The sequence below is a fragment of the Schistocerca nitens genome, unplaced genomic scaffold (genome assembly GCF_023898315.1).
Source record: "Schistocerca nitens isolate TAMUIC-IGC-003100 unplaced genomic scaffold, iqSchNite1.1 HiC_scaffold_327, whole genome shotgun sequence".
Taxonomy (NCBI): Eukaryota; Metazoa; Arthropoda; class Insecta; order Orthoptera; family Acrididae; genus Schistocerca; species Schistocerca nitens.
Window position 1 is genome coordinate 1 of NW_026045861.1, and position 72,089 is coordinate 72,089.

At 44.0% G+C, this 72,089-nt stretch overlaps 1 protein-coding gene across 1 annotated transcript; it reads right to left on the reverse strand.

Annotated features, from left to right (window-relative positions):
• Window positions 1-433: 433 nt before the first annotated feature.
• Window positions 434-55,738, reverse strand: LOC126226587 (speckle-type POZ protein-like; the record flags this gene model as incomplete). The annotated part of the gene is made up of 2 exons (XM_049942229.1): window positions 55,615-55,738; window positions 434-1,007 (listed from the first exon to the last, which is right to left on the reverse strand). A coding segment is annotated over exon 2 (563 nt), but the record flags the coding sequence as incomplete, so codon positions are not given.
• Between the last annotated feature and the right edge of the window lie 16,351 nt (window positions 55,739-72,089).

Consider the following 72,089-nt stretch of genomic DNA (forward strand, 5'->3'; position numbering starts at 1 on the left):
CTCTGTCACACACTCTCTCTCTCTCTCTCTCTGTCACACTCTCTCTCTCTCTCTCTCTCTGTCACACTCTCTCTCTCTCCTCTCTCTCTCTCTCTCTCTCTCTCTCTCTCTCTGTCACACCTCTCTCTCTCTCTCTCCTCTGTCACCACACACTCTCTCTCTCTCTCTCTCTCTCTCTCTGTCACACTCTCTCTCTCTCTCTCTGTCACACTGTCACACTCTCTCTCTCTCTCTCTGTCACTCTCTCTCTCTCTCTGTCACACCTCTCTCTCTCTCTGTCACACTCTCTCTCTCTCTCTGTCACACTCTCTCTCTCTCTGTCACACTCTCTCTCTCTCTCTGTCACACTCTCTCTCTCTCATGTCACACTCTCTCTCTCTCTGTCACACTCTCTCTCTCTCTGTCACACTCTCTCTCTCTCCATTTCTCTTACCTGGATCTCGCTGAAGTCACAGCAATCAGCCGACTCACTTCGACAACATCTTTAGGGTGGCTGCGCACCGCGTCAGCCCACCCCTGCGTGGCCAAGACCTGGGAGTTGGCCTCGACAAAGGCGACGGCCACTTCGGTGAGCCTGGGGCAGCAGTGCCTGACGGCGAGCACCGCCGTGGCCGCCGCGCTCTCCACGGCCAGCTCGGCGGCCAGCTGCCGCTCGCAGTGGGCCTTCAGCTCCAGCAGGCCGTACTTGTCGGCGGCCGCTAGCAGCTGCGCAGCCGTGCCGGGCGCGCTGGGGGCCCGCAGCGTGTACACGTAGGCCACCAGCTGCCTCAGCGCCGCGCCCTCCACGTCCGCGATGCTCACCACGCCGCTGCTGGCCTCCAGCGTGTCGTGGCGGAACATGGCTTCGAAGACGGGGCTCCTGGCTGCGAGGACGGCCCGGTGCACCACCAGCCGCGTCCGCCCCGCCACCAGCGTCACCAGCGCGCCGTCCTCCGCGTCCAGCAGCGCCCCCAGGTCCTCGGCTGCCGCCTCCTGGGCTTTCTTGCTGCCTGCCATGGTCGCCAGTTCTGCAAAACGGCGCCACTGAGCAGCCCTCTGTCCTTACATCTACACCTATGGTCTACAGACCAATATGAAGTGCGTCGCACAAGGAACATACCATTGTTCCAGTTATTAGGGATTGACAACCTGCTTATTGGCTCCTGTCTCGGGTTCTTCGGCCAACGTTCGGCTGATGATTTTTCTGACGTTTCGCCAGCACGAGTGGCTGGCATTGTCAAAGCTTCACCCTCCATTGCCGGTGGTGAACTGGAGCCGAGCTCGCGGCTGCAGACTATATACACAGGGTGTTACAAAAAAGTATGGCCAAACTTTCAGAAAACATTCCTCACACACAAATAAAGAAAATATGTTAAGTGGACATGTGTCCGGAAACGCTTACTTTCCACGTTAGAGCTCATTTTAGTTTCGTCGGTATGTACTGTACTTCCTCGATTCACCGCCATGATTTCATACGGGATACTCTACCTGTGCTGCTAGAACATGCCCCTTTACAAGTAGGACACAACATGTGGTTCATGCACGATGGAGCTCCTGCACATTTCAGTCCAAGTGTTCGTACGCTTGTCCGCAGCTCGTGGTCGTGCGGTAGCGTTCTCGCTTCCCATGCCCGCGTTCCCGGGTTCGATTCCCGGTGGGGTCAGGGATTTTCTCTGCCTCGTGATGACTGGGTGTTGTGTGATGTCCTTAGGTTAGGTTTAAGTAGTTGTAAGTTCTAGGGGACTAATGACCTCAGATGTTAAGTCCCATAGTGCTCAGAGCCATTTTTTTTGTTTGTACGCTTCTCAAGAACAGATTCGGTGACCGACGGATTGGTAGAGGCCGACCGATCCCGTGGCCTCCACGCTCTCCTGACCTCAACCCTCTTGACTTTCATTTATGGAGGGATTTGAAAGCTCTTGTCTACGCAACCCCGGTACCAAATGTAGAGACTCTTCGTGCTCGTATTATGGACGGCTGTGATACAATACGCCATTCTCCAGGGCTGCATCAGCGCATCAGGGATTCCGTGCGACGGAGGGTGGATGCACGTATCCTCGCTAACGGAGGACATTTTGAATATTTCCTGTAACAAAGTGTTTGAAGTCACGCTGGTACGTTCTGTTGCTGTGTCTTTCCATTCCACGATTAATGTGATTTGAAGAGAAGTAATAAAATGAGCTCTAACATGGGAAGTAAGCGTTTCCGGACACATGTCCACATAACATCTTTTCTTTATTTGTGTGTGTGAGGATTGTTTCCTGAAAGTTTGGCCGTACCTTTTTGTAACACCCTGTATGTACCTGGCGCGCCAACGTCCGAGGGCTGCTCCGCAGTCATTTCCGGTGCAGTTCTCCTCTTGCTACCTGCGACGGTCGTTCGCTCCAGTACGGAAAGTCAGGATCCGTTTACTGTGGAACTAGAAAAGGACAAGAAACTGCCATTTCTAGATGTGCTGGTCACAAGGGACGGCGGAAACCTGGGATACAGCGTGTATCGAAAACCGACACACACACGGACCGGTACATGCACAAACTGCCAAACCACCACCCCAGCCAGAAAAGAGGCATGATTAGTAAGCTCGTAACGAGAGCAGGACGAATATGTGAGCCGCAACACCTCAAACGAGAAATGCAACACCTGGAAACTGTCCTGAGGAGCAATGGGTACTGCACAAATTATATTAGAAGTGTAACAGAGCCAAACACTCGACGATGTAAGGAACCAGAAAATGAAATGTCGGGTACGGCCTTTCTGCCATACATTCCCAGAGTGACGGACAGAATCGGCCGTATATTGCGCAAACATGGCGTAAAGACGATTTTCAAACCGATACAGAAGATCGGCGAAGGAGAAAAGAGACCCACTTGCAATGTCGGGAATATACCGTATACCGTGCACATGCGGAAAAGTCTATGTCGGAATGACTGGACGATCAATTAACACCAGGATCAAAGAGCATAAGCGACACTGCAGGTTGGGGCAGGTGGAGAAATCGGCCGTGGCAGAGCACGCACTGAATGAGACCGACCACGTAATAAAATTCGCCGACACGGAAGTTCTGGCTGTAGAGAAGCACTATCACACGTGCTTGTACAGAGAAGCTGGAGAAATACAAAAACACGCGAAAAGTTTCAACAAGAAAGAGGAAAGCCTTAAGGTAAACGGATCCTGGCTTCCCGTACTGCAGCGAATGACTGCCGCACGTAGCAAGAGGAGAACCGCACCGGACGTTGGCGCGCCAGGTACATGTAGTCTGCGCCCGCGAGCTGGACTCCAGTTCACTATCGGCGATGGAGGGTGAAGTTTGGACAGTGCCAGCCACTCGTGCTGGCGAAACGTCAGAAAAAGCATTATATGAACGTCGACCGAAGAACCCGAGTCAGAAGCCAATAGGCAGTTTGTCAACAAGTGGCCACGAAAGCCTTAAGAGTTTTGTATTAGGGATTCTTCCCATTCCATTCACGTATCCAGCACTGCAAGAATGACTGACTGCCTCTGTGCATGCAGCAATTATTCTTATGTTATCCTCACGGCACCTATGTGAGGGATACATAGGGGGTTGTAGTAAAGGGTCATTATAATCATAAACTTACAAGTCCGGACGGGGTGGCCGAACTCTTCTAGGCGCTTCAGTCTGGAACCGCGTGACTGCTATGATCGCAGGTTCGAATCCTGCTTCGGACATGGATGTGTGTGACGTCCTTAGGTTACTTAGGTTTAAGTATTTCTAAGTTCTAGGGGACTGATGACCTCAGATGTTAAGTCCCATAGTGCTCAGAGCCAATTGAACCATAAACTTTCAAAACGCTGTAGAAATAACACCACTGGTCAGAATGACGTCAAACTGCAACAGAATATTATAGGAGAAGGGGGAAATGTACGGCAGAAGAAAAAAGTGTGAAAATTGATGAATAGATGGCGCTGTATGTGTCAGAATACACACACTACTCGCGATTAACATTGCTACACCACGAAGGTGACATGCTACAGACGCGAAATTTAACCGACAGGAAGAAGATGCAGTGAAATGGAAGTGATTAGCTTTTCAGAGAATTCACACAAGGTTGGCGCCGGTGGCGACACCTGCAACGTGCTGACATGAGGAAAGTTTCCAACCAATTTCTCATACACAAACAGCACTTGACTGGCGTTGCCTGATGAAACGTTGTTGTGATGCCTCGTGTAAGGAGGAGAAATGCGCACCATCACGTTTCCGACTTTGATAAAGGTCGGATTGTAGCCCATCGCGATTCCGGTTCATCGTATCGTGACATTCTTGCTCGCGTTGTTCGATATCCAATGACTGTTAGCAGAATATGGTATCGGTGGGTTCAGGAGGGTAATACGGAACGCCGTGCTGTAGCAGTCGAGATGACAGGCATCTTATCCGCATGGCTGTAACGGATCGTGCAGCCACGTCTCGATCCCTGAGTCAACAGATGGGGACGTTTGCAAGACGACAACCATCTGCACGAACAGTTCGACGACGTTTGCAGCAGCACGGACTATCAGCTCGGAGACCGTGGCTGCGGTTACCCTTGACGCTGCATCACAGACAGGAGCGCGTGCGATGGTGTACTCGACGACGAACCTGGGTGCACGAATGGCAAAACGTCATTTTTTCGGATGAATCCAGGTTCTGTGATGGTCGCATCCGTGTTTGGCGACATCGCGGTGAACGCACATTGGAAGCGTTTATTTGTCATCGCCATACTGGCGTATCACTCGGCGTGATGGTATGGGGTGCCATTAGTTACACGTCTCGGTCACCTCTCGTTCGCATTGACGGCACTTTGAACAGTGGACTTTACATTTCACATGTGTTACGACCCGTGGCTCTACCCTTCATTAGATCCCTGCGAAACCCTACATTTCAGCAGGATAATGCACGACCGCATGTTACAGGTCCCGTATGGGCCTTTCTGCATACAGAAAATGTTCGACTGCTGCCCTGGTCAGCACATTCCTCAGATCTCTCACCAACTGAAAATGTCTGGTCAATGGTGGCCGAGCAACTGGCTCGTCACAATACGCCAGTCTCTACTGTTGATGAACTGTGGTACCGTGTTGAAGCTAAATGGGCAGCTGTATCTGTACACGCCATCCGAGCTCTGTTTGACTTAATGCCCAGGCGTATCAAGGCAGTTAATACCGCCAGAAGTGGTTGTGTCTATTGCTGCTTCACCTCTTCATGCAATAATAGATAACTGTTTGGTTACTCAGTGCCAACTGAAGTATTGTCTGTATGTGAATTGCTCGTGTCACTGAAGGAACTTATTATTAGGAAAGGAATAGAATGAAGTTGACATTAACTGTGACATTAACTGTCTTGTATTAAAGTGATGTATTTCTATTCCTTCGAAAATCTTCGAAAATCAGGTAAAGTTTTGGAAATTTGTGGTAAGGTCTTACGGGACATCGGTCAATAAGCTTACCCACTACTTAAGCTAACTTAAAGTAACACACACCCATGCCCGAGGGACGACTCGACCCTCCAACAGGGGGTGCCGTGACAAGGTGCCGTGACAAGGTGCCGTGACAAGGTGCCGTGACAAGGTGCCGTGACAAGGTGCCGTGACAAGGTGCCGTGACAAGGTGCCGTGACAAGGTGCCGTGACAAGGTGCCGTGACAAGGTGCCGTGACAAGGTGCCGTGACAAGGTGCCGTGACAAGGTGCCGTGACAAGGTGCCGTGACAAGGTGCCGTGACAAGGTGCCGTGACAAGGTGCCGTGACAAGGTGCCGTGACAAGGTGCCGTGACAAGGTGCCGTGACAAGGTGCCGTGACAAGGTGCCGTGACAAGGTGCCGTGACAAGGTGCCGTGACAAGGTGCCGTGACAAGGTGCCGTGACAAGGTGCCGTGACAAGGTGCCGTGACAAGGTGCCGTGACAAGGTGCCGTGACAAGGTGCCGTGACAAGGTGCCGTGACAAGGTGCCGTGACAAGGTGCCGTGACAAGGTGCCGTGACAAGGTGCCGTGACAAGGTGCCGTGACAAGGTGCCGTGACAAGGTGCCGTGACAAGGTGCCGTGACAAGGTGCCGTGACAAGGTGCCGTGACAAGGTGCCGTGACAAGGTGCCGTGACAAGGTGCCGTGACAAGGTGCCGTGACAAGGTGCCGTGACAAGGTGCCGTGACAAGGTGCCGTGACAAGGTGCCGTGACAAGGTGCCGTGACAAGGTGCCGTGACAAGGTGCCGTGACAAGGTGCCGTGACAAGGTGCCGTGACAAGGTGCCGTGACAAGGTGCCGTGACAAGGTGCCGTGACAAGGTGCCGTGACAAGGTGCCGTGACAAGGTGCCGTGACAAGGTGCCGTGACAAGGTGCCGTGACAAGGTGCCGTGACAAGGTGCCGTGACAAGGTGCCGTGACAAGGTGCCGTGACAAGGTGCCGTGACAAGGTGCCCTAGACCGCGTTGCTACCCGTGTTGCCAAAAATCAGGTTTTCTGCCAGTAATTTGCGTCGTACTTGCACTATGTTTCGACCGTATAACCCGCAATCTCCATCAGCTGGTACGCCTGGGAAATACTACGGGAGTGTCGTAGGACCGTTGCTGTTCACAGTATACATAAATGACCTTGTGGACGACATCGGAAATTCACTGAGGCTTTTTGCGGATGATGCTGTGGTATATCGAGAGGTTTTAACAATGGAAAATTGTAGTGAAATGCAGGAGGATCTACAGCGAATTGACGCATGGTGCAGGGAATGGCAATTCAATCTCAAGGTAGACAAGTGTAATGTGCTGCGAATACATAGAAGGAAAGATCCCGTATCATTTAGCTACAATATAGCAGGTCTGCAACTGGAAGCAGTTAATTCCATAAATTATCTGGCAGTACGCTTTAGGAGTGATTTAAAATGGAATGATCATATAAAGTTGATCGTCGGTAAAGCAGATGCCAGACAGATTCATTGGAGGAATCGTAAGGAAATGCAATCCGAAAACAAAGGAAGTAGGTTACAGTACGCTTGTTCGCCCACTGCTTGAATACTGCTCAGCAGTGTGGGATCCGTACCAGATACGGTTGATAGGAGAGAGAGAGAGAGAAGATCCAACGGAGAGCAGCGCGCTTCGTCACAGGATCATTTAGTAATCGCGAAGGCGTTACGGAGATGATAGATAAACTCCAGTGGAAGACTCTGCAAGAGAGACGCTCAGTAGCTCGGTACGGGCTTTTGTTGAAGTTTCGAGAACATACCTTCACCGAAGAGTCAAGCAGTTTATTGCTCCCTCCTACGTGTATCTCGCGAAGAGAACGTGACGATAAAATCAGAGAGATTAGAGCCCACACAAAGGCATACCGACAATCCTTCTTTCCACGAACAATAAGAGACTGGAATAGAAGGGAGAACTGATAGAGGTACTCAAGGTACCCTCCGCCACACACCGTCAGGTGGCTCGCAGAGTATGGATGTAGATGTAGATGTTGCTGCTACTGGCCAACACGTAACTTCGGACGGAGCACTCGACGCAACGCGGGAGCGATGACGTACGGCCTAGCCTCAAATAGACGTAAATACTGGACCCAGCCCACACTGAATTCAGCCTCAGGGAGCACCTGATGAAGATTGCGAATTATGTGATAGAAACATCGTCCAATTACGACGCAGATTACAGGCAGAAAACCCGATTTTCCAAGATGACAACCCCAGAGTAATTTAAAGTGACAACAGGGAACGATCTATTGATACGTAATCAGCATGGTTCTTGTGCAACGCAGCTAGCTCTTTATTCGCACGAAGTATTGGCCGCTATCGACAGGGGATCTCAGGTTGATTCCTTATTTCTAGATTTCCGGAAAGCTTTTGACACGGTTCCTCACAAGCGACTTCTAGTCAAGCTGCGGGCCTATGGGGTATCGTCTCAGTTGTGCGACTGGATTCGTGATTTCCCGTCAGGAAGGTCGCAGTTCGTAGTAACAGACGGCAAATCGTCGAGTAAAACTGAAGTGATATCAGGTGTTCCCCAGGGAAGCGTCCTGGGACCTCTGCTGTTCCTGATCTATATAAATGACCTGGGTGACAATCTGAGCAGTTCTCTTAGATTGTTCGCAGATGAAGCTGTAATTTACCGTCTAGTAAGGTGATCCGAAGACCAGTATCAATTGCAAAGCGATTCAGAAAAGATTGCTGTATGGTGTTGCAGGTGGCAGTTGACGCTAAATAACGAAAAGTGTGAGGTGATCCACAGGAGTTCGAAAAGAAATCCGTCGGAATTCGATTACTCGATAAATAGTACAATTCTCAAGGCTGGCAATTCAACTAAGTACCTGCGTGTTAAAATTACGAACAACTTCAGTTGGAAAGACCACATAGATAATATTCTAGGGAAGGCGAGCCAAAGGTTGCGTTTCATTGGCAGGACACTTGGAAGATGCAACAAGTCCACTAAAGAGACGGCTTACACTACACTCGTTCGTCCTCTGTTAGAATATTGCTGCGCGGTGTGGGATCCTTACCAGGTGGGATTGACGGAGGACATCGAAAGGGTGCAAAAAAGGGCAGCTCGTTTTGTATTATCACGTAATAGGGGAGAGAGTGTGGCAGATATGATACGCGAGTTGGGATGGAAGTCATTAAAGCGAAGACGTTTTTCGTCGCGGCGAGATCTATTTACGAAATTTCAGTCACCAACTCTCTCTTCCGAATGCGAAAATATTTTGTTGAGCCCAACCTACATAGGTAGGAATGATCATCAAAATAAAATAAGAAAAATCAGAGCTCGAACAGAATGGTTTAGGTGTTCGTTTTTCCTGCGCGCTGTTCGGAATGGTAGAGAGATAGTATGATTGTGGTTCGATGAACCCTCTGCCAAGCACTTAAATGTGAATTACAGAGTAGTCATGTAGATGTAGATGTGCAAATTTCTCTTATATGCTCATTACCTACAAAGAATATCGTAGTGAATCACATGATTAGTACCGTTGAGCTCTTTACGAGTTCATATACAGAACGCTTTCATTCGTTAAAAAATGGCTTGGCAGTAAGAGAGATGTAGTCACCGACAACAGACCCACTTCAAGAAAGGCTCCAATAGTTACTTTGTGACAAACTGTCATTCCCCAATCGCTCATTCAGCCGTGGGGCAAAACACAAATTTCGGTGAGTAGTTGTAACAGCAACCTCAACACGTGTGGCAAGCAAAAGCTGGCAAAAGTTGTCCATCACAGGTGAACTACAACACCAAGATATCCGTTCTACGTCCAATTCGTGGCATAGGTTAGTTGGCACAAACGATCAACAACACAGTTTTCAAGATTTCGCTTTTTATTGCAGCACCTTCATTTTGCAGAACATGTCTTCAGAAGGGGCTGAGACCTAATTTCTTTAATTTCTAGCTGCAAAGCAGTGTGGATCATGAAGGCTTTCAAAACAGACATCTAACGCAATATTAGGAGGGGCTTGTGAAGCAACAACCTCCTGCAGCATTACTTTTCCTCAACAGAAGTTCTCGATACCATTATTATTTTTCGAATTGTGGACAGGTCAGTATTATCTCAGTCGCTTTTCTGAAAACTTTCATATAATTTTATACGCATTATGTTATATTTCAAGCTAAAATTTATGAAAATGAATTGCTTTATGAAACGTTTTAGTCTGTGTTATAATCGATAAGTACTAGTTCTGAATATACAGCTCAAATTATTTTTTTTACAAACAGTTGAAATTACGAACCCCTGGCACACTGAAATTTCTGTTATTAATTACGCAGTACTGTACTACTGTGTTTGTTTCTGGATTCATTTATGGAACAATAACTGAAAATAACAAACTACTAGAAATTCTTTTGTTAAGAAAAATTGTAAACTCTTTGGAATATGGTTATTTCCGCAGAGTGCGAGCGTCGTAAGCATGCCTCTGATGTGATCGGACGTATTTTTGTATTTTGTGCGGAAACTGTAATTTCAGCATTGTTAACATAAAAAAAAGACTGCATGACATACTAAAATGTGAGAAAAATATATTAACGTAAGAACAAAAATTCTGCAGCAAAAGTCTTCAAATTTTATGAATCCAACCGTGAGGATATAAAATATGACATTTTCAACTTCAAGAATCGGACCTCTAGACAACAAGAACTGGAGCCATCTCAACATGACAAGCTAAGTAAACTTGAAAGTTTATTGTAATCTTCGCTCCTCTCAAATCTTCATAAAAGACTAATGTGGACAATAGATGGAATTAGCAAGCAGGGGGGAGATTACAGACTGCAGGAACTAAAGTCGAGCTAAAAGACTTAGGCTTCAAATCACTGCATGTATGTAGAAACACGACCAGATTTTACGACTGGAATCTGTATTACTCCGCTCTTAATGACTAGTCCTGTGTGTTGTTATGCAGAAGTTGGCATACACAATTAACCATCTGCTAATGAAGCCTTGGTAACTGCTCAATGAATGGTTCTCTGTAGTGAATCAGGAAGATCGGTCGTAATTTGTTATGGTTTGTAAATTGAATTTGCTATTATTTTATTCCTTAGGTTACAGTTCAACTACACAGTTCGAATTTTCGCCAGAATCGGAAATACGACATACGAGGGTCACTCCAAAAGAAATGCACACTATTTTTGTAAAATACAGTTTTCATTCTGCATGTGTGAAAGTTTTACAGTGTGTAGATACATCCTTCCCGCTTGTTTTCAAACTTAGTTCAACTTGTTCCCGTGAGTGGCGCCGTCACAGCATGTCTTCAAGACGGCTGCTACACTTGACGCTCGTCAGAAGCAACGTGCTGTCATAGAACTCCTGTGCTGTGAAAACGGGGCAGTGGGAAACATCCACAAGAGGTTGAATAAGGTGTATGGAGATGCTGTCGATCGCAGTACAGTTAGTCGGTGGGCAAGCAGGTTACGTGACGAAAGCGGGCACGGCAATATTGAGGATTGTCCTCGCAGCGGCAGGCCTCGTACTGCACACACTCCAGACAACGTGCAGAGAGTTAACGAATTGGTGACTGCTGACAGGCGCATCACAGTGAACGAATTGTCACACTACGTTGGGATAGGGGAGGGAAGTGTTTGCAGAACACTGAAAGTGTTGGCGTTAAAAAAGGTTTGTGCCAGGTGGGTTCCCACTATGTTGACAGTGGCTCACAAGGAAACAAGAAAAACGGTATGCAGCGAACTTTTGGAACACTACGAGAATGGTGGAGATGAATTTCTTGGAAGAACTGTGACAGGTGATGAAACATGGCTCCATCATTTTTCACCACAGACGAAGAGGCAATCAATGGAGCGGCGTCATGCAAATTCACCAGAGAAAAAAAATTCAAAACCACGCCCTCTGCTGGAAAAGTTATGGCTACGGTGTTTTTCGATTCCGAAGGACTCTTGCTTGTGGACATCATGCCAAGTGGAACCACCATAAATTCTGATGCATATGTGAAGACACAGAAGAAACTTCAAGCTCGACTGAGTCGTGTTCAACCACATCGGCAAAAGCAGGATGTTTTGCTGTCGCACGACAATGCACGGCCACATGTCAGTAAAAAATTACATGGAAGCGATCACAAAACTCGGATGGACAACACTGAAACACCCACCTTACAGTCCTGACCTGGCTCCATGTGACTATCATCTCTTTGGAAAACTGAAAGACACTCTTCGTGGAACAAGGTTTGAAGATGATGACTGCCTTGTGCACGCTGCCAACAGTAGCTCCAACAGGTTGGTCCAGAATTTTACCGTGCGGGTATACAGGCTCTGGTTCCAAGATGGGGTAAGGTAGTTGAGAGGGACGGAAATTATGCGGAGAAATGAAAATATTGTTCCTAAAGGATGTATCTACACACTGTAAAACTTTCAAACATGTAGAATAAAAAAAGCACTCCGTCTTCAGACCACAAGTGGCCCATCGGGACCATCCGAGCGCCGTGTCATCCTCACAAGGGAACGTCCCCATCGCACCCCCCTCAGATTTAGTTATACGTTGGCACAGTCGATAGGCCTTGAAAAACTGAACACAGATCAATCGAGAAAACAGGAAGAAGTTGTGTGGAACTATGAAAAAATAAGCAAATTATACAAACTGAGTAGTCCATGCGCAAGATAGGCAACACAATGGGTTGGGTAAACACACGAGCGCCGTGGTCCCGTGGTTAGCGTGAGCAGCTGAAGAACGGGAGGTCCTTGGTTCAAGTCTTCCCTCGAGAGAAAAGTTTACTTTTTTTTAAAGTTATGATCTGTCCGTTCGTTCACTGGCGTCTCTGTTCACTGTAATAAGTTTAGCGTCTGTGTTTTGCGACCGCACCGCAAAACCGTGCGATTAGTGGACGAAAGGACGTGCCTGTCCAATGGGAACCGAAAACATTTGATCGCAAGGTCATAGGTCAACCGATTCCTCCACAGGAAATCACGTCTGATATATTCTATACGACAATGGTGACGGCATGTGCGTCACATGACAGCAATATGTTGTCGACCCACCTAACTTGTACACTTGGTGAATGGGTAAAAAGATTCTTCTACCTTGCCCGATTTAGGTTTTCTTGTGGATGTGATAATCACTCCCAAAAAAGTGATGAAAACATGAGTTTGTCACATAAACTGCAACAAATGAATGCAACAGTTTCACAGTCGCACTGTTTTCCCTGTGCTCTGTCAAAACATGTTTTTAACGTTTTCAAATTTTTTCGTGCTGCATATGTCCAAGGAAATCTGAACATGTCCTGGAATATTGGAGAGCGAATTTGATTGTGTGTGAGCGCCTGAACTTTGATAATTGTCTGAAAATAAATAATTAAACTTTACATTCGAGGGAAGACTTGAACCAAGGACCTCTCGTTACGCAGCTGCTCACGCCAACCACGGGACCACGGCGCTCCTGTGTTTACATAAGCCATTATGTGGCCTATCTTGCACATGGACTACTCAGTTTCTAGTTTCTATATTTTGCTTATTTTTTCACAGTTCCACAGAACTTCTTCCTGTTTTCTCGATTGATCTGTGTTCAGTTTTTCAAGACCTATCCACTGTGCCAACTTATAACTAAATCTGAGGGGGGTGCGATGGGGAGGTTCCCTTGTCAGCTGAGGATGCGGATAGGAGGGGCGTGTGGTCAGCACACCGCTCTCCCGGTGGTTTTCTTTGACCAGACTGTAGAATAAAAGATGGAAATAAAAAAAAAATAGTGTCCATTTCTTTTGGAGTGACCCTCGTACATTACTGCAATCTTAATTTTGTGTTGAGATTGGCTGGCTCACATTCTAACGTGAACTAGTCTCGTGCTTTGCTACATGTTATTCTGTCAGACCATCTAATTTCTTCCCGCTCTGCATATAGAAATCAACTGTAATCAGTTTGCATGTTCGGCCGAAAGAAATCTATGCATTCAGCGATTGTCATCTGCTACTCACAACCGACCTATGTATGATTCATCGTTTCGACTTTCCCTCGTCCACCGCGTGCCGATAACAGACTACGGAGCGTTCAGCAGCTGTCTCAATGCGCGCCATGTTGTGTGAACTGCGCTATCTTAATGTCTACTTTCCGTCTGTGTCCGTTGCGAGTGTGTGACAAGTTACTGCACTGGCTTGTCCGTACAAAATGTCCGAAAATGAGAAGCAGGGTCGTCTTAGAATGCACAGTCCGGAATTTATCTTAGAACAAAGTCAGATAAGGAACACCATTGCGAAGCAATCACGTTAATAACGTAAGACAATATTTTCGGATGGAAAGGCAGAATGCAGGGCCTCTTATTTCCATTAATAAGGTAGCCGAGAGGACTCCAGTGGCGTTAAGAGTAACCAGAACAACCGTTATAAATATAGGCAAGGAACAAAATGAAAAACTGAATACACATTCCGGACCACCAAATCTTAAATTCAGGACCGCCACGTATTGGAACTCTAGGAAGCAAACGATGCGTATAGAATTCACTTGAACAGCCAAATACTGAATGTAACTAAAACCTATAAATCTTGCAAGGGAAAGGTATTGAGGGAGGTAAGACTATAGAATAAAAATTTGCACCGGACTGGCAGCGAAACTTGCCAATTTTTCACGGGTTGTGATAGCAGCTCGTAACACAGTGCTGCTTTTAATAGTTGAGGAGCGCCGGAACAAAACCCGATCTGTATCCACTTTTGCTGTATTCGCGTGTTTGAGCTGTAGGGGGAAATGATGTTGTGGTCTTCAGTCCTGAGACTGGTTTGATGCAGCTCTCCACGCTACTCTATCCTGTGCAAGCTTCTTCATCTCCCAGTACCTACTGCAACCTACATCCTTCTGAATCTGCTTAGTGTATTCATCTCTTGGTCTCCCTCTACGATTATTACCCTCCACGTTGCCCTCCAATGCTAAATTGGTGATCCCTTGATGCCTCAGAACATGTCCTACCAACCGGTCCCTTCTTCCTGTCAAGTTGTGCCACAAACTTCTCTTCTCCCCAATCCTATTTAATACCTCCTCATTAGTTATATGATCTACCCACCTTATCTTCAACATTCTTCTGTAGCACCACATTTCGAAAGCTTCTATTCTCCTGTTGTCCAAACTATTTATCGTCCATGTTTCACTTCCATACATGGCCACACTCCATACAAATACTTTCAGAAACGACTTCCTGACACTCAAATCTATACTCGACGTTAACAAATTTCTCTTCTTCAGAAACGATTTCCTTGCCATTGCCAGTCTACATTTTATATCTTCTCTACTTCGACCATCATCAGTTATTTTGCTCCCCAAATAGCAAAACTCCTTTACTACTTTAAGTGTCCCATTTCCTAATCTAATTCCCTCAGCATCACCCGACTTAATTCGACTACATTCCATTATCCTCGTCTTGCTTTTGTTGATGTTCATCTTATACCCTCCTTTCAAGACACTGTCCATCGCGTTCAACTGCTCTTCCAAGTCCTTTGCTGTCTCTGACAGACAATGTCATCGGCGAACCTCAAAGTTTTTATTTCCTCTCCATCGATTTTAATACCTACTCCGAACTTTTCTTTCGTTTCCTTTACTGCTTGCTCAATATACAGATTGAATAACATCGGGGATAGGATACGACCCTGGCTCACTCCCTTCCCAACCACTGCTCCCCTTTCGTACCCCTCGACTCTTATAACTGCCATCTGGTTTCTGTACAAATTGTAAATAGCCTTTCGCTCCCTGTATTTTACCCCGGCCACCTTCAGAATTTGAAAGAGGGTATTCCAGTCAACACTGTCAAAAGCTCTCTCTAAGTCTACAAATGCTAGAAACGTAGGTTTCCCTTTTCTTAATCTTTCTTCTAAGATAAGTCGTAGGGTCAGTATTGCCTCACGTGTTCCAACATTTCTACGGAATGCAAACTGATCTTCCCCGAGGTCGGCTTCGACCAGTTTTTCCATTCGTCTGTAAAGAATTCGCGTTGGTATTTTGCAGCTGTGACTTATTAAACTGATACTTCGGTAATTTTCACGTCTGTGAAGACTTGCTTTCTTTGGACGGGAGTATTAGTACATGCTGGCACAAAATAACATTCAGCACAACGCGACATCAAGTGTTTTATGGTGTGTTTCTTCTTTTTATAGCTTGTGGAGCTTTTTAGAGATCACTATTTGTTACCTTCTGCATTAACAGCAAATCAGGATTTTTCCGTTTTTTGCTCCGGCGCTCCTCAATCCTGGGTACAGTTTGTTGTAGCAAATAAAAAAAACTGGTGCTTCGATATTCAAAAGTAGTTGTAAAATGCAGATTCCTTTTCCTCCAGCTCCTTGTAGTGCGTGTGAAATTATTCTTCTGTTCCAGGCAATGACAAGTTTTGGACGCACACATTTTTGCCTCGGCTTGTACTTCTGTCATCCTTCTCTAATATACAAGCTATCCCTGCTGGCTGCAAACCCATTTGAGTCCGATAAATGTCATTTTCGTACAAACGTGGACTCCAGCATCCACGTAGATACGCTACCGCGCTGTGAATGTGTACTTGGCGTGCGATTACACTTGAGAAAATAACGTTAGGAAGGTGGCAATTCCCGCGGAGGAACAGTTGATATCACGTGACAAGAACTGACTAGACGCGTCGTGCCGTCACGGACAGGGTGAATTGGCCTTTGCGGTGTGTGGCGGAGGGCACTTGGAGCTCCACTGTAATTCTGCGCCCCACTGTTGCGTCAGGCTGGCTCCCACACATTTCCCTCCCTCCTTCCCCCTCCCCTCTCCCCCACCTACCCAGCCGGCAGGTTTCGGCGAGTCTAACTGCATTGCGTCAGCTGCGAGGCGAAGTCAAGGTCTCACCGACTGCACGCATGTGTGTGCCGGCGAAATTCGCGATCAAGTTTGCGTTGCAAGTAAACGCCACGGGGGCATTTATGTGCCAGATACTCACGAAGCCTCACATCAGACACAGTAATGACAAACCGGAAATCACAATGACTACGTATTGCTTTTTGATTTGTAATCACGTAAAACACACTGCAAAACTGAACACGGATTACCGTGTATCGATAAGCGCCAAAGAACCTCGCACCATTACCTTAACGGGTTCCAACAATTTCACATAATGTACAAGGTCTTTTACGATTCATGTCACACACTTCTAGACGTATACTCTGTTCTTCATAAGAATAAACCGGATGTAAACATTACGCCATGCATTCTTCCGCGTTTGCTCGAATCTCGTTGGATTTCGTTTCACGTGGAGCGAAAGCCAGGCTGTGACCAGTACAGTCAAGTACAATCGCAAGGATGCGTTTTATGCAGTGTTGCACGCACATAGACTGAGCGATAATGTGCAGGAAACAGGTTTACTGCGCGTTAAACTTGGACAGCACTGGCTAACCGACGGTCCATCTAGCCTGCAATGATGTGAGCGGTTGCAGTTCAGATGTAAAACGAGACGGGCAAAGAAAGAACCTAGTTTCCAATATCATTTAATTTTTAAAAAGAATGGAATAATATTCGGCGAAACACCAGCGCTATTACGCGCTTCTACATCTCCGTCTACGTGATTACTCTGCTATTGACAAAGTGCCTGGCAGAGGGTTCAGTGAACCACCTTCATGCTGTCTCAACCGTTCCTCTCTCGAACGGCACGCGGGAAAAACTAGCACTTAAATTTTTCTGTGCAAGCCCCGATTTCTCTTATTTTATCGTGCTGATCATTTATTCCTATGTATGTGGGTGCCAACAGAACGTTTTCGCGATCGGAGTAGAAAACTGGTGATTGAAATTTCATGAGAAGATCCTGTCGCAACGAAAACGCCTTTGTTTTAATGGTAGCCCCTCCAATCGACGTATCATGCCTGCGGCACTCTCTGCCCTATTTCGCGATAATACAAAACGAGCCGTCCTTCTTTGTATTTTTCGATGTCATCCGTCAGTCCCACCTGATGCGGATCCCACACCGCACAGCAGTACTCTAGAATAGGGCGGACAAGCGTGGTGTAAGCAGTCTCTGTAGTAGACCTGTTGCACCTTCTAAGTGTTCTGCCAATGAATCGCAGTCTTTGGTTTGCTATACCCACAATATTATCTATGTGATCGTTCCAATTTAGTTTATTTGTAATTCCTAAGTATTTAGTTGAATTTACAGCGCTCAGATTTGTGTGACTTATCGCGTAATCGAAATTTAGCTGATTTCTTTTATTACTCGTGTGAATAACTTCACACTTTTCTTTGTTCAGGGTCAATTGCCACTTTTCGCACTATACAGATATCTTATCTAAATGATTTTGATTATCTGATGACTTTACGAGACGGTAAATGACAGCATCATCTACAAATAATCTAACACGGATACTCACATTGTCTTCTATGTCGTTAATATACATCAGGAAGAATAGAGGGCCTAGAACACTTCCTTGTGGAACGCCGGATATCACTTCTGTTTTACTCGATGACTTTCCGTCTATTACTACGAACTGTGACCTGTGTCAGGAAATCACGAATCCAGTCGCACAACTGAGGCGATACTCCATAGGCACGATGTTTGGTTAGAAGAAACGTGTAAGGAACTGTGTCGAATGCCTTCTGGAAATCTAAAAATATGGAATCAGTTTGACATCCCCTGTCGATAGCACTCATTACTTCATGAGTATAAAGAGGTAGTTGTGTTTCACAAGAACGATATTTTCCGAATCCGTGCTGACTATATGTTAATAAATCGTTTTCTTAGAGGTACTTCATGATGTTCGAATACAGTATATGTTCTAAAACCCTACTGCAAATCGACGTTAGTGATATAGGCCTGTAATTCAGCGGATTACTCCTACTTTCCGTTTTGGGTATTGATGTGACTTGAGCAATTTTCCAGTCTTTAGGCACGGATCTTTCTGTGAGCGAGTGGTTGTATATAATTGCTAAATACGGAGCTATTGTATCGGTATACTCTGAGAGGAACATGTCTGGTATACAATCTGGACCGGAGACCTTGCCTTTATTAACTGATTTAAGCTGCTTTGTTACACCGAGGATATCTACTATGTTTATCATCTTGGCAATTGTTCTTGATGGGAATTCGGGAATATTTACTTCGTCTTTTTTGGTGAAGGAGTTTCGGAAAACCGTGTTTAATAACTCTGCTTTAGTGGCACTGTCATCAGTGACTTCACCGTTGTTATCGCGCAGTGAAGGTACTGATTGCGTCTCGCCACTGGTATGCTTTATGTATGACCTGAATCTCTTTGGGTTTTCTGCCAGATTTCGAGACAGAATTTCGTTGTGGAAATTATTAAAAGCATCTCGCATTGAGGTACGCGCCATATTTCGAACTTCTGTAAAACTTTGCCAATCTTGGGGATTTTGCGTTCTTTTAAATTTGGCATCCGTTTTTCGTTGCTTCTGCAACAACGATCTAACCCGTTTTGTCTACCATCAGTTATTAATTTATGTGGTACATATCTCTCAATTGCTGTTGATACTATCTCTTTGAAAACATTCCACAACTTTTCTACACTCACATGATCAGATCGGAAGGAGTGAAAACTGTCTGTTAAAAAGACGTTATGAGCATTTTTATCAGCTTTTTAAAATAGATATACTTCGCGTTTCTTTTTGGTGGTTGTAGGTGTTACGGTATTCAGCCTAGCAGCAACTGCCTTGTGGTCGCTAATGCTTGTATTCGTCACAATACTCACTAATTGTGCAGGATTATTTGTTGCCAAAAGGTCAAGTATGCTTTCGCAACCATTTACGCTTGGAGTGGGCTCATGAACTAACTGTTCAAAATAATTTTCTGAGAAAGCATTCAGTACAATTTCGGATGACGTTTTATGCTTGCCGCCGGCTTTAAACGTATAATTTTTCCAGCATATCGAGGGTAGATTGAAGTCACCACCGACTATAGTTGTATGAGCGGGGTACTTATTTGAAATGAGACAAGTTTTCTTTGAACTGTTCAGCAACTATGCCTTCTGAGTCGGGGGGTCGGTAAAACGATCCAATTAATAGTTTAGTCCGATTGTCAGGTATAACCTCTACCTATGCTATTTCACACGAACTATCTACTTCAATTTCGCTACAAGGTAAACTACCTCTGACAGCAATAAATCCTCCACCACGAACTGCATTTAATCTATCCTTTCTGAACACTGTTAGATCGTTTGAAAAAATTTCGGCTGAACGTATTGCCGGCTTTAGCCAGCTCTGTGTACCTACAACTATTTGAGCTTCAGTGCTTTCTATTACGGCTCGGAGCCCTGGTTCTTTCCCAACACAGCTACGACAATTTAAGATATCAATCGTTTCTGCACCTACCTTACTGTGTTTTACCTGCCCACTTTTAGACGGACGTCCCTTCTGTGGCCCCCTGAGACACTCTAACCTAAAAAACCGCCCAGTCGCTTCCACAGAGTCCCGGCTACCCGTGTAGCCGCCTCCTGTGTGTAGTGGACTCCTGACCTGTTCAGCGGATCCCGGAAACCCACCAGCAGACGCTTCTAATCACAAGAACCCCTTCAGTGGTCCAGTCTTCCTTTATTTTCACACGTAGAGTGCCATTCTCGTAAATGTAGCGGATCAAGTTGATACATCTGTAATAAATGTCGACATCGAATTCTGATTACAAACAAGAGTGATGAAAATTCCTAACTTAAACGCAGTGTAATTTTTATGAGCGAGCTATGAGTGATGCTAAAGCATACTGCAGGGATTTCGCCGTACTGTTGAATACTGAAGCTACTGAAGGTATTAATTGAAGGGCTTATTTCAATAGTGGTACAAGTCCGTAACCTCCACTTTTCTGCCTATAATGCTTCTGAATTAATGATCCAAACAAACAGAAAGAAAGGTTCATTTCTAGTAACAAGCCATATGCTTGAATATTACTGGTATCTCAACTGCAGATTTTTCAGCGTTCATTTAACTTTAGGACTCTGTATCTGACAATGAACAAAAATGGACTTGTACCACTATTGAAATAAGCCCTTCAATTACAGTCAGTCCAAAAGAAATTCACACTACTTTTTTTTAAATCCATCTTTTATTCTACATGTTTAAAAGTTTTACAGTGTACAGATACATCCTTCAGGAACAATATTTTCATTTCCCCACATAATTCCCATGCATGCAGAGCTGCATCAAACCAGTCTCAGGACTGAAGGCCACAACAACAACATAATTTCCATCCGTCTCAACTGCCTTATGCCATCTTGGAACCAGAGCCTATATAACCGCACGGTAAAATTCTGGACCAACCTGTTGGAGCCACTGTTTGGCAGCGTGCACAAGGGAGTCATCATCTTCAAACCTTGTTCCACGAAGAGAGTCTTTCAGTTTCCCAAAGAGATGGTAGTCACATGGAGCCAGGTCACGACTGAAGGCGGGTGTTTCAGTGTCGTCCATCCAAGTTTTGTGATCGCTTCCACGGTTTTTTCACTGACATGTGGCCGTGCATTGTCGTGCAACAGCAAAACAGCCTGCTTTTGCCGGTGTGGTCGAACACAGTCGAGCTTGAAGTTCCCTCAGTGTCGTCACATACGCATCAGAATTGGCACGATGTCCACAACCAAGAGTCGTTCGGAATCTAAAAACACCGCAGCTTTAACTTTTCCAGCAGAAGGTGTGGTTTTGAATTTTTTTTTCCTTGGGTCAATTTGCATGATGCCACTCCACTGATTGCCTCTTTGTGTCTGGTGAAAGATGGAGTCATGTTTCATCACCTGTCACAATTCTTCCAAGAAATTCATCTCCACCATTCTCGTAGTGTTCCAAAAGTTCGCTGCATACCGTTTTTCTTGTTTCCTTGTGAGCCACTGTCAACATAGTGGGAACTCACCTGGCACAAACCTTTTTTAACGCCAACACTTTCAGTGTTCTGCAAACACTTCCCTCCCCTATCCCAACGTAGTGTGACAATTCGTTCACTGTGATGCGCCTGTCAGCAGTCACCAATTCGTTAACTCTCTGCACGTTGTCTGGAGTGTGTGCAGTACGAGGCCTGCCGCTGCGAGGACAATCCTCAATATTGCCGTGCCCGCTTTCGTCACGTAACCTGCTTGCCCACCGACTAACTGTACTGCGATCGACAGAAGCATCTCCGTACACCTCTTTCAACCTCTTGTGGATGTTTCACACTGTCTCGCTTTCACAGCACAGGAATTCTATCACAGCACGTTGCTTCTGACGAACGTCAACTGTAGCAGCCATCTTGAAGACATGCTGTGACGGCGCCACTCACGGGAACAGGTTGAACTAAGTTTGAAAACAAGCGGGAAGGATGTATCTACACACTGTAAAACTTTCACACATGCAGAATGAAAACTGTATTTTTACAAAAATAGTGTGCATTTCTTTTGGAGTGACCCTCGTAATTGTATAATGGTTCAAATGGCTCTGAGCACTACGGGACTTAACTTCTCAGGTCATCAGTCCCCTAGAACTTAGAACTACTTAAACCTAACTAACCTAACGACATCACACACATCCACGCCCGAGGCCGGATTCGAACCTGCGACCGTAGCGGTCGCGCAGTTCCAGACTGAAGCGCCTAGAACCGCTCGGCCACTCAGGCCGGCCAATTGTGTTGAAAGTTTGCATGATTTAATGTAATGCTTTAGAGGTATTTTCAAACTACTTTCAATATTTGAAAAAGTAAGAACAATAAATACTCTGAATTTATACAAATTTTTCTTACTAATACCTTAATTCAGTATTAGTCTACCTAAGGCAAAAAAAAAAGTTATGAGGCTAGAGTTAAAAAAAATCGAAAACTTAAGGTTTTATGGGGTAAGTCATATAAAAGTTAAAAGGGAAACTAGAAAGGGTTGTTTGGAAGAAAGGTATTCTTGTAAACATATTCGTAGCATTTAAGTCATAAACCAAATAGTGTAACGTGCCAATGTGAACATGAAATGTATCAACTACTGATACAGCTAAGTACAAAATGGCTCTGAGCACTATGGGACTTAACATCTGTGGTCATCAGTCCCCTAGAACTTAGAACTACTTAAACCTAACTAACCTAAGGACATCACACAACACCCAGTCATCACGAGGCAGAGAAAATCCCTGACCCCGCCGGGAATCGAACCCGGGAACCCGGGCGTGGGAAGCGAGAACGCTACCGCACGACCACGAGCTGCGGACGGTGCAGCTAAGTACAGCTTATGATAAGAAATGACATCCTTATCTGCAGACTTCTAATTGCACTTGCCAACGATGTATGCGTTTTGCCAAGGTACTGATCCTTCCACAGAAGTAGTTGCAAAACGTGTCTCTGATGTCACAACCACGGTTGCTACCTCCTAGTCCCACGTTTTCCATAGTTTCCAGAGAACAGGTTAAAGTATTTTCCAACCGATAGCCATCAAGCTTCCACATAGAGTTATGCAGCACGCAACAAATTTTCATGATACTTTCAGCCAGGTTAATATTAACACGTATGGCCGTGTGGAAAATTCGCCACTTGTTAGCAAAGATGCCAAACGAACATTGTACTACACGCCTTGCTCTACACAGCCTATAATTAAAAACTCTTCTCGAGAATGTGAGTCATTTGCTTGCAAAAGGACGCATCAAGTGTGTATCGAGAGCAAAACCTTCGTCACCTATAAGTACGAAAGGCACATTTTCATTGTTTCGTTCATTAGTCAAAGGCTTCGCGTCTGGAAGAGGCAACCTTCCGAAGTTAGTTCCTTGTAAAATATTGGAATCACCATTGTGTACATATCCTCCTATATCAACGTATCGGAAGCAATAGTCACTATCAGCAATTGCCATAAGCACTACGGAATGAAACTGTTTATCACAGAAAATTCACTTCCATTACTCCAAGGCTTCAATAGCCGCACGTGCTTACCGTCAATGGCACCTACGCAGTGATGAAAATCGGTAGTTTTCTCAATATTCAGAGCTATTTCTTGTTAAGTCCTTTATCGTTGGCATTGTCACGCACTTTGGTTGTAAGCAGTAGCGAATTTCTCTCCGTGTATCTTCAATTACAGATGCAATAGTTGAGTAGCCTAGTATGAGTAAAAACAAATCTTGCAGAGCCTTCTGGAGCATCCCGTTCGAGTATACCTGTTATAAATGAGATGAGTATAAAACCCAACACCAGGTTGATAGAAATTAATCAACTTCAATGATCAGATGTAAGAAAAATTATTTTTAACGTCCCTACAGGAAAAGAAGTACAAAAACGGTGGAAGAATATGTGTGATGCATATAGTCGCAGCCTGAAAGAATTCTTGTTGTTGTGGTCTTCAGTCCAGAGACTGGTTTGATGCAGCTCTCCATGCTACCCTATCCTGTGCAAACTTCTTCATCTCCCAGTACCTACTGCAACCTACATCCTTCTGAATCTGTTTAGTGTATTCATCTCTTGGTCTCCCTCTACGATTTTTACCCTCCACGTTGCCCTCCAATACTAAATTGGAGAGCCCTTGGTGCCTCAGAATATGGCCTACCAACCGATCCCTTCTTCTGGTCAAGTTGTGCCACAAATTCCTCTTCTCCCCAATCCTATTCAGTACCTCCTCATTAGTTACGTGATCTACCCATCTAATCTTCAGGACTCTTCTCCTGCACCACATTTCGAAAGCTTCTATTCTAATCTTGTCTAAACTATTTATCGACCACGTTTCACTTCCATGCATGGTTACACTCCATACAAATACTTTCAGAAACGACTTCCTGACACTTAAATCTATACTCGACGTTATCAAATTAGTGTTGTTCAAAAACGCTTTCCTTGCCATTGCCGGTCTACATTTTATATCCTCTATACTTCGACCATCATCAGTTATTTTGCTCCCCAAATAGCAAAACTCCTTTACTACTTTAAGTGTCCCATTTCCTAATCCAATTCCCTCAGCATCACCCAACTAAATTCGACTACATCCCATTATCCTCGTTTTGCTTTTGTTGATGTTCATCTTATATCCTTCTTTCAAGACACTGTCCATTCCGTTCAGCTGCTCTTCCGGGTCGTTTGTCGTCTCTGACAGAATTACAATGTCATCAGCCAACCTCAGAGTTTTAATTTCTTCTCCATAGATTATAATTCCTACTCCAAATGTTTCTTTTGTTTCCTTTACTGCTTGCTCAATACACAGATTGAATAGCATTGGGGAGAGGCTACAACCCTGTCTCACTCCCTTTCCAACCACTGCTTCCCTTTCATTCCCTTCGGCTCTTATAACTGCCATTTGGTTTCTATACAAACTGTAAATAGCCTTTCGATCCCTGTATTTTACCCCTGCCACCTTCAGAATTTGAAAGAGTATTCCACTCAAAATTGTCAAAAGCTTTCTGTAAGTCTACAAATGCTAGAAACGTAGGTTTGCCTTTCCTTAATCTATTCTCTTAGATAAGTTGTAGGGTTAGTATTACAAAAAGATAAAAAGAGTGGCAAAGCAACGGCTGAAAAAAAAAAAGAACGAAACATGTGTGTCTATCAAAGACAGATGTGTTCCCTGCAAGAAGCCATGGTACTGAGGCAGTAAGTAAAAACTTTAACATTTTGTAACATTTAAATGTATTTCCCATGGATATGATAATTACCTTCTCGATACCGAATTACTATATACTTATCACATCACAAACATTTCCACAGTACAAAGTGGCATGTGGGTTTCTCCAAAAATGTTTCCTTTAATTTCAGGACCTCAGGAAATATGAATGATGCCTCTATTCTTGACGATGATGAAGCGGAAAAGCATAATGAAGACAGTTCACCGCCACCTAACATTGCTGTAAAGCCTTCCACTGCTGAAGCAAGTAAAAGGAAACTTCAGGAACCATTTGAAAGAGAGTTGATATGATTTTTGACGCACAGTTCAACTTGTGCTGTACCACAAAAATATCCTGATGACTTGTTTTGGACATCTCTTTTGCCTTACTTAAAAGAATTGACTACCGACGATTAACTAGACTTTCAAATAAAAACATAACAATTAATAAAATCTTACAGCCCAAAGACTGTACAGAGCAGAACTACTACTGACTCCTTCATAGCTCCTGCGCCGTCAGGTACGCCGACATAGACAACCACACAGAGCCCTGCACCTGGGACTAAGTTCTAGGGGACTGACGACCTCAGTAGTTGAGACCCATAGTGCTCATAGCCATTCGAACCATTTTGAACCAACCGATTTCTCATACACAAACAGCAGTTGACCGGTGTTGCCCCGTGAAACGTTGTTGTGATGCCTCGTGTAAGGAGGAGGAATGCGTAACATCACGTTTCCGACTTTGATAAAGGTCCGATTGTAGCCTATTGCGATTCCGGTTTATCGTATCGCGACATTGCTGCTCGCGTTGGTCGAGATCCGATCACTGTTAGCAGAATATGGAATCGGTGGGTTCAGGAGGGTAATACGGAACGCCCTGCTGGATCCCAACGGCCTCGTATCACTAGCAGTCGAGATGACAGGCATCTTATTCGAATGGCTGTAACGTCTCGATCCTTGAGTCAACAGTTGGGGACGTTTGCAAGACAACAACCATCTGCACGAACAGTTCGACGACGTTTGCAGCAGCACGGACTATCATCTCGGAGACCACGGCTGCGGTTACCCTTGACGCTCCATCACAGACAGGAGCGCCTGCGATGGTGTACTCGACGACGAACCTGGGTGCACGAACGAATCCAGGTGATGGTCGCATCCGTATTTGGCGACATCGCGGTGAACGCGCATTGGAAGCGTGCATTCGTCATCGCCATACTGGAGTATCACCCAGGGTGATGGTACGGGGTGCCATCGGTTACACGTCTCGGTCACCTCCTGTTCGTATTGACGGCACTTTGAACAGTGGACGTTACATTTCAGATGTGTTACGACCAGTGGCTCTACCCTTCATTCGATCCCTGCGAAACCCTACATTTCAGCAGGATAATGCACGACCGCATGTTGCAGGTCCTGTACGGGCCTTTCTGGGTACAGAAAATGTTCGACTGCTGCCCTGGCCAGCACATTCTCCAGATCTCTTACCAATTGAAAATGTCTGGTCAATGGTGCCGGAGCAACTGGCTCCTCACAATACGCCAGTCACTGCTCTTGATGAACTGTGGTATCGTGTTGAAGCTGCATGGGCAGCTGTACCTGTACACGCCATCCAAGCTCTGTTTGACTCAATGCCGAGGCGTATCAAGGCCGTTATTACGGCCAGAGGCGGTTGTTCTGGGTACTGATTTCTCAGGATCTATGCACCCAATTTGCGTGAAAATGTAATCACATGTCAGTTGTAGTATAATATATTTGTCCAATGAATACCCGTTTATCACCTGCATTTCTTCTTGGTGTAACAATTTTAATGGCCAGTAGTGTAACTGGATAAATCCACCATTTTCGTTGGCGGTTACGCCTTCTGTGACGTCAAACTATATATAATGCTATTGCAGTTAAATATTTCAGTTTTGAATGACAGGCCATCCATCATGCATGGTGTGTCTCGCGGCTGGCTGCAATAGAACTGCAGAACCCACCGATTGTTCTGCAGCCAGTTTCGTCGCCGCGGCTTCATCCGCCGCGATTGCAATCGCGGGCGACTATTTCAGCCGCGATTTTTACCGAGGGGAGAAAATCGCCTAGTGTGGCATTCGTCTAACATGCAGTGATGCGAAACGTTGTAGTAAAGACGTAAAAAGAGACGAGCAGAGAACAATGGGGATTAAGCTATTCAACAAACTGCCTATAACACTGACGGAAATGCCAGTACAGCAACTAGGGAAGAAACTAAAAATTGGCTGATTCTGAATACAACCTACAACATTCTGGAATTCGAAGAAAACTTGAGACGCCTCCAGAATGAATGATGTTTATAGCATGTAGTGAAGATATAGGCGGTTTTGTCTGTGACAAATTTGATCCAAGGAGATGTATAACTATATGTACTTTTCTTTTCTGTATATTTTTTAAAAACTAATTGGTACCTTTAAAAAGGACCTGTACTGTGTTTTGGTACCTATCCTTGTGTTTTTTGATGCTGTCTATTACATCACTAAGTTGTTTAACGACAATAAAATTTGATTTGATTTGAATGTAGTCTTGAATGTCGTTAAATTTTCGAACAGAAGGAAATAACGGAAAACTCAGGCGATACGCTTCTTAGGTGATCTGAAGGAAAACATGCTCTCTGTCTTAGCTAACATAGTACTGTAATTAAAACAGGAGTGTTGAGAATTTCTGACTTTAATAAGGGTCATTTTTCTGCAGGAGCTATGCGTGGCATAAAAGCGCACTGCTGTGATTTCACCATGTTAAATATTGGAGCCACTGAAGGTATTACAGACAGTCGTCTGGTGATCTCTGACCTTCCATATCGGACTCCGAGGAAAGCTGTACATTTCATTTCAGTACTGCTACGCTGATAACGAGGCGATCAACAACAAAATCGCAAGCCACCAGAAAATCCACATTTCCTCCTCCTCCTCCTCATCTTTTGTGACGTGCTGCTCCGCATTTCACCGTCGCTCGGCAGTGACGTCACAAAGGTTCGTGGCCTAGTTCCAGCAAGTTTGGCAGCTTAAACGTCTTGTTATTTCACGCGACGAATCCCTTAACTTGGCTCCAGGCCAGCTCTATTGCATCCAGATAGCAGCGGGACGGCGACAACTGTGAGAGTACAGCAATTGTACTGCGTGCTCGAGGCCGCGAAAATTATTTGCCGTGTTTCTAGGACACTTATTACTCTAGCTCGTGTGAGACCACATCTTCCCTATAAAACAGTGGGCATGTTCAAACAAAGAGTATCTGATTTTTTAATTTTTCTCCCAAAAAATTTAATAGTGTAATGCTTTATTAACTTCAAAATCTGTAACAATCTTTCATAATACCACTCATGCTCGTAAATTAAGGATAATTGCAGAATGTGGTGCCCCACAACGTGGCACTACACAAAACTGGCGCTAATAGCATAGGCACATAGGGAACACACACGACACAGATCTGCAAGTCCACGGTATTGGTGATATGTTGAGAAAACCGTCCCGAAGCACATGTGCTACAAAACGCCACTGTTTGCTGCGCATGTACCCCGACATCAGAATGGGATATGATCACCGTGCCCACGTACACAGGCCGCACAACGGGTTGTCATACTCTGGATCAGGTGGACGAGCAGCTGCTGGGGTATATCTACATATACATGATTACTCTGCAATTCACATTTAAGTGCTTGGCAGAGGGTTCATCGAACCACAATCATACTATCTCCCTACCATTCCACTCCCGAACAGCGCGCGGGAAAAACGAACACCTAAACCTTTCTGTTCGAGCTCTGATTTCTCTTATTTTATTTTGATGATCATTCCTACCAATGTAGGTTGGGCTCAACAAAATATTTTCGCATTCGGAAGAGAAAGTTGGTGACTGAAATTTCGTAAATAGATCTCGCCGCGACGAAAAACATCTTTGCTTTAAAGACTTCCATCCCTACTCGCGTATCATATCTGCCACACTCTCTCCCCTATTACGGGATAATACAAAACGAGCTGCCCTTTTTTGCACCCTTTCGATGTCCTCCGTCAATCCCACCTGGTAAGGATCCCACACCGATCAGCAATATTCTAACAGCGGACGAACGAGTGTAGTGTAAGCTGTCTCTTTAGTGGACTTGTTGCATCTTCTATGTGTCCTACCAATAAAACGCAACCTTTGGCTCGCCTTCCCCACAATATTATCTATGTGGTCTTTCCTTCTGAAGTTGTTCGTAATTTTTACACCCAGGTACTTAGTCGAATTGACAACCTCGAGAATTGTACTATTTATCGAGTGATGGAATTCCGACGGATTTCTTTTGGAACTCGTGTGGATCACCACACACTTTTCGTTATTTAGCGTCAACTGCCACCTGCTAGACCATACAGCAATCTTTTCTAAATCGCTTTGCAACTGATACTGGTCTTCGGATGACCTTACTAGACGGTAAATTACAGCATCTTAGCCTCCCATTCTTGCATCAGTGCCTGTCGGAGCTCCTGAAGTGTCCTAGGGGTTTGAAGACGATGGGGTTTAGGTCTGGAGAACAGGCAGACCACTCCATCCGCCTGATATTTTCTGTTTCAAGGTACTCCTCCACGATGATAGCTTTGTGGGGCCGTGCGTTTCATCCATCAGGAGGAAGGTGGGATCCACTGCACACCTGAAAAGGCGGACATACTGCTGCAAAATGTCATCCCGATACAGCTGACCTGTTACAGTTACTCTGTCAAAGACATGCAGAGGTGTACGTGTACAGGTCCCTTTCAAGGACATTAAGAGGTTGGTATGTGCTTCCTGGTTCACACCAGATGAAAACCCGGCGAGAATCACTGTTCAGACTATACTTGGACTCGTTGGCGAAGATAATTTGGGACCACTGTTCCGATGACCGTGTACTGTGTTCTTGACACCGGGCTTTACGGGCTCCCCTGTGACCAGGGGTCAGTGGAATGCACCTTGCAGGTCTCCGGGCGAATAAACCGTGCCTGTTCAGTCGTCTGTAGACTGTGTGTCTGGAGACAACAGTTCCAGTGGCTGCGGTAATGTCCCGAGCGAGGCTACCTGCAGTACTCCGTGGCTCTCTGCGGGCACTGATGGTGAGATATCGGTCTTCTTGTGTTGTACACTGTGGACGTCCCGTGCTGTAGCGCCTGGACACGTTTCCTGTCTGCTGGAATCGTTGCCATAATCTTGAGACCACACTTCGTGGCACACGGAGGGCCCGTGCTACGACCTGCTGTGTTTGACCAGCCTCCAGTCGCCCTAGTATTCTACTTCTCATAACGTCATCAATGTGTGTTCTTTGAGCCATTTTCAACACACAGTGACCATTAGCACGCCTGAGAACGTCTGCACACTTACTCGTTGCACCGTACTCTGACATGCTCCAACACACCTCTGCTTATGTTTACTGCTGCCAGCGCCACCGTGCGACGACCACAGGTCAAATGCAATGCACGGTCGTACCCCGAGGTGATTTAAGCCCGCAAACCGCCTACCTGAGTGTTGTTTCACCATGTATTAGCATTATCCTTAATGTATGAGCATGGGCGTATATCGATAATTTAGAATATTTGCAATGAAAACCAGAATTCTGAGTGTGATAAAGTAATTAGAAACTAGAAGACGTGCATTTTTCTTGAAAAATGATGGTTAAGTATCAGTTGATTACTACTTATTGAAAAATTTCATATTTAATTGATTTAGGCATTCAAACGGAACAAAAATGAGTGTTGAACACCACGAGTTTGGTTTTTTTTTTTTTTTTTTTTTTTTTTTGCAGCTTTATTTTCAGAATGAGAATTTCACTCTGCAGCGGAGTGTGCGCTGATATGAAACTTCCTGGCAGATTAAAACTGTGTGCCGGACCGAGACTCGAACTCGGGACCTTTGCCTTTCGCGGGCAAGTGCTCTACCAACTGAGCTACCCAAGCACGACTCACGCCCCGTCCTCACAGCTTTACTTCTGCCAGTACCTCGCCTCCTACCTTCCAAACTTTGGAGAAGCTCTCCTGCGAACCCTACAGAACTTTTTTTTATTCCTCAAACACAGTAACAAAAATGGCTAGCTTACAATGAAATTACATAAATAAGGTGACATAATTACAGCATTCATAGAATGAGGAAAGATATTCAGTCTTTAGCAGTAGCACACATTTAGCACCTTCACTGCCACCTTCAACTGGTGACAGTTCAGCACGCACAGTTTCTTCTTCCGCAGCCTGAGGTTCCTCCTCATCATTACCCAGACCCAAATTAATCATTCAGTAAACCCTTCATGTGTGTTCCTTCCAGGGTAAACTACGTGGACAGAAGAGCAGTCATCGCAAAATCCTTTACTGCCTTGTTATTTTTTGTCATTTTCAGCGCCGGCCGGGGTGGCCGAGCGGTTCTAGGCGCTACAGTCTGGAACCGCGCGACCGCTACGGTCGCAGGTTCGAATCCTGCCTCGGGCATGGATGTGTGTGATGTCCTTAGGTTAGTTAGGTCTAGTAGTCCTAAGTTCTAGGGGACTGATGACCTCAGAAGTTAAGTCCCACTGTGGTCAGAGCTATTTGAACCATATTTTTTTTCAGTTTCAGGCTTCTAAACGCATCCTTAGGGAGATCAAGATCTTCGTTTACAACAGACACCAGATGTTTGCTGTCATATTCTTGTATCTGATGTACTACTGATTTATTTTCCATGTGTGACTTGCAGGTGAGGTTAGGGTCGGGAACGCGACCCGACCCAACCCAACCCATCCCCTCTCCACGAGGAATCCACGTGTTCCTAACCTATACCCACTCTGTTGAAGACAGTTCGGAGCATGTTACCGTATTTCTTATAGTGATTCTGATACTTAAGTGTTTTCTCGAATTCATTTTCCGTATGCATCTTGTATTCAATATGTTCATCGCTCCCAATATTGTTAAAAATGTAACTTGTATATTTGCCCATTAACCAAATGACTACGTTATTTTTTGCCTGAGGGTAATAACTTTCTTCTGGTCTATAGAAAATGTTAGTTGGTACATTGTTTCAAATGGTTCAAATGGCTCTGGGCACAATGGGACTTAACATCTGACGTCATCAGTCCCCTAGACTTGGAACTACTTAAACCTAACTAACCTAAGGGCACCACACACATCCATGCCCGAGGCAGGATTCGAACTTGCGACCGTAGCAGCAGCGCGGTTCTGGACTGAAGCGCCTACAACTGCTCGACCACAACGGTCGGCGTACATTGTTTGCTGAAGTTCTTGTTATTTGAGCAATTTTCTCCCTGGTCTACCTCCAATTGATAATATCGTCTCCATATGTGTAACGATGAGGCACACTATCAACGAGGCTGCATTTGCTGCAGGGGTTAGTGTCACTTAAACCGATGGCAAAGAGTCGCTCATTAGTGCTGTTGATGTTAGTGGCTACCTTGTATCACGCTGTCTCACGTCAGCCGGCCGGTGTGGGCGAGCGGTTCTAGCCGCTAGAGTCTGGAACCGCGCGACAGCTACGGTCGCAGGTTCGAATCCTGCCTCGGGCATGGATGTGTGGGATGTCTTAGGTTAGTTAGGTTTAAGTAGTTCTAAGTTCTAGGGGGCTGATGACCTTAAGTCCCATAGAGCTCAGAGCCATTTGAACCATTTTTTCTCACGTCAGACGAAAGAACATCACTACTGATGTTTTCCCAGACCACATTCCATGCTATTCCAGCACATTTAGTTTCATTGTTATTTTTCGTTTTATGTTTCCGTCTTTCAGCTAAAATCGCCTTTGCGGTAACGTTTTTTGAGTTTAAAAGCTTTTTGCTGAGATAGCTTAGTTCAAGTTAAAACTCCCTAACCCGTTTTAGTTTAAAATTAATTTTTTGTATATTTATCGGCGGCTCTACACCTTCTAGCCTGACAATGACGCATAGTTTTGCTGTAATGCACCCTGGATCGTTACGCATTATTCACCATGTTCGTTTGACATACAGTACCATCGGTTTGAACTTTATGTCCGTTAGCCCCATTTCTCCATTGCTTGGATCCAACACTGCTACTGCTGTCTTCACCGGCACTCTAAACAATTCCCCTTTCCGCAAAAAACTTTGCTAACGTGGACGTGATCGTCTTCGCCACCATTGATGGAATGGGGAGAACCTGTACTACGTAGTAGGCCTTGGATAAGACATACGTGTTGATGGACAGCATTCTCTGGAACTGGTCTATGCTACATTGACAGTTTTCAATCAAAGGTCCCTTGATTTTTCTTGCCACCTCCCGCCAATTTATTGCTATCATTTTTAAAAGGGACGTTGTCAATACTATTCCGAGAGCCTTCGGTTCACTTACATAGTTCGCACACTCACTGAGCAAGTTACCAAGCCGCTTTATATTTAGAAATTTACTTTTAATTTCATTTACCTTCGCACCTGGCGCGGAACTATATTTTGCAAGTACCACCTCTAGTTGTACCACATCTGTTTGGTCTCTGATGATTAGGCCTATATCGTCCGCGTAAGCACCTACCACGGTCTTGGTTCCTCGAATGGTAATGTCTGTCAGCCTGCGCTGTAGCTGTCTCAGGGGAGGTTCCAGCGATATAACGAACAGGAGCATGGATAAGCGGCTTCCTTGGGCAACAATTTATATCAATCTGTTTTGTCGGTTGACAGTTAACAGAGATTTGTGCAGTAATACCGATTGCCATGCTCTTGATGATGTCGATGGTTTTTGGCAGGAAGTCCATTCGGCGCATTGTCTGTCAGGTATTTGTGATTAATTTGATCAAATGCCTTATGGAAGTCTTAGAAAGCAGTCCACATTTTATGTTACTTGTCTGAGTCAGCGAAATGACATCGCGGTAAAAAGCCGCAGTTTGTAAAATCGTCCTTCTAAAAGCACATTCTGCTGTTGGCCTGTCATATCAGCGGTGCATGCTATAAAGCGCTTATTAATTACTCGAGCTATAATTTTAAAAGCTATATCGGCCGTAGGTTGTTTATTTCTTTGCAGCCTCTGTTGTTAGGGGGTCAACACGATTTTGCATTGTTTGAACTCAGCACGCACTGGCTTTCCCTGTAAGACTTCACTGACAGTTTCGGTGAGCTTTTCTCCTATTAGGGTCCAAAATCGTCTATAGAATTCAATGGGCAGTCCGTCAGGTCCTGCAGATTTCCTAGCTGGAGAGCTGCGCACAATTTCCAATACATCTTCCTTGGTGATGTCCGAAGAAATGTTCTCGTCACCATCTCGCGATATTCGTGGAAGGTATGTACCAAAGAGCTCATAGTATTCTTCTTCGTTTGTTTCCCCTGCCGCATACATACGTTCATAGTAAGCAGAGATCTCTCTAATTATTTCCTTCTGGATGGTGACTATGGTACCACCATCGATTTGAAGTTCATCCACTCGCCATTCTTGGCGAGTCTGACAAGGTGGTACAATGCAGCTGTCTCATATTCAATGACTGACTTTGCCTTGGATTTTATCTTAAGTCCCTCCAGTTTCTTACGTTTCAGACTTATTAACTGTGCTTTTATTTGCTTAATTGGCCGGCAGAAGTGGCCGAGCGGTTCTAGGCGCTACAGTCTGGAACCGAGCGACCGCTACGGTCGCAGGTTCGAATCCTGCCTCGGGCATGGATGTGTGTGATGTCCTTAGGTTAGTTAGGTTTAATTAGTTCTAAGTTCTAGGCGACTGATGACCTCAGAACTTAAGTCGCATAGTGCTCAGAGCCATTTGAGCCATTTTCTTCCCATGTAATTACTCCTTCAGTACACCAAACAAATGTAAACTACTAGGAGCTAAATCAGGACTGTAAGGGGGATGAGGCAGTACTACCCAGCCCGTTTTGTCGATGGTTTCACGGGTTAGTTGAGCAATACGAGGACGTGCGCTGTCTTGCTGGAGTACTCTCTTCTGAGATTCACAATGTCTCTCTCTCATGGCTGGCCTCACCTTGTTTAAAAGCAAATCCGAGTAGTATTGGCTGTTCATTGTACACTGCTCTTCAAGATAGTCACAAAAAAACTGGACCTTCAGCATCCCAAAGCACCGTCAACATCACTTTTCCTGCCGATGCTTGGGTTTTGAATTTTTTCTTGACATGTGACTTGGTGTGCTTCCACTCCATGCTTTGTCTCTGATTCTGGCTAACAATAGTAGCCGACCGGTTTTAGGCGCTACAGTCTGGAACCGCTCGACCGCTAAGGTCACAGGTTTGAATCCTGCCTCCGGCATGGATGTGTGTGACGTCCTTAGGTTAGTTAGGTTTAAGTAGTTCTAAGTCTAGGGGACTGATGACCTCAGATATTAAGTCCCATAGTGCTCAGAGCCATTTGAACCATAAAGGTTCATCACAAGTTGAAATTTTCTTGAGAAAGTGCTCACTTTCTCTTTCATATCGTTCCTTTAGCTCCGTCTACACTCTCAACCGTGTTTCCTGGTGTAGCCGCGTCAACTCCTTTGGGACCCATCTTGCACATGTTTTCCGGTACTTCAGCTTGCTACAGATAATGTTATGAACTGTACCAGTACTAACTTGAACTTTATCAACTATCATTTCCACAGTCACACGGCGGTAGGCACGGACAATGTCATCAATTCGACTTTCAAGTGAGGGAGCTGAAACAAACTGCAACTGGTCGGCCTGAACGATGTTCGTCAGTCACTGAGTCGCGACCATTTTTGAACTGGTCCACCCACTTGTAAAAATTTGCACGGTTCATACAACCTTCACCATAAACTTCAGACATTCTACAGTATATATTCACTGGTTTCTCGCCATCAGCAAATAAAAAACGATGTCGCAGCTTGTGGAATGACAGAACGTTGTTCAACTGATGTGGACGTTTCAAGTTGGTCAGGGCCCATCCCAGTGATGCCAACTGAAAGCCATTAAAGTACCAAACTTGCCCTGCTAACAGATTTTTCCTCAGACCACTTTGTCTCTCTAATTATTGAATGACCCTCGTATTTATACACAAGGTGATTCCGAGATTTACAAACTTTCAAGGACGATGGAGGATTGTTGTTGTTGTTGTTGTTGTTGTTGTTGTCTTCAGTCCTGAGGCTGGTTTGATGTAGCTCTCCATGCTACTCTATCCTGTGCAAGCTTCTTCATCTCCCAGTACCTACTGCAGCCTACATCCTTCTGAATCTGTTTAGTGTATTCATCTCTTGGTCTCCCTCTACGATTTTTACCCTCCACGCTGCCCTCCAATACCAATTTGGTGATCCCTTGATGCTCCACAACATGTCCTACCAACGGATCCCTTCTTCTAGTCAATCGCCAATCCTATTCAATACCACCTCATTAGTTATGTGATCTACCCATCTAATCTTCAGCATTCTTCTGTAGCACCACATTTCGAAAGCCTCTATTCTCTTCTTCTCCAAACTAGTTATCGTCCATGTTTCACTTCCAAAGGAGAAGGATAAATTTATAAATTTGAGGCAAGTGTCCTTTTACTAGAAACTAGCGAGTCGAAAGTTATAAGCGAAAATCGTTTTGGTAACTGCGACAGTGGAATACAAGTACTGGTTATACTGTTGTTCCCAAGATGTTAGGGTAAACAACTTGCAGAGGTGGTCGTTTGGACCAAAGTAAGGAGAAATGTCTATTGAACATGGGCTCTAAAATAAACACATTAAGAGCTATGAACAGCTGTTCAATGGGGGAGGTGTGTTTCACAGTAGCGAAGAGCAACCCGCGCTTATAGTTCCTTAGGGGCCATGTTTACTGGACATTTCTTCCTTGTCTTGGTCCACACTACCACCTCTGGAATGTTAGCAAGAACAGTACCAGTACACGTGTTCCAGTGTCAGAAGTATCAGAATGGTTTTCCCTTAAAACTTTCGACTAGTTCATTTGCACTGCAGGGACCCTTACCTCACATTGATACATCTATCCTTCTGCGTCATCTTAGAAAGTTGGTAACATCATCACAGAACCACAACGGGCGCCGGCCCCTGTAACTCTGACGGTCTGTAGCAAGGTTTGATGACGCGTCCGCCTGCTTAGCTGAGTGCTAATGTGCTTGCCTGTCCATGCAGCAGGCCCGGGTTCGATTCTCGGCCGGGTTGGAGATTTCTCCACTCGTGGACTGGGCGACACTGTAACATCTACATGTGGGTGTATGTATGTATGTCTGTCTGTGTCTGTTTGGTATGTGTGTTTATATCTATGTATTGCTTCTTTTTTGGTTTCCTTTTCTTTACTTTTTTCCACGATCTGAACATGTGGCGAGTTGATTTAATTTGTGTTCTGATCGTAACCATTTGTCGAGCGTCGAGGGGCTTTTCAATAATTTTTCCCCTTCAATTTTCTTTTCTGTTTCACTTCCGAAGACTGATGTGTGCTGTGAGCATTGGGACTTTCCACCATTCTCATATCTGTGGAGGATGTTATTTATTCCGTGCGTCTGAAACTTTGTTAAGAGAGCATCATTTTACATTTAATCGCAGTCGATGACCGGCTCCTTGTCTCTTCGCTATCGCTGTATCTGCGTTGGCGATTATAATGTTCGACTCCGTCAACGGTACAGTCCTACGGCAGTGTAGAAGGTGTTTTTAAGCTGCTGTTGGAGGAAGTTAACAGCAACGTTTTTTTATGTTAACTTGAAGGACTTGAAGTTCGCCGATGAAGGAAGGGCTGTCAGGGGAGATTGGAGGCTAAAAAAAAAAAAAGTGTTGTGTTGTCATCATTTCATCCTGATCACCAGTACGCAAGTCGCCCAGTGTGGCGTCGACTGAAGTAAGACTCGCACTCGGTGGCCGAAGTTCCCCGGGTGGGGCCTCCCACCCAACAACGCCACATGATCATTTCGTTTTTTGTCTCCAGACAGTCGCTTCTTTTTTCTGTTTACTTGCTCCCCTGTGTGCCTATTCTGTACCTTTCCGCCATCTTGTCGATCCTTTCAGTACTCGAGAGCACCAAACGGTCTAGTACTCGACTCAGAGCCCCAGCATTATTCAGTACGCATTTCGGTAGCGATACCGTTCGGGTCTAGAGAACCGAAGCGCTGTTGTCGGTTCGCGTCGCGCAAGCCAATCAAAAGCGAACGGCCACAGACCCGCGCATGCGCACTGCAGCGCACACAGCGCCACGAACACAAAGCGGCTAGCAGAAGACACAGGCGCGCTATTCTTCCAAGTACCGAAAACTGCGTTTACGTTGCCATAACGCATGACGCCGCATTCCATCGAGCTGGCGTGCGCGCCTTCATCGCCCTTGCCTCCTCCTTAACAGTATCATGCGCAGTATATCCATTTTCGTGATTCTCAGCTGAAATGGATAAAAATTTTTACAGTTTCTCTGACCGCATGTTTCCATGCATGCATAATAACGATAGCAAATACGACTGTATTCTGCAGATTGTCGTTAAATGCCACATTATGTCATCTTATTCTCATTCACACTGACATCGTGTTTTGGATTCCACGTTTCGGAAAATGAGTTAGGAATAGTGTGTAGTACCACATTGTACTAATACATCTATAAAAACACCCGAAAAATTGATTCTGAGAGTTTCCAAGAATAAGAAGATAAACAGAATATGGTTACAACTCGCACTTAGAGATCCAGATGATTAAGTAGCCCACTTCCCTATATGATACATCAACGATCTGGGTCTTAAAAACAAAACTGAAAAAAAAAACTCATTTTCGAGAGCTCCTGCAGTTCGTCGAAGTTTATAACAGGCATCTCATGAATGAAAATGTTTCGTATATGGTGCTACGGTCTAAAAATATTACGGCAGAGATCTTCGATGTGTGTCTACTGTGGTTGGGGATTTGATCGCAGCCGGCCGGTGTGGCCGTGCGGTTAAAGACGCTGCAGTCTGCAACCGCAAGACCGCTACGGTCGCAGGTTCGAATTCTGCCTCGGGCATGGATGTTTGTGATGTCCTTAGGTTATTTAGGTTTAACTAGTTCTAAGTTCTAGGGGACTAATAACCTCAGAAGTTGAGTCCCATAGTGCTCAGAGCCATTTGAACCATTTTTTGATTTGATCGCAGATAAGTACTTGTGACAAGCAACATTATGAAGATGATTGCTGCTAGTTACATTCCAAGTAATTTAAGTTGTGCTCTTAGATTCCTGTCTAGCCGCATACTCGGAAATCGCTACATATTCGGAAAAAATGGTGAATAATTTCTGGCAAGAATAAAGGTCACTCTCTGTTGTTTCACTCACAGCAATTTCATCTCCAACAATTTCATATTTGGTATTTTAAATGCACAGAAATCACGAAATCATTACTGCAGAAGTGCGCTCTTACATGTAAGTAATAACGAATATTGCAGAAAAATCTTAACTTACACGAATAACAATCTCTCAGAACGTGTTGCATAGATGAACAGAAAAAAAAAAATTTCCATCCACCCATGCGCGAACCCATGTCCTTTCGTATCGCATTCCCGCGCGGTAACCATTTCTGTTTTTCTATAATTTTGCTCGGCATTGTACGCTTCGCTTGGTCTGGGCGGACGCCACGTGACGTCTGTTCAAATTGATCGCTGATTCCTTCAGTCAGTTTTATTTATGACAGAGGACAATCGGCCCTCTGACCGAACACTCTGAGCTACGGTGCCGGCAGCCACTCGGCCACACTGAACGACAGACGTCCTACGCTCAATTCTTGTAGTAGTGTGCAGAGGAACGTAGGCTGACTTCGTTGCCAAATGGCGCTGCATAAGTCATAAATGCGTGACAGTTTGGAAGGTTTCCAATATCAGGCTTCGCATAATTGCTTTCCATTGTTACCAGGAAGTTGTGAACACGTTTCGATAATTACTTACTAACTCATTTGTGGGATAAAGTACACAAAGGCACTAGCAACGTCACTTCACACTCATGTAAGCATAACCGATGTCTTGATATTTATTGATCTTTAAACTCTTATTCGCATAAAAATAACATTTTGAGAGAATATTGACCGAAGACGTTTTTTGGATGTAATCACTCACAGTAACAACCTAACCTATCCATACGTGTAAGAAAGGAAAATAGTCTATTATGAACTCATTTCCAACCAGATGCGTCCTCTGGTGATTCTTTAGTAACAATCACTAAATCCAAAGCTAAAACCGCTAAATAGGTTTAAAACAACAAACATAAGCCACGGCTCACCGATCGACAGGGTCAGACCGAAATCCAAAACCTCTCGGTACAATTGTCGTAAAATCGGCGGGAGGACCGTTCGGTAACAAGTCTCAGAAGCTTACTGAGTAGGATATTTCGATAAAGAACCGAAAATGACGTCACTAGCGAAACTAACCTACTACACCGATCGGTATGAACGATACGGAATAGGGGCCCTGGTTATAGCACGACACCGATAGTAAAAATATTGCGTATCTACGACGTTCGATAAATATCTGCGGTCGAAGCGCACTAATCGTGTTGATAGCTGATTTTAGCCATGTTGCCAAGCAGAGTTAAATGCTGCCTGAATTCAAATCTAAACCTGTTTCGATGGATCCATGTTTAGCGTTATAAAATACAGCAGAGTCCTGAACATAGTTCACTGTCTGATCTGATGTCAAATTTGGTCTCCAGTCAGCCATGTTTATACAGTTCGCCGTTACAGATTAATATTCGAAACTACAAATTTCATCTGTACTTGGGCTCTCTTCAAACTGATGTCAACATATTAATACCGATAACAGTTCCTTGATTTTTTGGGAATAAAGATTACACACTACAGATGAGAAAAGTGTTACATGCAGCACTATAGGTACGATGGTATGGACCCCCCCCACCCCCCCCCCAACAAAAAACAAAATAACATTGCCGTGTGCGGAGCTTATGTAGTACGCATTTCTGCCGCTAGGCGTGTACACCCCAACTCATTGCCAGTTCAGTGCCGTCTGTGTTGTCGATCTGGCTTGTTCTGTTTATCTGCAGTGATGGCTTTTGCTGCTTCGTTCGTTTATTATGATGGTAAGTCCAAATGAACAACGTGCATCTGTGAAATTTTGTTTTCTACTCATTAAAAAAGCTGCTGAAACAGTTTTAATGTTGAAAACAGCTCACCCAGATGACGCTATAGGAAAAGCTCAAGTGTACGAGAGGTTAGCTCTATTTAAAAATGTCAACACGTCGACTGACTGCAGACCTCGTTCTGGACGTACATCGACTGCCCGAATCGGCGAAAATATTGAAAAAAAATTGGAGAGCTTGCACTCACAGACTGTCGACAGACAATTGATCAACTGTCAGAAATTAGTGGGTTATCTTGGAGTTCGGTTCAGAGAATTTTAACGGAAGATTTGGGAATGAAAAGGGTTCCTGCCAAGTTCGTTCCTCGGGTTCTGACTGGCAATCGGAAGCAACATCGAGTTGAAACATGTCTTGCTTTGAAACAACAGCTTCAAACTGATCCCGATTTTCTGTCAAAGGTCATTATTGGTGATGAGTGATGGTGCTGTCGCTACGCCCCAGGAACAAAGCAGCAGGCAAGCCAATGGAAGATGTCATCGACACCCTGTCCAAAACAATGTCCTCAAGTCAAATCAGACATCAAAGCAATGCTGATTTTCTTATGCCAAAGGTGTGCATCTACACCCAACGGCGTGTGGCGGAGGGCACTTTACGTGCCACTGTCATTACCTCCCTTTCCTGTTCCAGTCGCGTACGGTTCGCGGGAAGAACGACTGCCGGAAGGCCTCCGTGCGCGCTCGAATCTCACTGATATTACATTCGTGATCTCCTCGGGAGGTATAAGTAGGGGGAAGCAATATATTCGATACCTCATCTAGAAACGCACCCTCTCGAAACCTGGCGAGCAAGCTACACCGCGATGCAGAGCGCCTCTCTTGCAGAGTCTGCCACTCGAGTTTGCTAAACATGTCCGCAACGCTATCACCCTTACCAAATAACCCTGTGACGAAACGGGCCGCTCTTCTTTGGACCTTCTCTAGCTCCTCCGTCAACCCGACGTGGTACGGATCTCACACTGATGAGCAATACTCAAGTATAGGTCGAACGAGTGTTTTGTAAGCCACCTCCTTTGTTGATGCACTACGCTATCTGAGGACTGTCGCAATGGATCTCAACCTGGTACCCGCCTTATCAACAATTAATTTTATATGATCATTCCGCTTCAAATCGTTCTGTACGCATACTCCCAGATATTTTACAGAAGTAACTGCTACCAGTGTTTGTTCTGCTATCATATAATCATACAATAAATGATTGTTCTTTCTATCTGTTTCCAATATAATATATTTGTCTATGTTAAGGGTCAGTTGCCACTCCCTGCACCAAGTGCCTATCTGCTGCAGATCTTCCTCATTTCGCTACAATTTTCTAATGCTGCAACTTCTCTGTATACTACAGCATCATCCGCGAAAAGCTGCACGGAACTTCAGAGTATGTCCCACCGCGTCAGACAGCAAATCAGACCTTTTATTTGGAAGCTTTAGGAGGGTCGCGCAACAGTCGTCGTAAAAAAAAAAGACCCGATTTGTGGCAGACAGGAGACTGGTTCTTCCAGGATGACAATGCACCTGCACACACAGCCATCTCAGTTACACAACTTTTGGCTAAAAATGGCAAGGTTCCACTGCCCCATGCACCTTATTCGCGTGGCCCAGCTCTATGCGACTTTTTCTTCTTTCCACCCATGGAAAGGGGCATGAAAGGACATCGATATGACAATGTTGGAGAAGTCAAGGAAAAGAAAAAGAAATACGACGGAGGGTCTGTCGGCCATTTATAAGGTTCACTACAAAAAATGTTTCGTTGAGTGGGAGCATCAGTGGAACAAATGTGTTACTTGTACTGGAGAGTATCTTGAAGGGGATAAGGTAGTTTTGTAAACAATTTGAAAATAAAGTTTGAAAAAAATAATTCCAGTTTTTTTTAGTACCCCTCGTAAATATGCCATTGATTAGTGGATGCTGTGCATCCGCAGCTTCGAGTGCATGTAGCCTAAACTAGAGAATATGAGAGGACGCTTTTTTCGGCTTTTGAAGCAGTTTCTGCCATGTCGGCGGCACTTAATGTGCAGCAATGTACGACGTGCGACGCACTACGTCGGTTAGACTACCGCCTCAGTTGTGCGACTGGATTCGTGGTTTCCAGTCAAAGGTCGCAGTTCGTAGTAATAGACGGAAAGTCGTCGAGTAAAACAGAAGCAATATCTGGCGTTCCCAAAGGAAGCGTTATAGGCCCTCTGTTGTTTCTGATCTTTATTAACAACATATGAGACAATCCGAGTAGCCCTATTACATTATTTGCAGATGATGCTCTCATTTACCGTCTTGTAAAGTCATCAGATGACCAAAACGACTTGCAAAACTATTTAGATAAGATATCTGTATCGTGCGAAAAGTGGCAATTGACCATGAATAAAGAAAAGTGTGAAGTTATTCACATGAGTACTAAAAGAAATCCGCTAAATTTCGATAAGTCACACAAATCTGAAGGCTGTAAATTCAACTGAATACTTAGGGATTACAATTACAAATGAACTAAATTGGAACGATCACGTAGATAATGTTGCGGGAAGAGCAAACCAAAGACTGCGTTTCACTGGCAGAACACTTAGAAGGTGCAACGGGTCTACCAAAGAGACTGCTTACACTACGCTTGTCCACCCTGTTCTGGGGTATTGCTGTGCGGTGTGGGATCCGCATCAGGTGGGACAGACGGATGACATCGAAAAAGTACTAAGGACGGCAGTTCGTTTTGTGTTATCGCGAAATAGGGGAGATAGTGTCACAGACATGATACGCGAATTGGAGTGGCAATCATTAAAACAAAGGCGTTTTTCGTTGCGACGGGATCTTCTCGTGAAATTTCAATCACGAGTTCTCTCCTCCAATTGCGATAACATTCTGTTGTCACCCACCTACATAGGGAGAAATGATCATCAAGATAAAATTGGAGACATCGGGGCTCACGCAGAAAAATTTAAGTGCTCGTTTTTTCCCGCGCGCCGTTCGAGAGTGGAACGGTAGAGAGACAGAGTGAAGGTTGTTCATTGAACCCTCTGCGAGGAACTTTATTGTGAATGGCAGAGTAATCACGTAGAGTCAGTGACTCACTCTTAAAGCCAGGCTCTACATATGAAGTTAGGTGAGTACCTGAATTCTAAGTAGCACAATAATTATGACTAATAATGGAAAAATGTCTACTTCACTATCAACCAGGGAGACAATAGGATACAAAATAAATGTTTCGTTTGCAGAATATATTACTGAATTGTTTGAGAAATCGTCAGTGACATTGTGCACGCCACAGAGACAAGTACGGCTGTTGATAAAATATCGATCAAAATCGAAATGGCAGATCGAGTGCCGATATTTTTATATTATATTTTTTAGCAATTTTCGATAAATATTTGAAGTTGTTCTTTTGAAAATGTAAGCACTCCGTCTTCAGCCCGCAAGTGGCCCATCGGGACCATCCGACCGCCGTGTCATCCTCAGCTGAGGATGCGAATAGAGGGGCGTGTGGTCAGCACACCGCTCTCCCGGTCGTTATGATGGTTTTATTTGACCGGAGCCGCTACTATTCGCTCCTCAATTGGCATCACGAGGCTGAGTGCACCCCGAAAAATGCCCACAGTACATGGCGGAACGGATGGTCACCCATCCAGCTGCCGGCCACGCCCGACAACGCGTAAGTCCGGTGAACTAACAGGAACCGGTGTAGCCACGGCCGCAAGGCTGTCACCCTTTTTGAAACTGTAGTAGAACATAATTTTGCTTTCATTGTGTGAAGGAGTCTTAATACTTTCGGAGCTTTCGTCACGTTTCATTGTGTGAAGCAAGTATAGGTGGCACAAAGTAAGTCCTATTGCACTGGGGGTGGCGGTGTAAGTGTCATAACAAGATATCCGATATGAACGAATAGCACACCAGTTGTGTTAAAAAACAAATTTTAAACGCAACTAGTGTGCTATTTCATCACATCGGCATTCTTCAAAAATAGCTGCTGAAACTGATCTACATAAATCTACATGACACGATTAGTCTTTGCGGTGAGTAGGGGAAACGCTGACGTAATAGACGCTGGGTGCTACCAACAGAAAATGCAACGTTTAGCTTCACCACGCAATTTTGGCACTACGATTCCTAGGTCGCTCGTGTATGCAGAAATGGAGAAAACAGTGAAGTCGACATGAAGTTCAAATGGTTCTGAGCACTGTGGGTCTTAACTTATGAGGTCATCAGTCCCCTAGAACTTAGTACTTAAACGTAACTAACCTAAGGACATCACACACATCCATGCCCGAGGCAGGATTCGAACCTGCGACCGTAGCGGTCGCGCGGTTCTGGACTGTACCGCCTAGAACCTCTCGGCCACACCGGCCGGCTCGACATGAAGTGTTCCGGACAAATCCGATATGTGACAAAACCGAACGAGGGACTCATCGCACGTCATCTATTGCGCCACATACCTGCCGTCATCATTGTTAGCAAAGTGGTTACCGCCGGTCGGTGTGGCCGAGCGGTTCTAGACGCTACAGTCTCGAACCGCGCGACCGATACGGTCGCAGGTTCGAATCCTGCCTCGGGCATGGATGTGTCCGATGTCCTTAACTTACTTAGGTGTAAGTAGTTCGAAGCTCCAGGGGACTGATGACCCCCGGAGTTTAAGTTCCATAGTGCTCAGATCCATTTGAACCATTTTTAAAAAATGGTTATCGCGAAGCGTGAACGTGCACCGTTTTTCCATTCCTGTCTTCCTCTGGGGGGCATAAGTAGTCTGCTGTAATAAATCAACACTTTTATATGCAGCTCTAAAACTGGCATTGTATCTATAACGTGCAACCGGTATTTTTATAGCCTGGTGCATCGATTTTTTTCCGTCGATAGGACGAGGCAGGAAGCAGAGATAGAAGTGAATGGTGTGAAGAGGAAAGCAAAAATGAGGAGGGGAGTAAGGCAGGGACGCCCATCATCGCCATATTTGTTCAACTTATTTATTGAAAAAAAAAACATTGAAAAATTTAAAAGAATAACGAAAGGAATTAAAACTAACGGGGAACGAATACACTGTATCCGTTTTGTAGATGATATAGTAGTACTTGCTGACTCAGTAAAGGAAATGGAGTTTATGTTGCTAAAATTTGCTAAAATCCTAAGAGAATTTCAAAATGAATAAGAAAACAAAAACCATGGTAGTAGGGAAGACAAAAGAAAATGGTAAAGTTAAACTAGAAGATGATGTTCTACAGCAGGTTGAGAACTTCTGTTATTTGGGGTGCACAATCACTGGCGACAATACATGAATCACAGATATAAAGAGAATAGGCTTGGCAAAGCAAGCTTTCTAAAATAAAAAGAATTTACTAACAAACAAACATATGAGCCTAGAAAGTAGGAAGAAGTTTACCAAAACTTTTGTCTGGAGTGTCTTAACATACGGATGTTAAGTGTGGACTCTGGGAAAGGCAGAGAAAAAGAGACTGGAAGCAATGGAAATGTGGATATGGAGAAGAATGACGGAAACAAGCTGGGTAGATAGAAAAAGTACTGAACAGGTCTTAAGAGAAGTGAATGAGAACAGAACGAAAATGATAGGGCACATAATGAGACACAATCAGTTCCTAAAAAATGTATTTGAAGGAAAAGTTTTGGGGAAAAAGCCAAGAGACAGGCCAAGAGCAACGTATTTTAATAACATGAAAGAAGATATGGGGATAAAATCGTATGAAGAATTGAAGAGGATGACAATGGAGAGAGGGATGTGGCTAAATCGACGAGGCATAATATTTAGTTTATGATGATGATGATGATGATGATGATGATGAGACGATAATTTTTTCGGTATTCGCGGGTCGATAATGATATCTGTTTAAATATCGATAATCGGATTCCAGAGATTTTTAAAAATATCAGCAGCCGTAGACGTAAATACTGTGAGGGCACTTAGCTTGTGCAGTCCAGGCTGAACCGCACATCTGTCTTTAAGACCAGTCGGTGTTTTAAAGTATTTACTGCTTCATTTGTTTGCGGTAAGTTTATTTCAATTACAGTGCCATTTTCTATCTGCCTGTGAATAACACGCAATTTCGTTAACCTTTGTTTCTATTTTTTTTTTACAACTATTGACAATAGTGTGTGAGTATACAATACTGCTTACTCTTTTCCACGTTCACAAAACACTCATTAGTGCTGTCACTGTCTGTAATAAGTTGATTGTTGTATCTAACAGATGGCGTGATTATGACAGCTATGCTGCCATATTTCGATCGGTAATGTCGTTATAGATCGCATTTTTTTCTAACTATGGCCTTTTGTTCCGTTTACTAATTTTTTTGCACTTTTGACTGCTTTATCTGAGAGAACGCCAGCGGTGTTATACGGTTACAATTTTGTTTTAATTTATTGATCTATGACACTCTGTAAAACAAAGCTGTCAGAAAGCACAAACAATGGAAAATTGTACTGAAATGTAACAGGATCTGCGACGAATTGACGCATGGTGCAGGGAATGGCAATTGAATCTCAATGTAGACAAGTGTAATGTGCTGCGAATACATAGTAAGAAAGATCCTTTATCATTTAGCTACAATATAGCAGGTCAGCAACTGGAAGCAGTTAATTCCATAAATTATCTGAGAGTACGCATTAGGAGTGGTTTAAAATGGAATGATCATATAAAGTTGATCGTCGGTAAAGCAGATGCCAGACAGATTCATTGGAAGAATCCTAAGGAAATGCAATCCGAAAACAAAGGAAGTAGGTTACAGTACGCTTGTTCGCCCACTGCTCGAATACTGCTCAGAAGCGTGGGATGTGTAGCTGATAGGGTTGATAGAAGAGATAGAGAAGATCCAACGGAGAGCAGCGCGCTTCGTTACAGGATCATTTAGTAACCGCGAAAGCGTTACGGAGATGATGGATAAACTCCAGAGGAAGACTCTGCAAGAGAGACGCTCAGTAGCTCGGTACGGGCTTTTGTTGAAGTTTCGAGAACATACCTTCAACGAGGAGTCAAGCAGTATATTGCTCCCTCCTACGTATATCTCGCGAAGAGACCGTGAGGATAAAATCAGAGAGATTAGAGCCCACACAGAGGCATACCGGTAATCTTTCTTTCCACGAACAATAACGAGACTGAAATAGAAGGGAGAACCGATAGAGGTACTCAAAGTACCCTCCGCCACACACCGTCAGGTGGCTTACGGAGTACGGATGTAGAAAAACGCCACAACTAGCAAAAAAATCTCGTCTACAGCAATGGCTACCAATAAATGGTAGCATCAAGTCTTTCGACAGTGCCAGCAACGATCGATGTTTTATGGACGTCAAAAGGAGCTAGACGTACAGTACGTACTATTGTATAATCACCCGGTATTGTCAATTCTTATACATAAGCGGAGCGAGGTGGCGCAGTGGTTAGCACACTGGAATAGGATTAGAGAGGACGACGGTTCAAAGCCGCGTTCGGTCATCCTGATTTAGGTTTTCCGTGATTTCTCTAAATCGCTTCAGTCAAATGCAGCGATGGTTTCTTTGAAAGGGCACGGCCCATCCTTCCCTAATTCAGCGTTGGTCGTAATATTGATGGTTTATTGATAGCTGAATCGATTTTCGATCACATCTGAGTTTAATGTGTACAGCACCGAAGATGATCACTATGTGATCGAAAATCGATTCAGCTATCAATAAACCATCAATATTACGACCAACGCTGACATTCCTTTTAATTTAACGTATATGGTCGTTGTGCACGCAGCACTCCATGGCTTCCCTAATTCGTTGGAACCGATGACGTCGCTGTTTGGCCCCCTCCCCCAAGTCAACTAACCAATCACTGCTTGAAATCTTTGTTCATGCGATTTTAATTAATTTCATTCACTAATTCCAATTTAATTTCTTTTGTTTTAACATCGTATTTTTTGTCCATGTTATTGCATTCGTTATTTCTATCCCTCACTTTGCTTGAATTTACTTATAATCCCCGCCGGCCGGTGTGGCAGAGCGGTTCTAGGCGCTTGTCTGGAACGGCGCGACCGCTACGGTCGCAGGTTCGAATCCTGCCTCGGGCATGGATGTGTGTGATGTCCTTGGGTCAGTTAGGTTTAAGTAGTTCTAAGTTCTAGGGGACTGATGACGTCAGAAGTTAAGTCCCATAGTGCTCAGAACCATTTGAATTTGATTCCGCCGCAAAGAAAAACGCCTTTGTTTTAATGGTATCGACCCCCAATTCTGCATCATGTCAGTGACTGTCTCTCCCCTATTTCGCGATAGTACAAAATGTGCTGCCCTTCTTTGAACTTTTTCGATGTACTCCGTTAATCCTACCTGGTAAGGATCCCGCACCGCGCGGCGGTATTCCAAAAAGAGGGCGGACCGGACAAGCGTAGTGTAGGCAGTCTCTTCAGTAGATCTGTTGGATTTTCTAAGTGTCCTGCGAATAAAACGCAGTCTTTGGTTCGCCTTCCCCACAATATTTTGTGTGTGTTCATTCCAGTTTAACATGTTCGTATTTGTAATTCCTAGGCATTTAGTTGAATTTACGGCCTTTAAGATTATACTGGCTTATCGTGTAAGTGGCGTTTAATGCACCCCTTTCAGCAGTTGTGCGGATGACCTCCCACTTTTCATTATTCAGTGTCAATTGCCAATTTTCGCACTATACGGATATCTTTTGTAAACCGTTTTGCAATTTGTTTTGATCTTCTGGTGGTTGTGTTAGACGACAAACGACAGTACCACCCGCAAACATATTGCCTCCCAAATCGTTTACACAGATGAAACAGCAGAGGGCCTATAACTCTACCTTGGGGAACGCCAGAAATGTGTCTTAATGGCGACTTCCCGCCAATTACTACGAAGTGCGACCTCTTTGACAGGAAATCGCGAATCCAGTCACGTAACGGACTACATTCCGTAGGTATGCAATTTCAGTACAGGTCGCTTAGTACTTGTAATTTATACCACGGCAGGAGATCTATAAGCTTCGCGCACGTCCTTGACGTGTCAGCACTGCAAGGCAAACAATAAAACTCCCCCCCCCCTTCCCACCCCTCACAACCTCTTAACTAATCAACAGTTGCCCGCCTGACCCTGACGTAAGCGGACAAGTTTACGTAGCTCACAGCCGCATTTGCCCACCTCAATTAAAATTAAACACGTCTTAAAATATTACTATCACTGTAATTATTTTTGTTTGTTGCTGAGCAAGAGAGAAGCTTTTAACGTTTGTTGACGTCAAAACTTATCCGTAGTGCATGCAGAAAAGTTTCCAGAATTACTGCAGTCACTTGCCTTTTGCTTTACCACTCAATTTTTACCGGTTTAGAATCGCCTATCGATTCCTCATCAGGTGGTACACGTTGACTGCACGTTTCACGCATTTGTGGCAGAATATATAAACGTAACGTGTAAGCATCGATCTCATAATGTGAACAAGTCTCGCCAAATTCAGTGGTTATATGTTTAGTCTATACATTCTGCTACGTGAGTCCCACGAACGTTTGAAACGTTCAGTGAATATGTAGCATCGGATGATGAATCGCTAGGCGATTCGAAACCGATACTGGAAAATAAAAACTGAATAATAAAAACACAAGGCGACTGGTTGCAATAACTTGTCGAAACCTTTTAGTTGACGTTTATCGTTTCGGTTGTTAGGTGCTAGAGGCATATTATTATAAAATACGGCTGTGAACCGCTTGGCGGTAGTTTAGCGACCATTGGTCTATTCTGTTTCATCTTTTCAACTTTTTGTGCATCGAAACAACCACTTCCTTTCGTTTCGAAGCCATTTCACTGGCGCACACTCCAAACACAGAAACAAAAGAACAACACCTATGCAGCTTCTTAACTCTTTAAAGGTGTGTCCACACTTGTTCAGCGCTGCGCATCCGCGTAAATTTCCAACAGCGCAACTACGCATACGCATTTGTGCTTGCGTAATTTCCTGGAAATGGTGGCCGTGCGCTTTTTAGCACCCGACTGGTGGCTGAGGCCAGTGTCTAATGTGTTGAGGTTATGCTGTGAAACGGATTATGCGAAATAATGTCTGCTGCATGCAAAGAAAGCACAGCTGATTATAATGATCATTACAAAATGGCTCTGAGCACTATGGGACTTAACTACTGAGCTCATAAGTCCCCTAGAACTTAGAACTACTTAAACCTAACTAACCTAAGGACATCACACACATACATGCCCGAGACAGGATTCGAACCTGCAACCGTAGCGGTCGTGCGGTTCCAGACTGAAGCGCCTAGAACCGCTCGGCCACACAAGCCGGCAAAGATGATTACAGACAAAGAAGAAAGTTGTACGGAGTGTTCCGTTCTGAAGACTATTTGAACAAAAATTCGAGAACTGTTACCCTGGTCGTCAGGTGTTACATATAAGGTCTCCGATCATACTTTTGTAAAGAATAAGATACAGTAAGTTTTGAAGTAGAGAAACTCAAAAGAAAGAAAAAAATTTAGGAAAAGCTTCCGCATATGTGAAAACCGTGGACGAATATTCAATGCTATGGCGACTTAAAAGCACAGCAACTGGGGAGCCTGACATTCAAACAAAAAAGTTTAGCTCCTCAAAAAACTACTAAAAACTGAAATGATGTACAGTGAACATGCAAAAACTACAAAACTGAAAAATAAAACCTATATCGTACTTGATTCTGGCTTCTAGGAAACTCCAAAATTTTGTCGTGTGCGAGGATATTTTTCTACATATCGTCTTTCATGATTAATGTTCTGTAAACAAAATCCAATTGACGCATTCGAAGCTAATTAGCCTTCACATAACGGCTAGGAACGTCCCTTCAGTATTTTTCAGTTTCAGTAATAAATCGCTGAAATGCTTTGTTTTGTAATGAGGAACAAGCAGCTCGAGGTGGTATATAAGCCACCATTTACAGTGCCAGCCTTATTGTTGCATTTTCCCAAGCAGAAAATGGTCCAAATGGCTCTGAGCACTATGGGACTAAACTTCTGAGCCCATCAGTCCCTTACAACTTAGAACTACTTAAACCTAACTAACCTCAGTACATCACACACACCCATGCCCGAGGCAGGACTCGATCGTGCGTCTGTAGCGGTCGCGCGGCTCACGACTGTAGCGCCTGGAACCGCTTGGCCACTCCGGCCGACCCACAATTCTTTGTGCGTGCCCTTTTGTTCCCGTGCGTCTGCCATTGCGCATGACGAAAGACCCATCGTGTGGATATATATATTGTCAAATGTTGAAATATATGGAAAAAGGTAAATTAGCTACACACTACGGCGTGCACACACTTTATTCAACATGTAAACGTCACTACAGATATTCGGATTTAGGATATGACATGTTCGATAAGCCTGCCATCATTGGCGATGATATGGCGCGTACGAATAGCGAAATTCTGGATGATTCGCTGAAGTGTCGGTGACCTCCTGAATGGCTGTTTAAAGCAATGGTTTTGGGGTTTTCGCTGTACACCTTGTCTCTAATATAACCCACAAAAAGGAGTCGCGAGTGTTCAGATCTGGAGAATATGGCGGCCAACGGCACGTCAGTGGTCTCTGGGTACTCCAGAGTGAGAATGCGGTCCCCAAAGACTTCCTGCAGGAGCTCAAACACTCTCCTGCTTCGATGGGGTCAAGCATGAACCATATCTTGTCGAAATCAGGGTCGCTTTGGGTGTTGTTGTTGTGGTCTTCAGTCCAGAGACTGGTTTGATGCAGCTCTCCATGCTACTCTATCCTGTGCAAGCTGCTTCATCTCCCAGTACCTACTGCAGCCTACATCCTTCTGAATCTGCTTCGTGTATTCATCTCTTGGTCTCCCTCTACGATTTTTACCCTCCACGCTGCCCTCCAATGCTAAACTTGTGATCACTTGATGCCTCAGGACATGTCCTACCAACCGATCCCTTCTTCTGGTCAAGATGTGCCACAAACTTCTCCCCAATCGTATTCAATATTTCCTCATTAGTTATGTGATCTACCTATCTAATCTTCAGCATTCTTCTGTAGCACCACATTTCGAAAGCTTCTATTCTCTTCTTGTCCAAACTATTTATCGTGCATGTTTCACATCCATACATGGCTACGTTCCATACAAATACTTTCAGAAATGACTTCCTGACTGGATAGGCCTTGAAAAACTGAACACAGATCAATAGAGAAAACAGGAAGAAGTTGTGTGGAACTATGATAAAAATAAGCAAAATATACAAACTGAGTAGTCCATGTGCAAGATAGGTAACATCAAGGATAATGTGAGCTCAGGAGCGCCGTGGTCTCGTGGTTAGCGTGAGCAGCTGCGGAATGAGAGGTCTTTGGTTCACGTGTTCCCTCGAGTGAAAAATTTAATTTTTTATTTTCAGACAATTATTATCTGTCCGTCCGATGCGAGGTAACTGCGCCGTAGTATGGAGACGCTACACCTAAACAAACATCAGTCGACTTCAGCGCACGGAAGAGAGAGTATTCATGTTAACGAGGTTCCCTGGCTGGCAGTAGACTGTTCGCTACTCTGGACGAGAGTGCATTAAATACGTGAGATGTATTCCGTGTGCAATATGAACCCAGCAAATGTAGCTCGCGACTTCAATAAGGAGGTCAATGAATATTGGAGAGGCACCTCCTTTCGTCTACCAACCGCTCAGTTTTGCGGTGCGGTCGCAAAACACAGACACTAAAGTTATTACGGTGAACAGAGACGTCAATGAACGAACGGACAGATCATAACTCTGCGGAAATAAAGTAAACTTTTCACTCGAGGTAAGACTTGAACCAAGGACCTCTCGTTCAGCAGCTGCTCACGCTAAACCACGAGACCACGGCCTTCCTGGGTTCACATTATCGTTGATGTTGCCTACCTTGCGCATGGACTATGTATATTTTCCTTATTTTTTCCATAGTTCCACACAATTTCTTCCTGTTTTCTCGATTGATCTGTATTCAGTTTTTCAAGGCCTATCCACTGTGCCAACTTATAACTAAATCTGAGGGGGGTGCGATGGGGAGGTTCCCTTGTTAGTACAGTTCAATAATTACCAGCCTGTACCTTGAGGAACAGGTCCACACTGACCAGTAGTCGATAGCTCGAAACGTGGAACCGGGTATCGGTATGCAGCATCCGGTGTCAACAAATATTACTGACATTAAATGAAACAACACGTTTACTGTTGCCAGTCACAACATGATTCCATGACCAAAAAATTCAAAGAGTTCACCGAGTTCATCGTACAGAAAACAAAAGCTACACAGAAGAAAAAACTGGCCAATCTTATAAAGCAACAATTAACTCCCAAACCAAACCAAAACAGCCAAAAGAAGCACACATTCTACACACCTTTCCTCAACAACACGAACATGATATTCACTGCAGAAGAAGAGGCTCTACTCTGCAAAGGCTTAAAACACAATGTTGAAGCTCCGCTGGACCAAAAGAACCGAGAGAAGCTGATCACTTGTGTGGTGTCACCGCCAGACACCACACTTGCTAGGTGGTAGCCTTTAAATCGGCCGCGGTCCGTCAGTATACGTCGGACCCGCGTGTCGCCACTGTCAGTGATTGCAGACCGAGCGCCGCCACACGGCAGGTCTAGAGAGACTTCCTAGCACTCGCCCCAGTTGTACAGCTGACTTTGCTAGCGATGGTTCACTGACTACATACGCTCTCATTTGCCGAGACGATAGTTAGCATAGCCTTCAGCTCCGTCATTTGCTACGACCTAGCAAGACGCCATTATCATTTGCTATTTATCTTGTGATGCATGTACCGTCAGAAAGATGTTCACCAATTATGGATGAAAGTTAAGTATTCCAGAAGCTACGTACCTTTTTTGCTAGTATAATTCCCTTACCTGTTCCAGACCTCACGCCAGCCTGCGTGAACTTAAACGCGTGCCTTTCGGCTACCTCTCCTAGTGGCTTGGCTGTCTTGCCAAGTCACAACAACTTGTGTCACACAGATCTCGACCATCGCCCTTAACAAGCAAACTGACAGAATATCAGCCTGCCACAAAATTAACGAAATCATTGAAAAGGAAATTGCAAAACCATTCCCAGCATACAAGAAAAGAGAAGAAGCCCTTACACGTACCATTAAGACTGAATTAAACACGAATAATGCAATAATTGTAAAAGCTGACAAGAGCAACACAACTGTTGTAATGGACAGAACAACATACATAGAAAAAACTCTAGACTTCTTCCAAACCAGCAACATAACTGAAATACATAAAGATCCAACAGCCAGAATACAAAAGCAGATTAAACACAACATTAACTTTCTACTCACCATCCAAGAAGCAAGAAACATTGTAACAATGAGCCCACAAGCACCTTGCCTCAGGTCACAACCTAAGATACACAAAAATGGGACCCCCATCGGGCCCATAGTGAACTGTGGGAACAGCCCAACATTCGAGCTCAATAAAACACTCTTCAGAATTCTCAAACAAGCGTACACATTCAATAATGAGAGAACACTTAAAAACGCAACAGAATTCACACAATATGTCAAAAACATACAAGTACCTGATGGAGCCACACTTGCCTCGTTTGACACACAAAACCTTTATTCCTCTGTGCCACTAAATCCCACACTAGAAATAATCAATGCCAACCTACATAAACACACAAAAATCCCTTCAACTCACAATAAAGTAAAACGGTGACTGGTAACAGTAAACTTGTTGTTTCATTTAATTAAATATATCGTACCCTATCGACGGTAAACATATTTTTCGAGTTAGAAAGGAAACACAAAGGAATCCGGATTAATGACGACCGGACAAACAAGGATCCCGTGTAGTTTGATATACCACTTAGTGATTCCGTGCCTCATGATACATCCGCGAACAGAAGCGAGTAACGTGCCGGCTGACAGCTCCTACCTGCTGCGTACACGCCTGCTCTGCTGTGGACGGGGAAGCGCGGACCTTCTGCGACTCTCCAGCGGCGCGGTCAGCGAGCGACTGATCGTTGTCCGGGCGGGAGGGGCCGCAGCTCCGACGTCACGTGACTCCCCTCCCACCCCAACCTGTTCCTGGCGGGCAGTGTCACCTCTCCGCTTCGTGCAGCTTTTTTCCTAGAAGTGAGCCGCCGACTCCACACTTCCTTCGACAGAACGCTGCGTTCCGAATAAACAGTTCTGCCCACCATTGGCCTAGACGTCCGCTCCCGTCTTCCTTGTGACGGCACGGCCGACTCGTCGCGCTCCCGACAATAGACGCAGGTGAACAAACATTTTCCGTCAGCAGCCGAAAGCGCAGTTATTCTAGCAAGAGAAACTCACCACAGCCCCCCCCCCCCCCTCAGATTTAGCGGCAACATGACCCAGTGAACAGATCGTCAAAAACTGATTGAAGTATAAAAACGGGAAGAAAGTGTGCTGAACTGTGGAAAACCAAATAAAAAAAAAAAGTAAAATGGAAACAGTGAACAGTATATATTCACAACATTATGTACCGTCCGTTCGGTCACTGAAATGTTGCCTCTCTCTCCCTCCCACCCTCTCTCTCTCTCTCTCTCTCTCTCTCTCTCTATATATATATATATATATATATATATATATATATATATATATAGTTGTTGTGGTCTTCAGTCCTGAGACTGTTTTGATGCAGCTCTCCATGCTACTCTATCCTGTGCAAGCTTCTTCATCTCCCAGTACCTACTGCAGCCTACATCCGTCTGAATCTACTTAGTGTATTCATCTCTTGGTCTCCCACTACGATTTTTACCGTCCACGCTGCCCTCCAATACTAAACTGGTGATCCCTTGATGCCTCAGAACATGTCCTACCAACCGGTCCCTTCTTCTAGTCAAGTTGTGCCACAAACATCTCTTCTCCCCAATCCACTTCAACACCTCCTCATTAGTTATGTGATCTACCCATCTAATCTTCAGCATTCTTCTGTAGCTCCACATTTCGAAAGCTTCTATTCTCTTCTTGTCTAAACTATTTATCGTCCATATTTCACTTCCATACATGCCTACACTCCATACAAATAATTTCAGAAATGATTTCCTGACACTTAAATCTATACTCGATGTTAACAACTTTCTCTTCTTCAGAAACGCTTTCCTTCCCACTGCCAGTCTACATTTCATATCCTCTCTACTTCGACCATCATCAGTTATTTTGCTCCCCAAATAGCACAACTCCTTTACTACTATAAGTGTCTCATTTCCTAATCTAATTCCCTCAGCATCAGCCGACTTAATTCGACTACGTTCCATTATCCTCGTTTTGCTTTTGTTGATGTTCATCGTATATCCTCCTTTCAAGACACTATCCATTCCATTCAATTGCTCTTCCAAGTCCTTTGCTGTCTCTGACACAATTACAATGTCATCAGCGAACCTCATAGTTTTAATTTCTTCTCCACGGATTTTGATACCTACTCCGAATTTTTCTTTTGTTTCCTTCACTGCTTGCTCAATATACAGATTGAATAAGAGGCTACAACCCTGTCTTACTCCCTTCCCAACCACTGCTTCCATTTCATGCCCCTCGACTCTTATAACTGCCATTTGGTTTCTATACAAATTGTTAATAGCCTTTCGCTCCCTATATTTTACCCCTGCCACCTTCAGAATGTGAAAGAGAGTATTCCAGGCAACATTGGCAAAAGCTTTCTCTAAGTCTACAAATGCTGGAAATGTAGGTTTGGCTTTCCTTAATCTAGCTTCTAAGATAAGTCGTAAGGTCAGTATTGCCTCACATGATCCAATATTTCTACGGAATCCAAACTGATCTTCCCCGAGGTCGGCTTCTACCAGTTTTTCCATTCGTCTGTAAAGAATTCGTATTAGTATTTTGCAGCTGTGACTTATTAAACTGATAGTTCGGTAATTTTCACATCTGTCAACACCTGCTTTCTTTGGGATTGGAATTATTATATTCTTCTTGAAGTCTGAGGGTATTTCGCCTGTCTCATACATCGTGCTCACCAGATGGTAGAGTTTTGTCAGGAGTGGCTCTCCCAAGGCTGTCAGTAGTTCTAATGGAATGTTGTCTACTCCCGGGGCCTCGATTGGAGTCAGGTCTTTCAGTGCTCTGTCAAACTCTTCACGCAGTATCATATCTCCAATTTCATCTTCATCTACATCCTCTTCCATTTCCATAATATTGTCCTCAAGTACATCGGCCTTGTATAGACCCTCTATCTCCCTTCACCTTTCTGCTTTCCCTTCTTTGCTTAGAACTTGGTTTCCATCTGAGCTCTTAATATTCATACAAGTGGTTCTCTTTTCTCCAAAGGTCTCTTTAATTTTCCTGTAGGCAGTATCTATTTTACCCCTAGTGAGATAAGCCTCTACATCCTTACATTTATCCTCTAGCCATCCCTGCTTAGCCATTTTGCACTTCCTGTCGATCTCATGTACAGTAAAAACTCGATTAACCGTCACTCTTTAAACCGACAGTTTCTGTTAACCGTCACTGCTGTAACAGCTTAATAATACTGTAATAACAGAATGCTCTAAGGTGCAGTGAAGCGTTCGCTTTATTTATTTACTCTATTTTAGTGGGAGGTGAATGTACCCGCCCGCCGTAGAATGGTACATAAAATATGACCTTCAGTTGACGAGCTAACACATCTCCCCCTTTTCTTGAGTTTGTCTCACTTGTGAGTCAACGATCACCACCGGATCGGTTTCCAGTTGTGGCGAGAGACTGCAATTGTCGCACCGTATCTGGCGGGCTGTGCCGTGTTACGTGTTTTCCACTTGAATAAGCTTTATTGACTACTATTTTACACTACCGTACTTAGTGCAGGTGTGTGTGATACAATGACTTGATAAAATGTCTGAAAAACGTAAACGTGTTGTTTTAGGACTTAATCAAAAACTTGAAATGCTTAAGATAGGGCGAAACTGCGACAAGTGTAGCGCTGATTTATGGTACTGGAAGAACAACAGTTAACGATATAAAACGTGATGCTGATAAAATAGAACAACATGTCTCAACAATGCAGAGCGTGGATGGAGATGCGCGAACAAGAAAGACAATGAGACCTGCAAAATATGATGAATTGGACACTGCAATTTACCGATGGTTTATACAAGCAAGAAGTCAGGGGATTCCACTTTCAAGGCCTATAATAATGGCCAAGGCTGTTGAAATGAACAACAAACTTGATGGTGACTCGTCTTTTAAAGCAAGTATCGGATGGTTCGACAGGTTTAAATTTCGTCATGGCATTCGCCAACTTGATATCAGTGGAGAAAAACTCAGCGCGGATAGCTCTGTAATTGCTGAGTTCCGGGAACAATTTAAAGAATAAATGGCTGAATTGAATCTTGTTAGGGAGCAAGTTTACAATTGTGATGAAACTGGGCTTCATTGGAAGGCTTTACCAGAAAAGACATTAGCATCACTCTCTGAAAAAGCTGCTCCAGGTTTCAAAGTACAAAAAGATCGCATCACAGCTATGGTTTGCGCAAATGCGACCGGCAATCGTAGGCTACCCCTACTTGTGACTGGGAAATCAAGAAAACCTCGTGCATTCAAGAATTTGAATTTGAATGCTCTCCCTGCACAATACTACTACGCCCAGAAGAGTGCTTGGATGGATCAATGAATTTTTTCTGACTGGTTCCACAAACAATTTGTACCTCAAGTTGGAGCACATTTGGCTGAAAAAAAGTTGCCACAGAAAGCGCTATTGCTATTAGACAGTGCCCCAACGCACCCTACGTGTGAAGTGAAAAGTGGTGACGGCAACATAACATGTCTCTTCCTTCCAGCAAACACAACTTCACTTATACAGCCCATGGATCAGGGAATCATCGAAAACATGGAACGTCGTTATAGAAAAATATTTATCGAAAGTTTGCTCTCATCCGATGAATCAACATCTGTAAAACAGTTTTGGAGGTCTTACAGTATTAAAGATGCCATTTTCAATGTTGCCAGTGCATGGAGTGATTTGTCAGTGTCAAATCTCAAGAACGGCTGGAATAAACTTTGGCCTCAACCTAGAGCTGAAGAATCGGAGGAACCTGAGTGTGTGACAGTTGACGAGATGGTCAATTTGTGCAATAATTTACAAATCAGCACAAATCTGACGTCAGAAGAAGTATCAGAGTGGTTAGAGGGTGACAAAGTGGACGGGGGTTTTCAAATTTTGAGTGATGACGAAATTGTTGCCAGCGTAAGTGCCACCAAAGAAGAAGAAGAAGAAGGGGCTGATAAAGACGAGTGTTCAAACCATGAAGAAAAACAAACTATTAGCCAGTCAGAGGCCGAAACAATGCTGTCCAAGTGTATAGAATGGTTTGAAAGTCAAGAAGAGGCTAATGCAACGCAGGCATATTGCTCCGAAAAATACGAAATAATGCCACGGTGAAAGCTCGAACATCAAAAAGGCAGAAGAAATTGACTGACTATTTCCAAGCTAGATAAACTATTTCACCTGTAAGTTTATAGTACAGTACAGTACTGTACATTACGTAATTTGCAACTTTTGTAGCTACTGTACGGATGTTTTTATCATGTAATAAATATTATTTGCTATTACAATCGTGTTTAATTTGTTTTCGCTCCGAAATATTATTCTATTACTGTGAGAGTGATATGTGTCTATACATAAAATAATTGACTGAGGTTATGTTTTGGAGGAATACAGTGCTTCTGTTATCCGTCTATTCGCTCAAGCGTCAATACCACGGTCCCGAAGATGACGGTTAATCGAGTTTCCACTGTACTGTCCGTTCGGTCATTGAAATGTTTGTGTAAGTGTGTCTGTAATTTTACATCTACTCCTTTACCAGTTTTGCCTAATGGTAACGTAGGAAAGGTGTTCTCTTTCTTAAATTCATTCAGAGTTTCTTCACTTAGAACTGACATAGGTGATCCAGAATCGATTACTGCTGAAAATGTGGATGATCCAATCTTTACTTCAATAACAGGATGGGAAATGGTTTTTTGTGTAACTGCTTTTTCTTGTAAAAGTGTGTCTCGGATGTCGTCAAAAGTAATAAAATTTTCGTGAACAAGATTCTGTGTATCGAAAGTATTGCTTACGTTGCTAGAAGATGCAGCCTTTACTGTATCCAGTCAGATTCTTTCTGACGTGCTGTTATTTGCGGGAAGATTTTGTGGCGTTTCAATTATCTGTACTGTTCTGTTACTTCGTCCTGACACATTAGGTTGGGGATGATATCGACCTTCTGGTTCATTCATGATAATCTGTTGTTGTGGATGATTCTGCTGCTGATAAGATCTACTGTTATTAAACCGCGCTGAAAATTGTGCTCATTACTTTTACGTCTGTCATGATAGTCATTACTATACGGCGCGTTGCGATAGGAGTTGTCGGCCGGGTTGGCCGAGCGGTTCTAGGCGCTACAGTCTGGAACCGCGCGACCACTACGGTCGCAGGTTCGAATCCTGCTTCGGGCATGGATGTGTGTGCTGTCCTCAGATTAGTTAGGTTTAATTAGTTCTAACTTCTAGGGGACTGATTACCTCAGAAGTTAACTCCCATAGTGCTCAGAGCCATTTGAACCATTTGATGGGAGTTCAAATGATGTGTCTTCTGTACGTTACTGTTTCGCGGAGCCGACGCTATACGTGTAGACGGCGAAACATTAAAGTTCGGTTGACCTTGCACATTACATTGTTGGTTAGGTATACCAAGTGGCTGGTTTTGTTGTCGTTATGGGGAAAAAAGTACAAATAGTCGAAGTGCCATAGCATCCTCTTGCAAATAATAGCACGTCAGAAAGAATTCGACTAGATACAGTACAGGTTGCATCTTCCAGCAAAGTAAGCAATATTTTTGATACACAGAATCTTGTTCACGAAAATGTTATTACTTTTGACGACATCCGAGACACACTTTTACATGAAAAACCAGTTACACAGAAAACCATTTCCCAACCTGTTATTGAAGCAAAGATTGGATCATCCACATTTTCAGCAGTAATCGATTCTGGATCACTTATGTGAGTTATAAATGAAGAAACTTTCAATGAATGTATTAAAGAACACCTATCCTGTATTACTGCTAGGCAAAACTGAAGTAAAAGGAGCAGTATGTGGTAAAGGAGTAGATGTAAAATTACAGACACACTTATCATTTTGTATTGCACCTCATACGTTCCACACAAATTTTTGGATTGTTCCCTTATTGACAACAGACGTTATTTTAGGCACGAATTTTTTGGTACAATACGACGCAATTATTGACTTTCGATGTTCTTATGTAATGTTAAAGGATGAAAAAGTACAACTGGCATTAGAATTTCAGCACGCTTTATCAGCAGAAGAACAGGCAATTAATCGGACAGAGGTCATTTCTACATCGCGTAACATAGAGTGTCATTCCACATTGTTCACAGATACGTATGTACACAACTACAATAGACCAGGTCAAGCCGACTATGACGTTATGCAAATGATTTCTGATAAAGTAAAACAGAGCAACGGAAATACAGATGATGAAGGTACAGAGCTACGCAAAATTCTTTTACAGCAAGCTCCAATTTTTGACAACATTCCTGGTACTATGTCCGGTTTTATGTATGAATTTCGAGTTAAACAGCACGACACGTTTAAAGCCAAACATTATCCTTATATCCACAGAGAACAAGTCAAGAAAGAATTGCAAGCTATGCTTGACCAAGGAATTATTGAACCGGCAATTAGTCCGTACGTAAACCCGCTCCATATTGTTAAGAAAAAGGATGGTTCACTTCGCCTCGTACTTGATTCGCGTCATGTCAACGACATGATTACACTGGGCAACAAAAAAAGATTTTTTTAAAAAAGTCTAGGGTTTTCCCGCTGAATTAGACTAATTTTGATGCCCTGAGTCCGAAAATGACCTTGGTTTTGTTCTATCAGGTCAGGATTTTTTGCTACAGAAATTTTTAAAAATCGATTTTTCGTAAAAAAACAAATTTCTTTGTATCATCTGCTGAGAAACCCCGGAAGATTTTTTCCGTTTTCCTCAAGAAATAAAAGTCAACGTATGCAAATTCATTAAGTTTTTATTTACTCCATCAAAGTAAATAAGCATATTTATCATAATATTAGTATAACAATGAGCGTTACGTGACACAAAAGTTCAGAGTTCACGGCATGAATCGGCGTTTCTTCGATTCCCGTTTGTGAGCAGCTGCTGGGTTGTCTCTCTTCAGCATCCAGCAGTAGTCCGCCATCATGACTGCGTCCCACCTCCCCTGGTACCTATCCTCCATTTGGCGCATGTCCTGATGGAACCCTTCTCCCTGCTCGTCGCTCATCGCCCCAAGGTTTTCAGGAAACTTCTCCATGTGTGAGTACAGGAAATGCATCTTTATACTCGTCAAACACCCGAGCTTTTGAAAGGCCTCTATCATGCTGCTGATGAGTCTGGCGTGGTTTGCTGCCTTCGTGTTCCCCAGGAAGTTGTTCACCACCTGCACAAACGATTTCCACGCGGCGCACTCTAACGTGTTCATGGAGTTTTCGAACTCTGTGTCCTTTATGAGCTGCCGTATCTGTGGCCCATCGAAAATGCCGGCCTTCAGCTTCTCAATGGTCAGTCGCGGAAAGGCTCGGCACAGGTAGTGGAAGCACCTCCCATCCTTGTCCAGAGCACGCGTGAACTGTTTCATTAACCCAAGCTTCATGTGTAGCGGTGGGATCAATATCTTCTCCCGGTCAACAAGAGGTTCGTTTATGATGTTTCTCGCACCAGGTACTAACTGCTCTCGTGGCGGCCACACTTTCTTTACATAGTGCTGGGCTCTGTCTCGACTGTCCCACATACATATAAAGCATGGGTATTTCGTGAACCCGGACTGCTGACCAAGTAGAAAGTTCACCATCTTGAAGTCGACGCAGATGATCCATTGGTGCTGCTCATATTGGATTTTGTCGAGCACGTACTTCACTGCTTCATATTTCTCTACGAGAGTTGTGGAGTGAGCAAGAGGGATTGAGGCGAACTCGTTCCCGTTGTGGAGGAGCACACACTTCAAAGAGCGCTTGCAGCTGTCAATAAAGAGTCGCCAATCTCTCGGATCGTATGTAGGAGCCCCGAGTTTAACAAGAAGACCGGCGACATCTCGGCAGTACACTAGGTCTTCCTCCTGGCAGAAGTAGCCCATGTAGTCCTCATGCCTTCTACGAAAGAAAGTGATACGCGCGTCCTCGCCAAGTAGATTTTTCTCTTTGAGTCTGGAGGCCAACAGCTCGGATGAAGTCTTCGACAAGCTGAGATCCCGAACAAGATCATTAAGCTCACATTGTGAAAAGAGCTGCCGACTATCTTGTGCTTCATACTCCTCGTCTGCTATATATCCTCCCTCGTCTGCAGTGGTGGCCTCGTCGTCGATGTTAGGAAGCTCTGTGAACGCTGGTACAGGAATTTCTTCGCAGTGAGCAACTGGACGGCGGGCAGATGGAAGGTCGGGGTACTGGAGGCTGTGCCGATTCTTCCGGTTGATGCCAGTAGTATTGATGGCGCAGAAGTAACAATCCGATGCATGGTCAAAGGGCTCCCTCCAAACCATCGGAATCCCAAACTTCAGTGAAGTTTTCGTGCCCTTCGTCCACCGCCGGAGGTATTCCACGCACTTCTTGCAGACCGTGTGCGGTGCCCAGGGCTTATCTTGGTCACCCAGCTTGACTTGAAAGTAAGCCTGGTAGGCGTTCTTCACAAATCCCGTGATGTTCTTCCTGTCCACTGAAAGCGTGTATTCTCCGCAGATGTAGCAGAAAACGTCTGGATTATTCATGCATGAACGTCGCGCAGAAGCCATATCAATCTGAAACAGTAATAGAAATATGCAGTTGACTGTCAGACAATAAAAATTAGAATAAATTTTATACTATAGTAAGAAAAAAAGGCATCTATTGGAATGATTAACTGTTACAATCTTAAAGGCTTCTTTTGTTTTCATATGTCCTGAATAATCCCCTTAAAACCCCTAATATTAGCATATTGAAGCCTATAAAAAGGCTTACATTTCAGGGGAAAATGGTCATGTAGGCCTATGGCTGTATCTCAAAAAGTTGACCTGATAGAGCAAAATCAATGTGATATTCGGACTCAGAACACCAAAATTAGTCTAAATCAGCTGAGAAACCCATGACGTTTTTTTGGTTGTTGCCCAGTGTTATTAATGAAACAAATCGTCCACAGACACTAGAAGAACTTCTACAGAAATTCCACATTAGATTTAAAATCGGGACTTTGGCATATTTGACGTTATGCGTCTCACTGCGCGTGACCTTGATTCGGACTTAGACTCCGGCGGCTCTGCAACACTTCACGAGCTCTTTACTTAGCTCGTGTTGCAGAAAAATTGGTTAGGCGACTTCCGGTTGCGCAATACTTGCGCTGATAAGGACTGATAAGGCGCGCTGCGTGCGCGTTTCCAGTTAGATTTATTTGAGTTGCTGCGTGTGTAGCAGCATGTTAGAGTGAAGTTTTATAACCTCAATAGAATAAAACCTCAAAGTCCTGCTCAGACACACAGCCGAAGGCAATCCTAGAGAATGGCCTCACGGTAAGTGAGGTCTCCTTGTCAGGATGATTAAATTAGGCAATTAAATAATACAAGTGATGTGTGGGTGGTTCGTTGTGTTTAGGAGTGGGGACGGTGGGTGGGTTTTCACTTGTTAAATACGTTACGCGTCTCACTGCGCGTCACCTTGATTCGGACTTAGACGGAACTATACTTCCGACAGGACTTAAAGACAGAGCCGGCCCCGGTAGCCGAGCGGTTCTAGGCCGGAACCGCGCGACTGCTACGGTCGCAGTTTCGAATCCTGCCTCGGGCATGGATGTGTGTGATGTCCTTAGGTTAGTTAGGTTTGAGTAGTTCTAAGTTCTAGGGGACTGATGACCTCAGATGTAAAGTCCCATAGTGCTCAGAGCCATTTGAACCATTTTTAGCCTTAAAGACAGAATCACAACGTTTCCTTATCGGAGAAGCTAACTGGTCTGAACATAATTTGATTTCTGAACATAATTTGATTCTTGAACAACTGTTGCAAACTTTTCATGCACAAGGACTCACAGTTAATCTTAGCAAATCGCACTTTGGCAAAACGTCCATAAAATTTCTTCGACATGTAATTTCAGCAGAAGGCGTTGCGGCTGACCCGGAAAAACTTCAAGCTTTACGTAACATTACTGTTCCAACGACCAAGAAACAATTACGCAGCTTTTTGGGTTTAATTAACTTTTTTCTTAAATTTACTCATTACTCTGCTTTAGACACCTCTACATTATGCCAGCTGACGGGTAAAAACGCTATTTGGTCCTGGGATAGCCAAGCACAGTCTGAATTTGTTAATCTGAAACATGCCTTGTTAAATGCACCACGTTTATCACACCCAGATCCTACCAGAAATTTTTCCATTGCCGCCGACAGTTCTAACACAGCTCTAGGCGCACACGTTTTTCAGGAAATTGAAGAAGACGGTACTACAGTAATTAAAAACATCGCCTTTGCAAGTCGCATTCTGTCACCTGCTCAACGCAATTATTCTCTTACAGAGCTTGAAACATTATGTGTTGAGTAGGCATTTACGAGATTCACGCATTTTCTTTATGGAAGACATACGACCGTTTACACAGATCATATAGCCATTCAGTTTTTACTTTCAGCAAAATTTACACACGACAGGTTAAGCAGATGGAAGCTTTATTTACAGGAATTTAATTTTACGATTGTTCACATTGAAATGAAATGAGGTCCCATGCTTCTTTACAGAGCGTAGGGGAACGATGCGGGAGACCCGCACCGCCTTACTAGGCAAGGTCCTAATGGAGGTGGTTTGCCGTTGCCTTCCTCCGACCGTAATGGGGATGAATGATGATGATGAAGACGACACAACAACACCCAGTCATCTCGAGGCAGGAAAAATCCATGACCCCGCCGGGAATCGAACCCGGGACCCTGTGCTCGGGAAGCGAGAACGCTACCGCGAGACCACGAGGGGCGGACTTGTTCACATTCCCGGTACACAAAATACTTTAGCAGACGCACTATCCCGTTCTCTCAGCAACAATCAGCAAGACATCGCAACCGACTTGTGCCAAGCAAATTTTAGCCTCAGGTATATTCAACAAGTTGCATTTGAAAATTTCATTTCGTCATCATTACGAGACTTAGCACAAGAGCAGAGCAAAGACAACGTATGGAAAGAAATTAAACACAATTGGCAAGATAGGAATAACGTTACCATTAGAAACATTTATACTGTACGCAACAACATTCTGTTTCGCCGCTCTCACCCTGACAGCAACAACTGGTTATTATGCATTCCTGACGAGCTTGTTAACAAATTAATCTGGTATACTCATTTAAGTTACGCACATCATGGAGCCAGAAAATGTTTTCTTACACTGAGAGAGAACTGTTATTTTGCCAACATGGAGAAACGTATTCGACGAGTTTTAGCGTCATGTAAAATCTGCCAGAAAGCTAAATCAGACACGACTTCGCATATTCCTCCGTTACATCCCATTGTACCCATTAAATTGAGACATATGGCCGCTGTAGACAATCTTGGACCGATTCCCAGATCTAATAGAGGTTTTCGATACATCTTTGTCGCTGTTGAACTCACTTCAAAATTTGTTACCTTCACTCCGTTACGCAAAGCTACTGCTAAATCTATTTCGAATGCAATTGTAAAATATTTTCTATTTCATGTAGGGCATGTATTGAAAGTAATTACCGACAATGGACCACAATTTCTATCTGCGATATGGACACGTATGTTACGAGCTAGAAACATTTCTCCGATCGTATCACGCCTCTTCGAAACCTTCTGAACGATTGATGGAAGAAATTGGTAAACTATGTAGAATGTACTGCCATAAAAGACATTTTGATTGGGACACACACATACTCTCATTCCAGGATGTAATTAACTCCATACCAAATGAATCTACTATGCTATCTCCCACTGTTATATTGAAAAATGTTAAACCGCCCAACAAAATTAAAGAATTAGTGTCTTTTCCTACATCTCGTCGACTACGCCACCATGAAATAACTGACATTGCCCTCAACAACAGCAAACGTGCCGCAGAGCGCCGGAGGAGTCAGCAAAAACCGGTTTGTACACGCCGTGACTTTCACGTTGGACAGAAGATATTAGCACGCACACACTATTTATGCAACAGAGCCAAGAGTAGACGCAGTAAATTTGAGCTTCAATACGCTGGTCCACATAGAATTCGCAGCATTTGTCACCCCAATGTAGTACATGTCGCAATTTTGAGAACCAGAAAAACCAAGGGCAATCACTGTATTTCCAATATTAAATCCTTTATTGAATAAACATACGAGGGCGGTTCAGAAAGTAACCTCCGATCGGTCACAGTGCGGGTTGTGGGGGGGAGTAGCGACGCCATCTGTGCGTTCACGAACTCAACAGGTCATTCGGCATCAAGCCGTGGTCGAGTGAACGTCGTACCTGCGCTAGTTTAGTTTTTGTGGCAGTTTGAAATGTGTGCTGCAATAGAAAACCCCGCCAAATGTGAAGTGCGTGCTGTCATAAGGTTTTTTACAGCCAAAGGATATTCTGCAGCAGCTATTCATCGTGAGCTTTGTGCCGTGTACGGACCGAGAGTTACGAGTGAAGGAGTTGTCCGTGAATGGGTACGTTTATTTAAAAGTGGACCAGAAAACGTTCGTGATGAAGAGAGGAGTGGTAGACCATCATTGGTGACTGACGAACTCGTTCAGACAGTTGATGCAAAAGTTCGTGAAAATCGACGTTTCTCAATGTCGGAGTTGTCTACTGGCTGTCCACAGATTTCTAAGACTCTCTTGTACGAGATAGTGACATAGTGACAGCAAGATTGGGTTACCGTAAGTTCTGTGCACGATGGGTGCCCAAAATTCTTACCGACCACCACAAAACTCAAAGAATGGCCTCTGCATTAGACTTTCTGTCACGTTATGACGACGAAGGAGAACCATTGTTAAACAGAATCGTGACGCGTGACGAAACCTGGATTAAGTACGTGAACCCTGAGACAAAAGAACAATCAAAGATGTGGGCACATTCAAATTCGCTTACCAAACCGAGAAAAGCCTCGCAAGATTTTTCTGCCAGAAAACTGATGGCAACGGTGTTTTGGGATGCCAAAGGGGTGTTGTCGGTTGAATTCATGGAACGTGGTACGACCATTAATCGAGACGTGTACTGTGAAACAATAAAAAAGTTACGACGGGCTATACAGAACAAACGCCGTGGTATGCTGACTTCCGGTATCGTTTTTTTGCACGATAACGCCCGTCCTCACTCTGCTCGCAGAACAACGGCCCTTCTCGAGTCCTTCAAGTGGGACGTTATCAACCATCCACCTTACAGCCCAGACCTGGCGCCAAGTGATTATCACCTCTTCATGCATTTGAAGAAACGGCTCGGGTCACAGCGGTTTGATGACGACGAAGAGCTCAAAGATGCGGTCACAGGCTGGCTCCAGGCACAAGCGGGTGATTTTTATGCAGAAGGAATTTCAAAGCTTGTGAAGAGATACGATAAGTGCCTCAATCGCTATGGAGACTATGTAGAAAAATAGTGCAAAGATGTAGTTGTAAGATGTATATATTAAAATATTTTTATTTAACTTGGTGTATTTTTTTTAAATCAACCGGAGGTTACTTTCTGAACGGCCCTCGTACTTTATGACTTATCACACTGTAACGCCATTTCCAGATATTTATATGACCACTTACTGATGGTGATTATATTTTTTCTTGACAAGTGCCCGGCAAGGTAAGGTTAGCAGGTTACTTTTCTTGTCGTTATGTATCAGACAGTGCACATTTTCCATTTTTTTATGTATATAGCATACGTTTCCTATCGAATGTAGAATATTCTCTGTATACACTATGAAATATTTATATATAATATACACCAGTTGAATTTGACATTTTGCCTTACGATATTCCAATATCTTGACTATTCTACACTTTTTTGCTACTACGTTATCATACTGTGTGTACATTTGTACACTTCAAAACTGTCCATGGTTTCGACCTAATACGTTTTCTGTCATCCTATGCTGCACGCTTAGTCATATCACTAGAAACAAGTTTTCATTTAATGGGTATATGATTTAAATGCAAGATATTCATCCTTTTCAGAAAGCAATACCGTGTAAAAGAAATAAATTAAACAGTAACAGTGGTTTACTGTTGTTGTGGTCTTCAGTCCTGAGACTGGTTTGATGCAGCTCTCCATGCTACTCTATCCTGTGCAAGCTTCTTCATCTCCCAGTAGCTACTGCAACCTACATCCTTCTGAATCTGTTTAGTGTATTCATCTCTTGGTCTCCCTCTGCGATTTTTACCCTCCACACTGCCCTCCAATACTAAATTGGTGATCCCTTGATGCCTCAGAACATGTCCTACCAACCGATCCCTTCTTCTAGTCAAGTTGTGCCACAAACTTCTCTTCTCCCCAATCCTATTCAACACCTCCTCATTAGTTATGTGATCTACCCACCTTATCTTCAGCATTCTTCTGTAGCACCACATTTCAAAAGCTTCTATTCTACATTCCGAAAGCTTCTATTCTCTTCTTGTCTAAACTATTTATCGTCCACTTCCATACATGGCTACATTCCGTACAAATACTTTCAGAAACTATTAAATAAGAATTTCCTCATCGGAATGAACGAAAGAAAATGCGATACCTTGTCATAAGAATTAACAAAGATTACCAAAATATAGCATATGCACTGTATGATAGGAACCTTGACTAATTACTTTTCTTTCAGAATATGACGGTGTTGCGGCGGTCCGTCGAGCGGAGCTGTGTATGTTAATTTTAGTGATAAAGTATGCTAGAAGTAAGAAACTTAGTAATATATGAAATGATGACGCTGATCAATGATGCTGATAAGTAAGATAATGAATAGTGAACTATTTTTGCAGAGGATAATAAATGATGGTGTCTAGTTATATGCAAGTTAAGACGAACTGTTTCATATGGGACACTTGTGGTCTATCAAACTGCCTCTGATTGGCGAACAAAAACTACGTAAGCTACAGCGCATGCGTGTCGAGCGAGTTTTTCAACATCCTCGCGATCTCTTCGCTCAAACCATTAGTTCTACAGAAAAAAATAAGTAGTACCTTTTTCGTAGGAGATTATTAATATAGTTTAATTTTGTACTGCGACACGTTTTCGCTGGAGGATGCGGTGTTCGAGTTATTCAAGAAAAACATTCAAAAGTCATATTAAATGCTTTTTATCTCGGAAACCATTCGAAATAGGGCATACGTCCATGTGAAGTTTTTTTGTTCAGAATCGCTGACACTATCACCCCTCAAAGCATGTACCTTTCCTCCTGACTCACCCTGTGTATATTTTCACAACATTGTGAACTGCCCGTTCGGTCATTGAAATGATTGTTCTTTTTCTATAGTCTTGGCAGTTGTCGTTCTATACAATGGTTATAGAATATGAGTCATGTGGTGAGAATACATTACAGTCGCAGGTAAATATGATGAGCAGTGTAAGCAGACGTGATACCACACACAAGTCTCACAGCTACAAACACAACAGATAAACGAGTATCAACAATGTTACAATAAAGGAATTCGAGAGTCAAGACTCCCAAAACGGAACGCAACTTCAAAAACGTTAAAAACATTAGTTTCTACAGAGCACAGAGAAACGGTGTGATGTGAAACTGTTGCGTTCATTTGTTGTAGATTACGTGACAAACTATTTTGTTTTCGTCATTTCCTTGGGAGTGACCACATTCATACGAACACCTAAATCGCGCAAGGAGGCATATCTCTCTCTCACAAGGCGTACAAATTAGGTGCCTCGATAGACACACGTACTGTCACTAATGCCGTTTGTGACACACCAGACGTGTTTTCTGGCGAGGGATTCAGTTGACTTGTCGCCTTGTCATCAAACGTTTGCGCTCCCCATTTGAAAGCCACTTCCTTTTGGCTGCTAATAGAGTAGTTGTGCAGAATCAACTGTCATTATAGGCCCCTGCCTTACATCTCGCTTTTGCAGATGGACGTTACACCACGACACAGAGACAAACTTGAATAGAGCGAACAGGAACAACAACAAAAATTCGCCTTTGGGAGTTTAGATCAGGGCTCACTTGCTTGGTGGTCACGCTCTATAACCACTTGCCCACGACGCTACTGCCGTTCGTAGCTGCTCCAAATTCTACTTCCTAGTCCAGGACAGTTTATTGTCTCTATTATGCTTTTTTATTTCACAGTCCAGCATACCTCCTCCTGTTTTCATGCTTGATCAGTGTTCTCTTACCACTAAATTTCCTTGACAAAGAAATATGATTGAATATTCGTCAAATTTCTTTGACAAAGTTCTTTGACGTGGCGCTTAAAAGGGGTCTTACAC